The sequence below is a fragment of the Astatotilapia calliptera genome, unplaced genomic scaffold (assembly GCF_900246225.1).
Source record: "Astatotilapia calliptera unplaced genomic scaffold, fAstCal1.2 U_scaffold_12, whole genome shotgun sequence".
Classification (NCBI taxonomy): domain Eukaryota; kingdom Metazoa; phylum Chordata; class Actinopteri; order Cichliformes; family Cichlidae; genus Astatotilapia; species Astatotilapia calliptera.
In genome coordinates this window covers 22,840-94,928 of record NW_020535641.1, presented here as the reverse complement: position 1 = coordinate 94,928, position 72,089 = coordinate 22,840, and the positions used below count along the sequence as shown (strand labels likewise).

Here is a 72,089-nt window from a genome sequence, read left to right as displayed (position 1 = left end):
TGACTCATGGTAACTTAGGGTATAGTGAAAAAATGCATTAATTAACACAAGATAAATAATACACTTACGCTTGCATCTTAGACCGTGCCATCTGATAGCTGTCAAAGGTGAATGGCATATCCCGCATTTGTCAAGTTTCACCGATTCAAATACCAGCCTATGAATTGTACACTGGAAAAAATTAAAAACATGAAATGAAACATAAAACATTGTTACCCAAATATTTTATGATCTTTACAAACCACACTATTTACCAAACTACACATTGATACAATCTTTAGTAAACAGATGAATCCATGCTAACCTCATGCTCAGAGTTGTCTGCTGTAGGTCTAGATGACTGACACTCTGCTCTTAATTCTCTGTCTGTAGAAGAGAACACAAGACATGGAGGCATAGTGCTTTGCAAGACCCCGGGGTTTAACAGGTAGTGCTTACTCAAGCAGGGACTCACCTGTGAATGAGTCTGTAGAGATCACATGGTGCTCCACGTCATGGGCAATAGGCTCTGCAACACACTGTTGACCAGAAGGGATGCTTGCGATCTTTAGCTGGGTATGAAAAGTAGAACAAATATTGTAAACATCTGGCAGCTACAGTGGAAATGTATTTAATCCACTACGAGTGGTCTTTTCTAACCAGTGTCCCCTCAACCCGTGTGTTTTTCTGAGTATGCCAAACACTGGAGATGAAACAGTGAAAGACTCAGTTTGAGCTCAGATGTCAGGACAGTGTTCTCACATACCTTGAGTTTGTCTGTGTCAGACACACACACATAGTTAAGCATTTTCTGTTTCACCTTCAGTTAAATACAGTTCTAACTTTCACCCTAACTGCAAGGAAACAGAGTGATTAACCCTTACCTAGTTAAGTGAAGCCAAAGTAAGACAATACTAAGAAGCTAAAGTGACTGTGGGTAAAAGGTGCATGTGTATGTCTGACACAGAAAAACCCAAGGTTTTCAAGGACACTGTCCATCGGCCTCATAATGACGTCTGAGCTCAAACTGATGCTTTCACTGTTTCACCTCCAGTGTGTGGCCACTCGGTAAAACACACTTGTGGAGGGGACACAAAACAGATAAGCTTGCAATCATCACTTGGGAAAGTCATACAAATTCAAGATTTAGATTGAATACCACCAAGAGGACATTTAAATATTGTGACTAGGGCTGAAACAACTAATCGATTAATCGACAACTAATCGATTATTGAAATAATCGTTAGTTGCAGCCCTAATTGTGACATCTAGATATGTATGTTTTAAACAACAATTCATAGGGGGAAATTTTTTTTTAAATGACCCACCTTTTTCCGCCAGGGCCATTCTTTCCCACCATAGTCATAAGTAATTTCACTTCCTGCCGCAATTTCCTTCAGTGCAAAAAGGCAGAGATGTGGCTTCCCTTCTGCTTCAATCAACTTCATTCTGCAATTTGGTGTCCTGTGTTCATCGTTTACTAGTCGCCCAAATGACCCATCTTCAAGTGCTCCATCAATACTGCAAATTTGGAAACATACATCAAACAAACATTTATAGTGACACGCCTATGAACTATACTATAATTTTTAAGCACCAACACAAACACAACATCCAATACAAGTTTAGTTGTTAAATGCATAGTTGATAAGTTAAAGAGGGTCCATCAGTCAAGGACGCGTTGCTTTCTGACTGAGATAAGTGTTTGCGCTTCTACTTGTGCTTAGAGCTTAAACGTGGTTTTGTTGTACTGTCGCGCTGACCTAGTAGTAGTAGACCTAGTAGGACTTCCGGAGGTGCAGAGAAGTACACACCCCCATCACCATCAACGGCGCTGCTGTGGAGAGAGTGAGCAGCTTCCGGTTCCTTGGCGTACACCTGGCTGAGGATCTTACGTGGTCAGTACACACAAACAAAACAGTGAAGAAGGCGCAGCAGCGCCTCTTCTTTCTCAGGAGACTGAAAAGATTCGGCATGAGCCCCCGCATCCTCAGGACCTTCTATCACTGTGCCATTGAGAGCATCCTCACTGGATGCATCACCACCTGGTACGGCAACAGCACCGCCTACAACTGCAAAGCTCTCCAGCGAGTAGTGCGGTGCTCTGAACAGATAATTGGAGGTGAGCTTCCCTCCCTCCAAGACATCTACAGGAAGCGCTGCCTGAGGAAAGCGGGGAGGATCATCAAGGACTCCAGTCACCCCAGCATAAACTGTTCAGACTGCTTCCATCAGGAAGGAGGTTCTGCAGCATCCGGTCCCGTACCAGCAGACTGAGAGACAGCTTCTTCCACCAGGCCATCAGACTGCTGAACACGTCATAGACACCTCAGCTTCACTACTGGAACTTTAACATTATGCACTCCACACTGTATATAAATGCCACTTGTTTTGCACATATTCAACTCTGTATATTTTCATATATTTATTTTATTTATATTTTATTTTTTTATTTATTTGTTTTTTTTACTATTTAATTTGTAAAAATGTGTATACACACACACACACACACACACGTAGGATAATATTTAGTATACACATCCAGGAATGCATATACTATTATATATTGTACATATATTTATTAGTTTCAGATGTAGCCATTCTTGTATTTTGCTTGTTTACATTATTGTATTTTGCACACCTGTTGCTTGTGAAGCTCGCACACAAGAATTTCACTCACATGTGCTGTGCCAATGTACCTGCACATGTGATGTGACAATAAAAGTGATTTGATTTGGCTGTTACTCTTCTCTTCCTCCTCCACTACCTGCTCTGTGCTGCTGCTTGCGCGTGGCCACTGATTAGACCTTGTGCAATCTACAGCTAAGCGCAGCCTGGTGTGCACTGCTCCGCCAGGTGAGTTGAATTAGAGCATTTAAGGGCGGGCGTGCCTAGTAGACCTTAAAATGCATGCAGCAGTCATTTGACCTGAGTGCAACATACTGAGAGGACAGCAAACCAAGCATAATCCACTTTCCACTGTGAGGAAGACTTTGAGCTAGACGGGCTATCGGTAAGCTCTTGGACTATATTTGCTGCTTATGTTTGGAAACTATGGAAGCTCAATTGTGGAAATGTATTTATGCTTTGGGAAATAGTTACTGCATTTAAGTTTAAAAAATTATATTGATATTAAAATAAATGTTTAAGCTTGAATAAACGGTTTATGTAGATAGTGTTTCCCACACTTATGTTAATTAATACTAAAAGTAATTACCCCAAATCCTTGGTTTAATCTTAAAACTAGTGTAAATATGTTTGGTTTAATTTAAGGAAAATAATTCTTTGTAAAAGAAAATCCTTGGTTAAAGTCTTTATTAAAATATTTGTAAACGCTAAAATGTATACTTTAAAAATGTAGTTGTTACAGAAAGTGTAAAAAGTGCAAGGTAGACCACAGTTTATTTCATCTTTGTTGTTTGAAATTACTCACCTGATTCAAAAACTAATGAATGTAAAACTAAAACTAGGATAAATAGTTTAGACAAAAGAGGCTTTACTGAAGTGTATATTTTTGTTATTTCGTTTCTGTATAATGCATTTAATTTATCTGAATGATTAATGAAATGTTCTTTATTTTTTGTGTTGAAAGGTTTTTCACCTATCCATCAAGCCATCCATCTACCTACCTCACAGACAGAGAACACTTGACATGTACTATTTTGGCATTGTACATATTATACAGTAGTTTTGGACACAGTATAACAGTGCACGAGTCTCCGTGTCCACATGTGCCAAATGCGCACAGACACAGGGCCGCTCATTCAGCCCTGGCCATTTGAATTTTCTCTTATTATTTTCTCTCTCTATATTATATTTTAAATCTTCACAGCAGCGTGAGCACACTGTCTTAGCTGTAAAATGTAGGCTTATATTATTACCCCTCTAACCCCGTACATTACGCCCGTGAGTGTGTATTAGAGAAGGCACACACAGGCTGAATACGGGGACTAACGGGCCCTCAGCATATGTGGAAGTCCCGTCAGTCCCCAGTACCGAGAGTTCCCGGGGACCACAGGGTCACCGGGAAATGACAGAGCCTCAGTAAGAATGAGATCCTGCTATTCCACGGGTCCGTCACTCCCCCTTCTATAGATTCTGGGGACTGACGGGGCCGGGTACTAGAGGTAAGGACTCGTTAAAGAGCAATATGAGATGTTTGCTTCAGAAATCCTGACCTTGCAATAGAAATGTAAACATTCAGTCATTTTGAATTTACCACAAAGTCTTCTGCTTCCATATGAATTCAAACATGAAGACTGAACATGCGCTGGGGTACAGGTTACGTCTGTGTTCAGCTTCAGTTGCATCAATAAGCTCCCCTCTATACTCGACCACGAAGTCTCCTTGTTTGAAATTGGCTAAAGTGAAGATGCCACGACCTGAAGACACAACCATATTAGAGACACAGGCGTGGCAGCACTGCAAATAATCAATTCATTAAATATGTATATCTGTAAATTGCAAGTATGCAATGTTGTGCTTTTTTCAATTCTACATATATAATAAAGAAAACATGTCCAAGTGCAGAAAACATAAATAGCCAGGCTCGCTAATAACTAAATTATTAAAATACCTTTAATTTTAATTTATATTGATGTTTGTACAGGTCACCACTGGTGATGCGTAACCCCTCAGTCTAGCCTGCAGTGTGTCGATGTCACTCACCTTTAACTGAATAAATAAATTTAATTTCTAACATTGAATTCTTGTCTCTTCTTGCAAGGATGTGATTAATGGCATCCTGAAGGGGAGTGGTTCTCCGTGACATGATTTGCTAAGGAAATCAAGATAAAAATGTAAACAACATCAGAACTTCAAGCCTTTATGCTTACAAGGGCATTAGTAAAGCTGAATGAGAAGCACCCCCCATGTTAGCGTATTATTAGTTTAAGGTTATTTTAGTTTGGTGATGAGTGCTGGAGGGATTCTGATTAACAGATAAATGGATGGGGGCGAGGCTGTATTTGTGCAGATTAACTTGACTGTGTTCCACCTGTGTTGATTAAGTCAAGTATCTGACATGCTCCACCCAATTTTTCTTATTTCACTAATAGCATGGATACTGAAACTGTTTCAATTGAGTTCTATGCTTTCATTACATTCACATAACAGACACAGACAAGGCTGATGTCTGAGTTGTTTTAACAGAAAGCATGCACTTGCAGATATTAAAGATACTTAAATGTCCTAATTTAACTAAAGCCTAACTTTTTTTTTTTTGACAAAAATTGTTGATATCGTTTTATTAGGTTGACAAATATCCCAACACTGAGTAATTTAAAGTTTGAACAATGTATATGTGGATTAAAAATAAAAACTATTGTTTTATTGACCAGTAAATGTCTCAACATGAATAAACAGAGACCCCCAGTGGCCGTTTTTTGCAACTTCAGGTTTTCATGGTTGTTTGTATTAGAAGGAATTACTGCAATAAAAGCAATTTAATCGATTAGCCAAAATTATTGATGAGAACAATTTCAGGTTAGTCACTCCTGCTCATTCTTACACTTTGTTTCAAGTAGCTTAATGTCAAAAAATCTGCCAAAAACATAATATTGAATAAATATAAAAATAGATAAAAGCAGAAACTACTGAAATAGAAACTGCAACATGGGTAAAAATGAATGCTTTGTGTGTGAGTGTTTTTCTTTTCAAATTTTGTTAAAAAAAAAAAAAGACCAAAAACAAAGACAGAAGATGGACCAGTAGAAACAATTTGTCAAAACATTTCTTGCTGGTAAAGGTGAAAGTCATGGATCGTGGCGTAATCGCTGAAACCTCTATTACAGTTTTTTTACAGTCGCTAACAAGCGTTTGCCAAGGGTGGATCCGACATACCAGGCGGTTTTATCCCAGGTGCATTGACTTGGATAACATCAGATGTGATGTTGATGAAAACATGTGGCCTAACCCTGAAGATCGCAGAGATTAGATGCAACTTTTTTGCCTTTTTTTAGCCCCCTTTTTATCTTGGCTTTTTGCTGTTGTTTTTTTGTTCAGAATGCTCTTGTGTGTTCCATGGATATTTTGTTCACTGTAAGCAATACTGTGACACTTTCTCTGTCCTATCATACCGTGTTTCTACTGTACCTCCTGTAGTAAACAGTAAAGACACAGAAACTTGTTTGCTTTTTACTGGAATGCTTTTGAATGTGAACATTACTGTACATGTGGACATGCAGTTACCAACCAAGACATTTCTGGTGTCAAAATGGTGGATTGCATGTTTCGCATGCACATACCTGTAAAACTGAAACATAAAAGTCTATGCAGTTTTTGTAATGTCAATAATAGCCAGTATTTTGAAACCTGGTGTACTTTGATTGACTGCATTGTACCTTGTGAAGTGAAGACAAGTGTTATTCTTTGACAGACTAATTTCATTTTGAGTCAGATTTATAGTGTTTTTGTACAGTTAGTGTGTGCAGAGAAAGATGTGTTCTAATTTTGAAATGAGGAGTTAGTATATATTTAACAGAGTGTATTTTTGGGAAGGATATTATCCATTTGGCCAATTGTGTTTTGTAGGTGTGGGTCTGTGTTAAGAGTTTAGAAAAAGTATCTGAAGTATGGGTAGGCGCTTGTTAGCGGCTGTAAAAAACTGTAAGATGATCCAGATCCGAAAAAGATGAGCGCAGCACAGAGCACCAACAACACCACAGATGACAGAATGGCTGAAATCCTGGTTCCTAAATTCCTGGGATTAGATCCTGATTTCTCATCTAGCTCATCATCAACATCAGGAATCGTCACCATCACCTCTCTGTGAGGAGCAGAGAGCACTCGTGCTGCACATCCCACCTGTGTGCTGTGTTTACATGAACCTGAGAGAACAGCTGTAGTGGTGACAGAACTAAAGCCTAACTCTGACTTAGCCTAAACCTGTCTGTCAAACTAAGCTTTAGATCTCTCAGGAATCATGTGCTTCATCAACACAACTATAAGAGCAAAACAAATGTTTTGTTTGTTTGTTTTTCAATATTTTATAAACAAATGTGTGCAGAGTGACATCAATACTGTCTCAATTTAATTTCATAAATCTAAAAAAGTTTATTTGTATTTGTCTTCCAATGTTTCCTTGGTATTTGGGCAAAGATCATCTTTTAATATCTTAAATAATCATCCCAAAACAGAACAGGAGGAAAACAGCTCCAACTACCACAAAAAAGACAGGTGTGAGTACTGCTGCTACTACAACTACTCCTACCATTAGTACAATAGGTAGTAGTAGTAGTTACAGAAGTAGTACTTATAGTAGTTGTAGTAGTAGCAGCCATTTTACATTAAACAAGTGATCTTGTCGTGAAAAAGGCCTTCTTTCAAACTCAGTGAAACATCACACACACTTGTGTAATTTCTTACCTTGAAACAAGTGATGAGATTAGGCCAGGGTAAAAAAACAAAAAACAAAACCATCCCGGTGCTTGGGACAGTCCGGGAATCCCCGCCCCGCGTGTTGCTGTGACCTCCGTGAACAGTTCCGCGTGCTCCGGCCTGGTCCGCCGTCCTCACCTCGTCGTGGTCCGGTCCCCGCGGTGCGCTCTCCGCCGTATGCTTTCCACCGTACCTCGTCGTCGTTCCCTCACCTGCCGCCTCACCACGGCTGTGTCTACTCTGAAGCACTGTGTCTGTCAGAACGCCCGTCTTTTAAAAGTTTTATAATTACCGTCTTACCTTTTCTCCAAAGCGTGTCAAAACTCTGCCAAAATTGATGGATGAATAAGAAGCGCCCAATCAGTCTAAATCATTGATGTAAATATCAATGGTCTAAATGGGTAATGTTAAAATGCGCATGCGCAGCTTCCAATTTCGCGCTCGTGTATAATTTCCCGCGCTTGTGTGTGTGGCATGCAGGGACAACTCCAACCGACAGGGGGCAGTGGCGGACACATATACAACATATGTCAAGTTTTTGGTTTACAAAGACTTTTGAGAAAAACACTTTTTGGGTATTAAAACCTGCTCAGAAACCATTTTAAAAGGTCGATTTTATGAGGACAGGAAAATGTCCTCCTAAAACAAAAAACACACACTCATATTTTTTTTTCACACACACACACACACACACACACACACCCCCCCCCCCCCCTTGGTTAAAAAAACCGTTTCATTAATCATTCAGATAAATTAAATGCATTATGCAGAATACAAATAAATAACAAAAATATACACTTCAGTAAAGCCATTTAACATAGACAAAAGTATTTAGCTTTAAACTATCAGTTCACCCAGTTTAAGTTATTTTTACATTCATTGGTTTTCAATCAGAGCTGAGTAATCTCAAACAACAAAGATGAAATAAACTGGTTCTTAAATACACAATGTGTCTTCCTTGCATTTTATTCTTTTTATAAACAATTACATTTTTAGAATATACATTTTAGAGTTTGCAAATATTTTAATAGAGATTTTAAACCAAGGATTTTCTTTTACAAAGAATTATTTTCCTTAAATTAAACCAAACATATTTACACTAGTTTTAAGATTTAACCAAGGATTTAGGGTAGCTATATTTAGTATTAATTAATATAAATGTGAGAAACACTATCTACATAAGCAGCAAATATGAGTCCAAGCTTACCGATAGCCCGTCTAACTCAAAGTCTTCCCCACAGTGGAAAGTGGATTGTGCTTGGTTTGCTGTCCTCTCAGTATGTTGCACTCGGGTCAAATGACTGCTGCATGCATTTTAAGGTCTACTAGGCACGCCCGCCCTTGATTGCTCTAATTCAGCTCACCTGGCGTAGCGGCGCGCACCAGGCCGCGCTTAGTTGTAGATTGCACACAAGGTCTAATCAGCGGCAGCACAGAGCAGGTAGTGGAGGAGGAAGAGAAGAGAAGAGTAACAGCCACACCTACTAGGTCAGCGCGACAGTGACACACAAACAGGGTTTTTTAAAGTTCAGGGGTCCGTTCTTCGTACCTCGCTAAGTAAGTTAGCTGGATTAGATTGTTGACGATTTTGCGTGATCCTGGATCGTTCGGTTCCCCGAAGCTCATCCGGGACTTGCTGCCATAGCAACAGAGCCGTAAGCGTAAACCTGCTCGGGAGCAGGCTTACTTTATGTAAACAGGATTAGATCGCGGCCACTCAGGTATGTCTGCTTCATTTATACGAAAGCAACAGCGATATTCCACCACTGTTTCACCATAAATAAATAACATCACTGTAACTAAAGATAATGCAGCACTTGATCCTTTTATTGATGTCACACAGATACATACAGGTCATTTCCTAAAAAAGGGAAATGTACTATTAACATTCTATTACATGTCTGTGATTATTACAGATGTAAGTCATATTTTAGAGTAGTAATAGTAAATTACTTCGTGTAATCAAGATGAGAGACCACGGCTATAAAAGCGAAGGTGGATTTGGGAAGTCTGTCGCAGCCATGTCCTGTCTGTATACGCGAGCAACCCATTGCAGAAGGTGCAAGATTGATAAGGAGAGTTATCAGAATTCAGCGTATATTGCGGGACAGACAGGATCCTTTAGCTCAGCGCGACAGTGTGCTCATAGAGAGATATCGATTTTCCCGTGAGGATATTATTTACTTAACCAACTTGTTGACGAGGGGGTGCAGGACCACCACCTGTCTTTGTTTGCTCTGCCCTTTTCTTGGTTGCTGTTATAAACAAATAAACAGATTATTCCAGGGTCTCTTTCCAAGAGACGAAAAGCAATATAAGTGATAAATATTACCATTCTGTAGAATATTCTTATATTTCACTTTTACTTGTTCCCATGTTCTAGTGGGTCCTGTCGTGGCTCTAATGTGAAAGGGGATATAATATAACATAATATAATATAATATAATATAATATAATGTAATATAATATTGGATAATATAGTGTAATATAATAAATCTACCCTACCGCCTACTGGTGTTGGCCAGAGGGGCCGATGGCGCGATATGGCAGCCTGGCTTCTGTCAGTCTGCCGCAGGGCAGCTGTGGCTACAACCGTAGCTGCCTCCACCAGTGTGTGAATGTGAGAGTGACTGAATAGTGGCATTGTAAAGCGCTTTGGGTGCCTTGGAAAGCGCTATATCAATCCACTCCATAATTATTGTTATTATTAAATTACCTACGAGTTTAATTTGTCAGCAACTTCCTGCCAGCCCTCTCTCCTTGCTTTTGCAGCCTTTGCAGTGTTCCCTTGCGTTTTAATTAAACTCTGAAACTCCTGAAATCCCTCACTCAAGAGTTCTTGCTCTGCTGCCGAAAAATACCGAGCGCGCTCCTTCGACATTTTCGCCGACCAATCAAAGGGTTGCCGATCAATGTTTCTACTCTCGATGCGTAGCCCCTGTTAAGCCACCCAGTGATGTCACATTACTTCATCCAGCTGTACTAATCGTCAACAACAGGTGTGTTCGGAGAACCGGAATAGCGAGCTCACGGTTAGCGCGATGGTTTGGTCTTGGATGTAGTGAGCGACGTACGAAGAACAGGCCCCAGTTCTGTTAGCTTCCACATGCCGGTTGTTGTGTGCTAGAAACAATGGCCACCAGGCCAAAGCAATGGTTTTGACTCGATCAGCGTTAACCCCGCCCCCTGAGTTTGATGGGTGAGGCTGACAGATAAAATTATTTCAAGGTGAGACCTGAAGGAGTCAACTGTGCCAAAATGAATTAATTAAATACACCATTAAATAATTAATTACATGTGGCAATAATTAATTATTTACATGTGTTGTAAATATTTATGTAATTAATTATTTCCAATTTTATTTAATTATTGCCACATTTAATTAATTATTTAATGGTGTATTTAATTAATTCATTATGTCAGAATCAGAATCAGAATGGGGTTTATTGCCAGATGTTGAGGTTTACAACATTAGGAAATTGCTGCGGTGCTTCAGTGCAAACAATAAGAATTAAAGTGCTATGTAGAAAGAAAGATATGTGCATGAGATATACATGAGATATATACATGAGAGTAAGAATTAAGAGTGCTACGTAGAAAGATATATACATGAGTGCAGGTGGTGATCGGTGCCAAACATGAAATGATGCAGTGACACAGTGTAGGGTCATGTGTTAGTGGCGGGGACAGTCATATGGTTATTGTTCATGTGTCCAACAGCAGAGGGGAAGAAGCTGTTCTTATGGCGAGAGGTTCTGGTGCGAATGGACCGGAGCCTCCTGCCTGAGGGGAGCAGGTCAAACAGACTGTGTCCAGGGTGAGAAGGGTCAGCTGAGATCCGAGCTGCACGCCGCAGTGTCCTGGAGGTGTACAGGTCCTGCAGAGATGGGAGTCTGCAGCCAATCACCTTCTCAGCAGAGCGCACAACACGCTGCAGTCTCTGTTTGTCCCTGATAGTGGCTCCAGCGTACCACACGGTGATGGAGGAGGTGAGGATGGACTCGATGATTGCAGTGTAGAATTGCATCATCGTCCGTGTTGGCAGGTTGAATTTCTTCAGCTGCCTCAGGAAGTACATCCTCTGCTGGGCTTTCTTGATGACGGAGGTGATGGTGGGCTCCCACTTCAGGTCCTGGGTGATGGTGGTACCCAGGAAGCGGAATGAGTCCACAGAGGTGATGGGGGTGTCAGTCAGGATGATGGGGGGAGTGGGGCTGTGTGCTTCCTGAAGTCCACAATAATCTCCACTGTCTTCTGGGCATTCAGCACCAGGTTGTTGTGGCTGCACCAGGACACCAGACGTTCAACCTCCCTCCTGTAGGCAGACTCGTCCCCGTCCGAGATGAGTCCAATAACGGTGGTGTCATCTGCAAACTTGATTAGCTTGACAGACTGGTGGGTGGAGGTGCAGCAGTTGGTGTACAGGGAGAAGAGCAGAGGAGAAAGAACACAGCCCTGAGGGGAGCCGGTGCTGATGGTCCGGGAGTCCGAGACATTCTTTCCCAGCCTCACGTGCTGCTTCCTGTCCGTCAGGAAGTCAGTGATCCACCGGCAGATGGGATCAGGCACATTCATCTGGGAAAGCTTGCCTCGGAGATGGTCTGGAAGGATGGTGTTGAAGGCAGAGCTGAAGTCCACAAACAGGATCCTGGTGTAGGTTCCTGGGGAGTCCAGATGCTGCAGGATGAAGTGTAGGGCCATGTTGATGGCGTCGTCTACAGACCTGTTGGCTCTATATGCAAACTGCAGGGGGTCCAGGAGGGGGGCCGTGAGGGTCCTGAGATAGGAGAGAACCAGGCGCTCAAATGACTTCATGACCACAGATGTCAGAGCCACGGGTCTGTAGTCATTTAGTCCAGTGATCCTAGGTTTCTTGGGGACAGGGATTATGGTGGAGGACTTGAAGCAGGCAGGCACATGACATGCCTGCAGTGAGGAGTTGAAAATGCCAGAAAACACTGGGGCCAGCTCGTTTGCAGAGTGTCTGAGGGTGGCAGGAGACACACCGTCTGGGCCGGGAGCTTTTCGAGCATTCAGACTCCTAAACTGCTTCCTCACATCTGCTTCATGAATATGAAGAGTTGTGGTCGGAGGAGGTGGTGTGAAATCCTCTTTTGTGTGGGGTGAGGAGGGGGGTGTTGCAGGTGAACAGTTTGAAGGTGGTGATGGCTCTATGGAGGGGGGAGAGGTGGGGGAATGAGTGTCCAAAGTGCCTCTATTGTTGGGGTCGTTGGAGGTGTGAAGGCTGCCTGATGGCTCGTCAAAACGGCAGTAGAAGTCGTTAAGGGTGTAGGCTAAGAGCAAGTCGTCAGTGGAGTGGGGGGTTTTAGGCTTGTAGTTGGTGATATTCCTAAAACCTTTCCACACAGAGGCCGAGTCATTCTCTGAGATCTGCTGCTGCATCTTCTCAGAGTGCTGATGTTTGGCAATGTCCACTTCTTTAGTGAACCTGTACTTGGCCTCTCTGTAGCAGTCCCTGTCTCCGCTTCTGAACGCCTTTCTCTTTTCCAGCCACAGCTTTTTGAGTTTAGGAGTAAACCAGGGTTTGTCATTGTTATAACTCACCCTGGTGCGTGATGGCACAATGCTGTCCTCACAGAAGTGGATATAGGAGGTGACAGTGTCCGTAAACTCGTCCAAGCTGTTAGAAGCAGCCTTCATTGTGTCCCAGTCTGTGGTCTCCAAACACGTGCGAAGCTCCTCCACAGCCACGTTGCTCCACAGTTTTTTAGTCCTCACGACAGGTTTGGAGAGCTTCAGCCTCTGTCTGTACGCGGGGATTAGGTGGATCATGATGTGATCAGAAAGTCCGAGTGAAGCGCGGGGCACCGCGCGATAGGCCCCGCTGATCGTGCTGTAACAGTGGTCTAATGTCCTCTCCTCTCTGGTCGGGCATTTAATATACTGCTTGTATTTGGGAAGCTCATGGCTCAGATTGGCTTTGTTAAAGTCCCCAAGAGCAATGATGAGAGAGTCCGGGAATGTCCGCTCCATGTGCAGTATCTGCTCCGCGAGTGCGCCCTGAGCTGCCTGCGCATCCGCGTCTGGCGAGATGTAAACAGCGGCCAGGATGAATGAAGCAAACTCCCGCGGAGAATAAAACGGTTTGCAGTGAATAAAAAGATATTCCAGAGAGGGAGAGCAGTGCTGAGCAATCACTGTTACATCTGTGCACCAGCCACTATTAATGTAGAAGCAGACACCTCCACCTTTGGTTTTACCGGAGAGAGCGGCCTGCCGGTCCGCGCGCAGCAGATGGAAGCCCTCCAGCTTGAGCGCGCAGTCTGGGATGTCCTCACTGAGCCATGACTCCGTAAAACATAAGACACAGGAGGAGGCAAAGTCTCTGTTCATGCTTCTCATCAGGGCCAGTTCGTCAATCTTATTCCTGAGTGATCGTACATTGGAAAGGAAGATCCCAGGAAGAGCCGTTCTCAGTCCGCGTCTCCTCAAACGCACGAGTGCGCCGGCTCGCTTCCCTCTCTTTCGACGTCTCACTTTCCTGATCAGAGTCTGCAGTAAATCTGCCGCAGATGCGACAAATATTGGGAATAAATCCACAGGTGTTGTAGTCCTGCAGTTAAGGAGCTCTTCTCTGGTGTAAGAGTATCCAGAGGAGTGCCCAGACACAGAAGAAATGCACAAAAATAAAACAAAAGTGACGCACTGAAGCACCAGGGCATCCATACGCGGCGCCATCTTGGTTACTGCTGTCAGTCCTGGCATTCCATAAAAGTCAACTCACTTTGGTAATGTAGATATAATATGGCCAATATTAAAGTTATTATTTCAATCATTATTAGTTATTACAGCAGTGAATTAACTCTGTTTCAAATACTTATATATTTCCTGTAATAATTATATTTCCTGTCACCTTAAATCTTCGCTCAAAGACAGGTTTCTTTGAAACTGCAATATATAAATGTATTATATATAAGAGACAAATATTGTTCTTTTAATATGTTGGCATTACTAAATTTCTCTCAGTAATTACATTAATTATCCATAAAATCATCACATTCTCTGTAAGATTAAGGTCGACTATTGAACGGCGTATATTTTACAGTAAAGGCTTTAAAACAAAGTAAACGCTGAAAGTACAAATATCGCTAATGTCACATAACTTTGCCGACATGTGGCCAACAGTAATGTTTTAATGTTCTTCATTATTAAACATTTGCACATAAATAAGTGACATCATATTCAGTACTTACTTTTCACAGTTTACTCTTCGGCTGCCCTGCTTCAGCTGTATTTTTTCGTCAAAATGATCCACACCCACCGCCGCGCTATGCATTTTGGGGTATATTGGGCCATGAAGTCTACACCGCCACATCCTTAAAATTCAGGAAAATGAAGGACGCATTTGAGGGCCGCATTTCGAGCAGCCTTTGAATTGGGACAGCCTTCGTCGCGTCGGTGTGACCTAATCGGCCTTAAAATGCAGATACAGCCAGACATGTGTGACAATACTGAACATGTCACATGACACACCTCAAACATCATGTGATCCACTCTCAGTCTGCACTTTCATTCATGACTTCAACAGGTTGAAATGAGCTTTGAAGAAACATTCAGTGAAATAAATCTTTCATGGATTCATGTGAGCAGCAGATGAACTTTGTACCAACAACATCTTCAATAACAGAGTCTGAATGAAGCTCAGGTGTTGATGCTGCTCACTGATTGGACGCTTGCTTTCAGCTCTGCTCTCAGTCTTTACTGCACAGGTGAAGGTAGAAAGTGTGACTGGATCTATAGACTGGAAACAGAGAAACATGCTGAACATTTGAAGCTTTGCAGCAGAAATGTTCATGTTACAAATACAGCAGAGCTGATCTGGGATCAGTGTGTTCACTCTCAGCCAGTCTGACAGCATACAGTGGGGCAAAAAAGTATTTAGTCAGCCACCGATTGTGCAAGTTCCCCCACTTAAAATGATGACAGAGGTCAGTAATTTGCACCAGAGGTACACTTCAACTGTGAGAGACAGAATGTGAAAAAAAAATCCATGAATTCACATGGTAGGATTTGTAAAGAATTTATTGGTAAATCAGGGTGGAAAATAAGTATTTGGTCACCTCAAACATGGAAAATCTCTGGCTCTCACAGACCTGTAACGTCTTCTGTAAGAAGCTTTTCTGTCCCCCACTCGTTACCTGTATGAATGGCACCTGTTTGAACTCATCATCTGTATAAAAGACACCTGTCCACAGCCTCAAACAGTCAGACTCCAAACTCCACCATGGCCAAGACCAAAGAGCATTCGAAGGACACCAGGAAAAGTATTGTAGACCTGCACCAGACTGGGAAGAGTGAATCTACAATAGGCAAGCAGCTTGGTGTGAAAAAATCAACTGTGGGAGCAATCATCAGAAAATGGAAGACATACAAGACCACTGATAATCTCCCTCGATCTGGGGCTCCACGCAAGATCTCATCCCGTGGGGTCAAAATGATCATGAGAACAGTGAGCAAAGATCCCAGAACCACACGGGGGGACCTGGTGAATGACCTGCAGAGAGCTGGGACCAAAGTAACAAAGGTCACCATCAGTAACACACTACAACGGCAGGGAATCAAATCCCGCAGTGCCAGACGTGTTCCGCTGCTGAAGCCAGTGCATGTCCAGGCCCATCTGAAGTTTGCCAGAGAGCACATGGATGATACAGCAGAGGATTGGGAGAATGTCATGTGGTCAGATGAAACCAAAGTAGAACTTTTTGGCATAAACTCAACTCGTCGTGTTTGGAGGAAGAAGAATACTGAGTTGCATCCCAAAAACACCATACCTACTGTGAAGCATGGGGGTGGAAACATCATGCTATGGGGCTGTTTTTCTGCCAAGGGGACAGGACGACTGATCCATGTTAAGGACAGAATGAATGGGGCCATGTATCGTGAGATTTTGAGGCAAAACCTCCTTCCATCAGTGAGAACTTTGAAGATGAAACGAGGCTGGGTCTTCCAACATGACAATGATCCAAAACACACCGCCCGGGCAACAAAGGAGTGGCTCCGTAAGAAGCATTTGAAAGTCCTGGAGTGGCCTAGCCAGTCTCCAGACCTCAACCCCATAGAAAATCTGTGGCGGGAGTTGAAAGTCCGTGTTGCTCGGCGACAGCCCCAAAACATCACTGCTCTCGAGAAGATCTGCATGGAGGAATGGGCCAAAATACCAGCTACTGTGTGTGCAAACCTGGTAAAGACCTATAGTAAACGTTTGACCTCTGTTATTGCCAACAAAGGTTATGTTACAAAGTATTGAGTTGTATTTTTGTTATTGACCAAATACTTATTTTCCACCCTGATTTACGAATAAATTCTTTACAAATCCTACCATGTGGATTCATGGATTTTTCTTTCACATTCTGTCTCTCACAGTTGAAGTGTACCTCTGGTGCAAATTACTGACCTCTGTCATCATTTTAGGTGGGGGAACTTGCACAATCGGTGGCTGACTAAATACTTTATTGCCCCACTGTATTTGTAAACCAGCACATGAAGGTGTGGCCGACTCACATTCTTTAGGTGAAGTCCCGCCTCCTTCCAGGAAGCAGCTCACCTGTGTGTTCGAGTTTAGTGTCCAGGTGTGGAGTGGAGCTTGTTGTTGGTGTGAAGAAACTGTAAGTTTTCTTTGTTTCCTCTGTTAACAGTTTTACTGTTTGTTTCTGCTGTGTGATGTTTGGACCAGATGTTCAGCTCAGATTTCAGGACAAACTTTGATCACTCTTGTGTTTGAAGACAAATCCGCATGATTATAGATTATTGATTGCAAGCACACTGCTCTGCACTGAAACAATTGTTACTGTGATGAACAGTTTAAATTGATCTGTATGAATCTTTAGATCCATCAGACACTGCTCAGTAATCTCATTGAACATGTTCTTCCCTTCACCTGGAAACAATCTGATTAAATCAGTTTGTTCCTAGGTAGTCGATATTCAGGTTTTACTGAAGTAACATAGAAAAACACGAAGTGGATTTGGGAAGCCTGTCGCAGCCATGTCCTGTCCGTATACGCGAGCCACCCATTGAGGAAGGTGCAAGATTGATAAGGAGAGTCCTCAGAATCCAGCGTATATTGCGGGACAGACAGGATCCTTTAGCTCAGCGCGACAGTGTGCTCATAGAGAGATATCGATTTTCCCGTGAGGGTATTATTCACTTAACCAACTTGTTGACGAGGGGGTGCAGGACCACCACCTGTCTTTTTTTTGCTCTGCCCTTTTCTTGGTTGCTGTTATAAACAAACAGATTATTTCAGGCTCTCTTTCCAAGAGACGAAAAGCAATATAAGTGATAAATATTACCATTCTGTAGAATATTCTTATATTTCACTTTTACTTGTTCCCATGTTCTTGTGGGTCCTGTTGTGGCTCTAATGTGAAAGGGGATATAATATAACATATTATAACATAATGTAATACAATATTGGATAATATAGTTTAATATAATAAATCTACCCTACCGCCTACTGGTGTTGGCCAGAGGGGCCGATGGTGCGATATGGCAGCCTCGCCTCTGTCAGTCTGTCCCAGGGCAGCTGTGGCTACAACTGTAGCTGCCTCCACCAGTGTGTGAATGTGAGAGTGAATGAATAGTGGTATTGTAAAGGGCTTTGGGTGCCTTGAAAAGCGCTATATAAATGCAATCCATTATTATTATTATTATTATTATTATTATTATTATTATTATTATTATTATTATTAAATTACTTACGAGTTTAATTTGTCAGCAACTTCCTGCCAGCCCTCTCTCCTTGCTTTTGCAGCCTTTGCAGTGTTCCCTTGCATTTTAATTAAACTCTGAAACTCCTGAAATCCCTCACTCAAGAGTTCTTGCTCTGCTGCCGAAAAATACCGAGCGCGCTCCTTCGACATTTTCGCCGACCAATCAAAGGGTTGCCGATCAATGTTTCTACTATCGATGCGTAGCCCCTGTTAAGCCACCCAGTGATGTCACATTACTGCGTCCAGCTGTACTAATCATGAAAAACAGGTGTGTTCGGAGAACCGGAATAGCGAGCTCACGGTTAGCGCGATGGTTTGCTCTTGGATATAGTAAGCGAGGTACGAAGAACGGGCCCCAGGTAAGCAGAGGTGAGAATCTAAATAGCAGGAAGCAGTTTGACCCAGACTGTTCATCCTTTTATTTAATGAGGACAGAGTTCAATCTTGAAAAACAGGAGAATATATTTAAAAACAGAAGGAACAGAGTAGAATAGTTTGTCAAATAGAATTTGACAAACACCAGTAACATTTGCAGCATGTTTTAAAGTCTGCGTCTGCTAATATCATCTGCATATGGAGGCTGTGAGTTTCAAATGTATATGTTTAAAAAGTATTATGTCTTAGCAGCTTTTCGGTGTCTTTGTGTTTCACTTTGGTTCTTGCTGTCGTGTTATTGTGTTGCTGTACTTTGTGCTATTAATCAGCGGATTTCACTCTCAGTGTTCTTCTTTTAGTGTTTGAAGCGTTTAATCTTTGTTAGCTGGTGAGTGTGGTCTTCTGTGTTTTCGTGCGTGTTGACCACCACTGAACTCCCAAGTCTTTGCATTTTTTTTTATTAAACACTTTGAACTTGGATCCTGTTGAACTGCTTTTTGTCTGAATGAAGGCTCACTTAATTTGGCTGCAAACCTCTGCCAACTACCAACTTTCTGAGACCGCATGGTGATCCTGGCCAGGAGAGGTGAGGAAGCAGCACGATCCAGACTGTTCATGCTGTTAAGGTTCAAAATATTGGGGATGGACACCAGAAGAAAAACCCACAATAACAACACTGGTCCGGTCGGGTTGAGTCAAACGATGATTTAATGATCACACACGTGGGAGATGGACACTGATGCAGACAGCCTCAAATCTCAAAGTGGTGGAGCATTGCTCAAACTCTTATAGCCTCTGGTTCTCCCATCTTATCATAAAAGCCTAAACATTCACATTCTTTCTCTCACACGGCGCCTAAGCTACGACCTTGGCTCCCTGTTTATCTGCTCCTGCTGAGATGGGGCAGAAAACTCCAGCATGTTCTGTTCTCTTCTAATCAGACAAATAAGGCGATGACTTTCTGCCAACAGTATTTCTTATAACTCAACAGTATAATGCATCATAAACAATATCATTCATTCACAATAAATCAGCAGTCTAATGCAATGCAAATCAGTTTAAATACTGCAATAATTATCACCTTAACTTATGTAGTTTAAGCCAACTTAAACTACATAATAATTCACAATCTTTATTTCGGGGTCTAACATGGCATAAAATAATATCATAATTTTACAATTCCCCCTGATGAGCTCATTATTCTAATGAGCTCACAAACACCCTGTAGCCCAGTGTGGCCGGGTTCATCTCTTCTCACTCCTGAGGTCCTTTGTCCCCCTGACGGGCAAACCATATGTAAGATGACCTCTGTGTTTGCACAAGTCAGGTGCAAGACAAACTATTACTACAAGGATAGCAGGTACAGATGACACTCCCCTGTTCTCCCACAGCTTTATTTGGTGTTCCCAAAGGACCCTCGTATCTCTGTGGCCTCGTCTGGTGTCTGTTCCTTTCTCTGTAAGAGACAGAAAACCAAAACACCCCTTTTCCTAGCCCTAATAATCTAATGTTATTATCTACTGACCTTCTAGTGGATGAAATAATGATAAATAAATAATGAATTATGCTTCTCACTGATTCTCTACAAAAGACCGTAAACTTCTCGGGCCACCATTAGCTTAAGCTTTACCATTCCTAAGTTATTAAAGACACAAATCAAGTTCTAAAAATGTTCAAACAATCCTTGTTTGATGTTGAAACCCAACTTCCCCCCCTTTTTTTGACACATTCCAATGTGTCAAATCAACAGAACTAGAACATTAAAAGAAAAGGTGAGGCAGGCACCACGTTACCCAGAATATTAAGTTGATCTGCGTGCAATGTTCTGACTCAAGTATTTTTAATATTTTAATGAATATCGTCTAATTAACTGCCACTACTTATACCTAGCAAAAGACATAATTGAATAAAAATCACAAAGAATAACATGATCTTAGTGTTATGTAAGCGCGTGCAGCCCTCCATGCTCGAAGTCACTCCACACCATAGATCAGTCAGACCTCGCGCTGACTGTAGCTTTTGACCCTTATTAACTTGAGCGCAACTCTATAATGAGCAACAAACTGCAATATGTATATAAATTATCATGATTACCCCTGCAAAGAAAAATTAAATCAATATCCTAACACCTGTAAATAAAAGACTAATCAGAGGTTATAACAATCACAGGGACACAAATGTTAGAATACGGTCAAAAGCTTCTATAAATGCTCGTTGCATAAGTCTCATACAACAATAAAATGCTGATATTAAAACAACAGTAAAACACCCCCTTTTGTCCCATTCAACCTGACACATAAACGTTTATAGATGGCTCTCTTAAATTTGACATTCTCCTGATTTTTCTTCACTGACCACAGCAGGGGAAACTCTGCCATGATACAGCCATAAATGCAGCTCACCTGATTCATCACTGAGCTCCATCGTCACTGGGGTCTGACAGGGTGGCGCTGCATACTCTTCTCATCTAATGTGTCTATTTTCAACCTGTTTAGTCAGAGTGCTCAAACATGAGGCAGACTATGTCCACAACAAGTCAACACAGCTGTAAATGTGGCCAATTATCAATCTATTACCAATCAATAACAACAGATAGCTTTTATTTTATGAATGTTTTCAATCAACCACTCACCCAGAGGATCTTCAATCCCAGGAAATTCCTTCTTCTCATTTAATGAGTCTGTCCTCTTTCCATGACCTGGTAGCTGGTCTATCCAGAGCCACCTGATCACAAACTATACTTACAACAAGCCAAACCACCCGTTGGTCACACCAACCCTCTTCCGCCCTAATAGATGTTCAAGGGCTAAAGATGTTCAATGCCATCGTAGACTGGAGTGCCGAAAGAGACTTTAACGCCAACTGTTCCAACAATCCATTTTATATTGCTTCCTGGTCAGAGGTGCAAAACTCCACACCAGGGTTCAAATCGTTTTACTATGTTCATTAGTTCTTATTTTTTATTTTAGTTTCGACTCCAGATTTACAATAGTCATCAGTCCTGATGTTTGTACCAGGTGTAATCAATGTTTACCAAGTCTTTGCTAGTTTAGTCTAATTTATACTGTCCGAAAATCCTCAGTTTCAGGTTAATGTTGATTAGTGCCAGTTATAATTTTAGTTGTATTTTGCCACAACTAAGTGTCACAAAATTCCAGTTTCAACACATCAGCCATGCTTCCCTGCTTATCCCTGGGTCTTAAGACTATTAGCTCCTGCTGCACTGCGTGTTCATAATTTTGGTCAATCGACAAACCTTTTGAAGGTGCTCGCACAATTATTTAGATGTTCCAATCCTGTTGTCTCGGGCTGCACCACGCTGCCTTATCTGGTGTTAGCTGTTTTCCGGTGATGTGGGTTGAATGGGGGAGCTCTTCAAGGAGGGGGAGTATGCTCCCCCTGATGAGCTCTTCAAGGTCAGCTAAGCTAACCTTCGTGTGTGAGCTTTTCAAGTGCATTTCAAGATTTGTGGGATTTTTGCTTTATAAATGTCCCTCATACCCCCTGACGGCCCTCTAATTTATTTTAACACACCATAGTGTACATTTAGTGTTCGCTTGTAGCTCTCATACTCTACTTACCACTCTTCTAAGTCCTGATGTTTCTTAACGAGGACAACCGTACCTTTAAATAATATCACCAGAGAGATAGACCTGATATTTTCATTTGAAACATTTTGCTAAACTCAGAGTTTTATTTTATTATTTTTATTTTAAGCTCATTTAATTTCACGGAGAACATGCCTAACCTATTAATTTATACTGTAGTGCACGTCGGGACTTTATACTTATATTCATTTCACTTTTTCCTAGTAGACAACTCTTCAACAAGGGCATAGAGAATTCTTGACCGAATAGCGAGATTCAAACATAATTTTTCAAACGGTAAGAGTCATGTGAGCCAGATAGGGGAGAGTGACACCCCAGGAGGAACAACACAAAGATTATCGAGATGCAGTGGCAGGTGTAATGGAGGAACACACAGGGCCACAATCTGTCGTCCTATCTGGTTCAAAACTGATATGCAGGAGACTGTGGAATTTTGATTTTTGTTAAAAACAAATATGGATAAAATGCAAAAATATTTTCCAATAAAGTAAAACTGAGAGTCGCACTTATAACTGACTCCATGTCACCTGATTGTTTCTACAAGATCACATTTTTGCTAAGAGTTATTAGTGATCTCAATGTGCGAAAAGACTTCACCATATTTGGAGTTCAAACTCCTCTTGACTGAGAGACCTGGAACAAACATGTGAACAAAACCTGACTAGTACTAGTAATGAAGAGCTCTCTCCAAAGGTCAAGAATAAAAACCCCAATCAGATGGGATTATAACAGAATATGGTTCGCTCCGTTTGCCTGAAATAATTAGGAGTCACAGGCATTTCAGTTGTGGAATGGTTGGGTGCAACAGTAAACATATGTGAGATGTGGGAAGTGCCAAATGTTCCTTTGTGTCTCCAAATTAAATCACAATACTTCCTCAGATATCATAAATGAGTTGACTTTTGTGTAATAGAAAGCCCAGTGCAATCACTTATTCCTAAACCAATGGTTTACAGCTAGTCAAGTGTCAGTGACTTCTAAGTTGGTCCCTGATCTACATTTTTGATATTGTTATATAAATAAGTTTTATATCCTGCTTTTATATCCTGCTTATAAAAATTTCAGTGGAACCTGTAAGTTTCTTACATAGCTCCTAAATCGTATTAGTTTCACAGTAGTGATCAATGAACTCCCCTTGTGCACTATGTAAAGTTTAAATGACTTGACTATCGTAGGGCATACACACAACAATGGTACTACACACATTTTGCTATAAATCCAATTGATTTTAATTAGTTTTGTAAACACTCATTACAGTTTTAGTCAATTTTCCTTTTTTCTTATTTTGATTTTATTTCCGTTAGCACAAATGTTTTTCCACTTCTAGTTTTTGCTATTTCATTTGTATTCTTTAGTAATAATAATCCTGCTCTGCTCACTAGAATAAACATAAACTGTCACAGCGATGGATGGCCGGTACTGAATAGGACTCAGGTGCAGAAACCCAGAGCGGAGACAGTAGATGATTTAACAGTTTATTATGGTTAAGTGCAAAGGGGGGAAAAAAAGGAAACGTGGCAAAGACAAAAAAGTGACGAGACGTGGAGCCTTGGTGCGGCGTGGCCTGGGGAACGTGGCTAGGGCGAGGGAATGAGGCCTGATTTGCGGAACGGAGCTGAGTGGGGAACAGTCACATTGCAGTAAGGGACCTGGAGTGTTTGAGAGGGGGGTGATGAAGATCCAGGGGAGGCTGAGTGGCGTGGAAAAGCTGGCCTGAGATCCGGGGCTCCAGATGGAGTGTGATGGCAGGAGGGCAGGCAGGTGAGGCACAGAGAGATTTCCAGAATGATTACTAGGTATCCTGAGTCCGGAGGTGGAGTGTGAGCCAAGGTGGATACGGCAAATGTGTTGATGACGAACTGGCAGTGAATGAAATTCAATGTGTGGTTTAAATCCCTCTGGCTTGATTGCCTGCAATAGGCTCCAGGTGTGCAGGAGCTGGAGTTGGCCCTGCCCAGGGGCGGATCCCAGGTCAGTTCAGGAGCCTAATGGAAACTCCAGCCACCCACCGTAGACCATGACATAATCAACGTGATCGACAGCTTACTGCGTATCGATTCACCATCTTATCAATTCATTTGCTTCATCCTTTTGTGGTTTATAACCTTATATTTTATTTCAACCTACTTTGTCTCCAAATATTTGAAGAATTTTTCAAGTTCGGGGTCAAATTTTAAGAATTTGACCATAAGTGAAAGTTATGATGTTATCACCCCCTTTGGGGCTTACCTTTCCCAGTTTTGGTGATTTTCCTCCCCATTCTCTATTCTCTACAAGTACTCCTTTTCGGTGGCGAAAAACTGTTGGTGTGGTCAAGCGGGTGCTGTAAAAACAAAAGCTCAGGACAGAACAGTCACCAGCCATGTACTTCACTCAAAATTAGCATATATCAAACTTCATATTGATCCTCTGAGTGTAATGGTACATTTTACTTTAAACTTCTCAAAGCTAAACACAATATTTTACTTTATCTTACTCTTGTTCTTGTGCAGCACCACCCCTCAGCACATGCCCCTGTCGGTTCTATCTTACTTTTAAATTGCTGACTATTTCAAGATGTCACCCAAAAGGCGGGGACCAGTATTTATCATTACATTATCTCTATTTTGCGTGTGGCAAGTCTATCCTTCCCTGTTATTTATAGGCCTCGGTAGAGGGTTTCTTTCTTTTCTTTTTTTTTCCTCTATAAAAGTTACTTGACTCTTTACAGTGACCCACTATGATTAATACTAATAACATGTTCAGTCATAAGTGAATTTCAAACCTTTTCTTCATTTTAGCATTTAACATTCCCAACCATTTTATAATGGTACCTTAATCGAAACACAGCTACTAAAACACAATTTTTTTATGTAAGCATCAGTAGCTCCAACTTGGCAACCCAAGGGTTAAATCCGCAGTTCACACTTCTGTGAAGCTACAGCCTCCCCCCTCAGTCTCTGTCAACCTTCTGCTCTTGCAAAAACAAAACAAAGCAAGACAAAACACCCACCCTTCTTTTACAGGCTGGGTGAACTGTCTGTGGACATTTACTAATCCTAAAGTCGGTACCGTCTTTGTCTCAGTACCAAGTCAGTTAAAGCTTTTAGTCGTCAGTCCATCACAGTCCAGTCACATGCACACATCCACACACATTCATACCAGATATTGCTGATAATGGAGTCCCACGCGCAGCCTATTCGAGGCTCCTTCACCAGCAAGATGACGTCATCATTTTAAAGGAAACAATTCCTTATTTATTGCTTTTTCTTGGACTGGATTGACTCGCTGCAATCCTTTTAGGATCAGGACTTTTCATTCGACCAGTGTCCCATACAAGTGAATTTCTCCTCAGCCCATTATAATCATGGAGAAAAACACTTTGCGACTGTTTTCAGTAAGAATATTTTCTAGCGCTTTAAAGTTCACTCTCTCAGGCCTGGATTAAGGAGCCGATTTGTTAAATCAGGAACTCACAAAATACCAAAATATCACCATCGGTGGATCACACCTCTGAGATGTTCTTATCTCAGTGCACTGTAACAAAAGCAAAAACAGACGTAACCAATTAAGCACTCATATAATAACAGATACTGGGGCCCATTACAAACATGCCCAAGCATAAAACCATCCTTTTCTCTCTCAGAGAAAGAAAACAATCCAAACCTCACTGATAGAATCAACCTAGTATCAAACAAAACCCAAAGATCAACCAAAACTCCTTTTTGCACCAACAAAACATGTTGGATTTACTTGACTCAATAGTGGACACTAGTTACACACCAACTCTTTACTTTGGCAAAAACGTAAACAACTAAGTTGAATCAACACAACCTTTTCATGATCTCTTCGAAATAAAACTCACACCATTCATTCATCATTTTCGCTCTGTACCACTGCTCCTTGTTAAGCTGTGTGAAGCACAGTAAACAATTCAGTGGAGGCTTTGAGCCATAAACAGACATCACACACAGACATTGTTTTCATTCTCAAAGTGCTTCAGACCATGTCCTCTAAATCTACACAAATGCCCTCTGCGTGGCATGAAATACATTTAAGCCATAAATAATCAATCAGTTCTTGCTGTTGCAACCAACTCCGTATTTGGATGTTTGTGTGCAGCATTTGTTAGTAAAGCATTCTTCATTGCATCAGTGTGTGTGTGTGTGGATCACTTCTCAGTTCATTGAATCAACATTTTAATTTGTGTGTGTGTGTGTGTGTGTCATTTCTCCCTCAATCAACGAGTGCATATGTTCATATGTATGTTTCTTTTCACTCTGAGTCGGTGCATGTAGATGTGTGTGTTTGTGTGGGTGTTTGTGTTCATCACTTTCCTGTTGTAGTGTTCTGGGTAAACCACGGCCTGAAGCGTGCCCTGGGTCCTGCCCTCCTCCTTTTCAGTCTGTTTGCATCCACTGGTGCTGCTGCTCAGAGTTCTGTCCATACTGGTTCTGGCCCCAATTGAGGCAGTCCTTTTCTCCAGTGTCCAGCATCTTCTCCTTATTTCGCTCCTCCTTAACTTGACCCTTTTGCTTCGGTCTTCCTTCAGGGTTTTGATACGCAGCTCAATTGTCTGGATGTCCGTTTGTTGCTTGCAGAAGTGCGACTGCTGTCCGTTTGTTTGCAGGTGGAACGGCTGACATCCAGAAGGTGTATAGGAGAGTCTGCAGCTTCCACCTCCCCAGTGAAAGACCTCAATCTTTGTTCTGTTAGTTTAACACAGGCCTCAAGGCTCTCTGGGATCCCTGCTTGCACTTTCAAGCCCACGGCTCAGGTCGTAGTTGTGGTCCAATTCCAGGGGAATGGAGTCCATGGTTGTTTGGGTGTCTCGGCCCGAGCGTTCAGTCCGGAGCTGGGCAGCCCAGGGCGCTGAGCGATCGGAGGACGGCAGAGGCGACAGGAAGCCATCCCCCTAACGTTTGCTCCATAGCAGACCGGACAAATCACACTGCTCATCTAGCTCCTCCTGGGGCATGCTGAGTTTCTGCTCCGATGCCTCGAGGTCTTATTGAGGGCAGAAACCTCAGAGTCTTTTCCGTAGAAATCAGATTAAAGTCCATTGATGTTTCCCTTGGACCTTCTGTGGTTCTGCTGTTCGGCTCTTCCCAGAGGTCAGCTCCTGTCTGAGCCCCGACCCCTGTGCCTTCAGCTTATTTTCTCCTGGTGTTTTTCTCCATTCTGAGGTGCCTCCTGTCCTCAGTTTTCCTTTGTCTGTGGCACGCCCTGTTTTGCTGCCCGATCATCGGTGTTGGTCCGTCACTGTCCTGCACAGTTTTAATGCAGAGTGGTTAAGGTCAGCATTGTTTTGCTCGGCCTCACTTTTCCTCCGGGCTTAATGGGCGTGTTGTCACAGCTCTGTCCGCTGAAGCTGTCTTTTTCCATATGGCAAGAATGTGCAGAGTGTGTGAGAGGGGTGTGTCCGATCAGGCACTGCCTGCTGTGGATTGAGTGCAGGTCAAGGTGGTCGGAGCGGATGGTGCGCTCAGCTGCTCGCATAACCCTCTGTAGAGCTCGTCTGTCCGGCATGTTGCTGTTCCCGAACCAGACAGTGATACAGCTGCTCAGTATGCTCTCGATAGTTCCTCTATAGCAGGTGGTCAAAGTCATTGGTGGGAGCCGGACCTTTCTCAATCTTCTCAGAAAGAAGAGACACTGACGGAAATCTCCCCGTGTAGTGAAACGGGCCTTGGATTTAACACTCTCCGTCTCCGCAGCATGATATCGTTTTCCTGCAGCACTGTTGACATTTTCAAGCTGTTGTTATAGGTCCTGCAGCTGCAGCATTTGGTCAGGGTCACTTCAAAGATGGTGGAGGAGTGAGCAACGATGGTGGAGGGGAGAGCAGGCGTCCAGGTCAGCCTCGGCTTCCCTAGCTGTAATCAAACATAAAGAGAAAAAAACAAAACAAAACAAAAACAAAACAAAACTAATGATGTTGTATTGGCTATATCAGTCAGAGAGGGGAGAAACACCGGGGCCAGGCCCTGTGTCAGCCTTCACTCCCCCTTTTTTTTCTTTCTCTCCATATAATCCTCTCATAACCCACCAAGCTGACAGGACGACACAGGTACATTTTAAAATTCTTAAGATTGTATTTAAAGTTCAAAATGGAATTTTCTTTCATTCAGTAATCACCTATATTTATCAATCGGCAGAAAACTTGTCACAATTTGACTTTTCTAACCACAAAATTTGTCATATCTTCACTGGTTTGTCAGACCAGTGTTTTTTTTGTTTTTTTTTTTAAGTTAAGATGTTGTCCTGCAACCCAGAGAGTTTATTCGTTAGTAGTGGATAACCTTTATTGTGTAACGGCGGGTGTATGTTAAGCTTCACTGCTTTACACTTGCTGGAAAATCTTCACATGTTCATGGGTGTAAGCTGTTTCTTCATTGCGTGTATGTGCGTTTGTAGGTGGGTTAACTTAACTTTTTGTTTGCTCATGGGGCCGGGTGGTCCAGGCCCGTAGCCACCTGTATCAACACACTAAGAGATTTATTTAATATCATTTTCATCACAATCACACTCTGCCGACTGAAGTGCCGGTCTTACTCAAACAGAATTTATCTCTTCTATATTAAAATCCAGCCGAACATCAAACATTCAGCGTAGTCATTCAAATCCATATTATTTATAGTATTATAATCAACAAAATCAGCGTTTTTATTACAAGCTTGTATCATTATTTTCAAATCCCACAAAACACACTAAACAGGAAGCAAAAGTCCTCTGTGTAGTTCACAGCTCATTTGCATGTTCACACACAGTCTAAAGCGCCGCAGCTGCACGTCACACACAGTCTCACACAAAGCTCAGGCAAAACTCTATTATTTTATATTACAAAAGACGTCTTATATTTACAATCACTGACAGGCCTGACAGATTGAGCACCTAACAAATTTCGACAAATTTAAAATAACGGGTCTCACCGAAGAAAGTCCAACTTTTTTGTAATCAATCAAACAGTATCTGTTACTTCTGGGAACAGTTTCTGGTCTAATTTCTAAAATCCCTAACTCAATTTAACTTTGTCCAAACAAGCACATGACACCGTTTAAAACGGTGAGGAGACTCGGTAACTCCTAGCTTGATTCCGGGATGCCCTGTACCCCACAGTTAAGCCAAACTGAACTATCCCTGTTCGCCGACAGGTCAAAGCTGCGCGTCCACGACTAGGAGGGAGCGTAACCTCCGGGCTATGTGCTTCCTAGCATCTTCCAGTGCCGTCCTATAATAATTTTCACCTAACCGATTTTGACAAATTTTAACATAACGGGTCTCACCGAAGAAAGTTAACTTTTTTACGACCAATTAAACAGTCTCTGTTACTTCTGGGAACAGTTTCTGTCCTAATTTCCCTACCAAACTACCTGAGCCTTCAGCTCAATATCCAGGGACTCAAACCCAACATTCTCTGTTACTTCTGGGAACAGTTTCATATTTCTTCAACTTCATTAAATACTCTTAAACAACTTTAACTGCATAACACACGGTGATTCTCATCAAAATCAAAACAGACACTCCACCAGTAATTTCAGTGAGTAGACTTTAATTTAGTCATATCCAATTTGGCACACTTTGGAAATAATTCAACAGGTAGTGCCTTACCTTTAGATAAGCCGGCTTTTGTCCACTCAAATCAGACCACTGGCTCGTGCCTGTCCGTTCGACCACCTCGGACCGTCCAAACTTTAAATTCCACCCCAATACCACAGGACGAGCCCCCAAAATGTTAAGGTTCAAAATATTGGGGATGGACACCAGAAGAAAAACCCACAATAACAACACTGGTCCGGTCGGGTTGAGTCAAACGATGATTTAATGATCACCAGTGTTGGGGAGTAACGGAATACATGTACCGCCGTTACGTATTTAGAATACAAAATATGAGTAACTATATTCCGTTACAGTTACCGTTTTAAAAGGTGGTATTCAGAATACAGTTACTTTGTTGAAATAAATGGATTACACTGCGGTACTTTCCTGATTCATTTTGTCGCGGGTCAGGACTGTTTGGGTTTTGTTTGACAGCTACGTTCTTTCGTTCCAGGCGGCAGCGTTACGGTTGCCATGGTTACAGGGCGACGCTCTCTCTCTCTTTCTGCGACTTCCTGGGTGAGAGAGCGCCTTTTCGTTGTTGTGCTAAGCTAACAGGCAGAATGCTACAAGCATAGCTCTAAAGAATGTAGCCTCATGGGCAGTGTAGTCCGTGCTGCTGGGAGAATGGACTGCCATACCTGTTATGTGTCTGTGAACGCGAGGAGGGAGAAAAAGGCGAGTGGAAAAGTAGGAGTTGTTATCAAGCAAAAACGGGAGCTGGAAGCATGTAAATATAATAATAACCACTTCAGCCAAGAAGAGAGCCTGACGAGCCCAGTTGTAAGTAAGCTATTAAGACTCGACTGTACACCGTGTTCGTGTTTTCCTCCGAAAACAACAAGTTCCGTTGGAGCAGTCTTTCAACGCCTCTCTCTGTCTCTCGCAAGAAAAATTGACCCACACAACAAAGTAAAGCTATTTTTCGGCTATGAGCCGACAGGGACCCCGCCGTATTAGTCAGAGGTCCCTTTACTACAGTTCGGAGTCACGGACCTTCAGTAATAGTAATAAATCACACAGCAATAGTACATTCACGTTGTTGTAAAAAGCATGATAATATAGTAAGTAATCCAAAGTATTCAGAATACGTTACTGTCATTGAGTAACGTAACGGAATACGTTACAGAATACATTTTGGGGCATGTATTCTGTATTCTGTAATGGAATACATATTAAAAGTAACCTTCCCAACACTGATGATCACACACGTGGGAGATGGACACTGTATGCAGACAGTCTCAGATCTCAAAATGGTGGAGCATTGCTCAAACTCTTATAGCCTCTGGTTCTCCCACCTTATCATAAAAGCCAAAAGATTCACATTCTTTCTCTCACACGGCGCCTAAGCTACGACCTTGGCTCCCTGTTTATCTGCTCCTGCTGAGATGGGGCAGAAAACTCCAGCATGTTCTCTTCTAATCAGACAAATAAGGCGATGACTTTCTGCGAACAGTATTCCTTATAACTCAACAGTATAATGCATCATAAACAATATCATTCATTCACAATAAATCAGCAGTCTAATGCAATGCAAATCAGTTTAAATACTGCAATAATTATCACCTTCTTCTAATTCAGGAGAATAATGCCAACTTAAACTACATAATAATTCACAATCTTTATTTCGGGGTCTAACATGGCATAAAATAATATCATAATTTTACAATGCTTTCCTTTAACAAGGACTCTGGGTTTGTTTGTTTGTTTTCCCATGAAACAAACAAACAAAAAGATTTAAAGCAGAAGGAACTGAGTGTAATATATAATTTTAACAACCTGGTAAGACACACACATAGCATGACACTCTCAGACATGAGGAAGTGTTCAGTTCAGTTCACCTCTATATATAACACCTCGTTGTCCTGTTCACTGGTACCATCCTGTTTCAAAGCAGCAACCATCGTTCCCATCCCAAAACAGTCAAATGTCACATGTCTGAACGATTTCAGACCTGTGGCACTCACCCCCATTCCCGCCAAATGCCTGGAGAGACTGGTCATTAAACACATCAGAGCTGCTTTTCCACCATCCCTGGACTCGCACCAGTTTGCATACAGGGAGAACCGGTCAACCGAGGATGCGATCGCCACAGTGCTGCACACATTACTGAAGCACTTGGAACACAGGAACACCTATGCACGGCTCCTCTTTGTAGACTACAGCTCGGCTTTTAATACCATCCGGCCATACAAACTCCGTCCCAAACTCCACCAACTGGGACTTAACTCCTCTCTGTGCAACTGGATTGTGGACTTCCTCACTAACCGCAGACAGAGTGTCAGAGTGGGTAAGAACACCTCTTCCACCCTTGTGGTCAACACCGGTGCCCCTCAGGGGTGTGTTCTGAGCCCTCTGCTATACACTCTCTACACCCATGACTGTATTTCCTCCTGCGCGTCCAATCTCATTGTTAAGTTTGCCGATGACACTACAGTGCTCGGACTTATATCCAACAACGATGAGACAAACTATAGGACAGAGGTGCAACAACTAGAGTCATGGTGCCACGACAATAACTTGGTCTTAAACACCAAAAAGACCAAGGAGATCATTGTAGATTTCCGGAGGAAGGGTCATAACAACCATCTGCCTCTCTTCATTGGCAGCGAGGCGGTGGAGAGGGTGAGCAGTTTTAAATTCTTGGGGGTAACTGTGACCGAGGACCTGTCCTGGGGCAACCATATCACCTCAGTTGCACGGAAGGCCCAACAGCGCCTCTACTACTTGAGGAGACTGCGGAGCGCACACATTCCCAGATCTCTGATGTTGATCTTCTACAACTGTGCCATCAGCAGCGTTCTGACGCATGGATTTCTAGTGTGGTTCCCCAGCTGCACCAAGGCCGATCAGCAAGCACTCCAGCGGGTGGTGAAAGAAGCTGGTAGAATTATTGGAACAAGTCTGCCAGAGATCAGTAATATCTTCCCCACTCGCTGTCTGAGGAGGGTGCACAGTATCCTGCGGGACCAACATCACCCTGCGCACCACCTTTTCCATCTGCTGCCCTCAGGGAGAAGGTACAGGTCTATACAGGCCAGAACATCCAGACTGGCCAACAGCCTGTATCCACAGGCTGTGAGGCTCCTGAACTCTCTGCCCCCCTCTCACGGACAATAACCATATCCAACTTCTTAATAGCAATGAACTGGTCTGCATTGGTGCATCATATCTTTATTCTCTTCCCCCTCCTGCCCCCCCTCTTTCTTAATAGATAACTATCATATCTGATATCATATCTCACAGTACAATAATATTGAATGGGTCTTTGTCTGAATTTCTACGAACATTACTTGTCATGTTCTCATGTTATTGCTAAGGATTGTCTATTGCATTGGAGTCACACTGGGTTAAATATGTACACTTGGGTTTTAAGGGGTATTTATTATTTTCTTCTTTTTTTTGGGTTGTATGGAAGCCCCAAACGCAATTTCATTGTTCTTGACAATGACAATAAATAAATACTACTAGTTAAATATTCCTCTGCTGACAGCTGATGATTAAGGGAACTGATAGATAGGATTAAAGTGTAAATCAAACTGCTGTCTGTTAGTCTTTATACAGCTCAGTTAAATAACATGTTGTTACTGATATGTTTATACCTCGAACAGGGGAGGAAAAAGAGAGGTTAGATTTAAAGGTGAGGTAAAGACTGGTCAGTGATGCTTGATAACCTGTAAATTTAAAGCTTAATGTACTTATTTTTAAATCAGATATTTGATCTTTATATGATGTGAAGTTGTGGTTTTTCAAATTGTCAGACGTCCTGTAAGGCAAGCTGAGATATACTAAATGTTATACAGATAGACTCCAGCTCTGACTGCAGAAGCAGGAAAGAAGCAGCTGATGTTTGGACAGCACACATGATGGAAAGGAGGAGTTCAGTTGATGTGCACATGAATGATTTGTGTTTCCTCTGCAGGTAGAAAGTGTGTGTGAGCTGAGCAGCATGGATCAGTGTGAGGACAGACAGGAGGGAGCCCGTCCCTCTAAAAGCACTCTGTGTGGGGAACATGAGAGCCAGACCAAAGCTCAGAGGTGAGATGACCATCTCTAACTGTCCATGACTCTTCTCCATGTCACAGCTCAGCACTCACATCACTGCTCCATCATTATTCACAGGGACCAGCCTGGACCTCCACCCAGCTCTGTGTCCTGTAAGAGTGACTGGTCTGCAGATCGTCCCATTAATTTTAAATCCCAGCCTGTGTCTGCTGCAGAGAGGTGAGCTGTTAGCAACATGAACTCTTTGATGTCTGTTTTGTGTCTGATTAAACGATGATGCCTTTTTGTTTCCTGGTTTCTAAAATGCATCTCTGTAGGAGAGCAGTGTCTCAAAGGACACACAGGCTCAGCTGTAACTGTCATTTCATCTGGTTTTAAGAACATTTGGACACAATTGGCTCTTTTTAAGTATTTATTTTAATCAGAGGTGGAAATTTAGACCTCACACAACTGGATCCTAAACTATGATAGAAACAGCTGCTAGCAGTGGGTAGTTTGACTTTAGCCTGTTGCTAAACTAACAGAAACCAGCATGCCAGCTGTGCTCTGTGAGGATCTAGAAAGCAAACTTAAGGTCTGCGAACCTTTTGTTTGCTTTCTTCCACTGATCAGAGCAAAAGATGAAAGCTTCATAGACGTGACCAACATACAGTCTAAAACATTGGCTCGCTCAGCACAGCGCTCACCATCCTCTGCCTCCACACCTACACATCCGTAACCCTGGGCTTAAGTGGTAGTCCCCAGTCCCTCCAAAGCGTGCGGTCCCTGAATTGGGGCACAGTTCCTGAATTTGAACACCCTTGAGCAGGTAACAGGAAGTGTGAGCTGCAGTTTTACTGCTGACGTCACAGACAAGTGAAAAAGAACAACAGCGACATTTAGGTTAGATAGATTAGATTAGATGAAACTTTATTAATCCCTCAGGTGGGTTCCTCCGGGAAATTCAGTTTCCAGTAGCACAGCACCAACAGAAGTTGCATGTTACAGATTAGTATTTTTTTTGCAGCTTTAGTTATTTCGTTTGGTCTTATGTGAGGCAAAGACATCAGTGTCTCTGACCACAAATGCCTTCTGTTTTGTCCCAAACGTCGTGCTAGGAACGAGTCAACAATTATGTGCACATGTACTTTTAACACCTTCAGTGCAGTCAAACTAACAGCAAGTGTCCAGAACCACTGTCACTTGGACTCCTGCAACACAGTAACTGTGGAGACTCTCATAGAGGTGATTTATTCAATGAAACTTTCCTCCTGAGCCCCAGACATCCTGCTGTGAAATTCCTAACAGGACGTTTATGAATCTGCACATTCTGTCTGTAATTAATTCCTCACATCTGATTGGTTCTGTTGATCTCTGCCTTTACTCTCCTATCGAGGACACCATCATCATTTATGTGCAGTCTGCTCCACTCCCTGAGCAAGATTCTGACATCAGGGGGTTCTGCTGCTGCTCTGAAAATCAATCAATAATATTGATAACAATAAAAGGGATGAATTTGAATTGGTTGTAATTACACTGAGATATTAGAACTGAGTGTACTCGAACTGATCAGAGTAAGCACTGCAGCTAAGGAAATCTAGGCTAATCCTAAATGAGCTAATCCAGGCTAACTTGTATCTGAAATAGATCAGGATTAATCCAAACCTGAACTGAACAGGGAGAGAGATTTATTTATTTATTTATTTTTTTGCTCTACCCTGGGATTGTGGTGCATAAATTAATGTGCACTGGAAAGTGTGTGTTTATTTCTGTGTCTTCTATCTCCCAGAAACCAGCTGGCAGTTCAAACTCACACTGATCTGTGATCTGTTATTTTAGGGCTTCCACTTAGAAACTGCTCTTGCAGACCTAGACTCTGGTCCTAATGAGCTGTGATTGTCACACGGTTCGGTCCATGTGTTTGGTCGCTGTTCTCTAACCAGCTCTATCCTCAACCTTCTCTTGACCTGACCCAGAGGAATTATTTTACTCCTGCTGCTCACAGCAGAATCACCAATAGTCCTGCACAGTGTAAATGACTGTTTTTACCTCTGGGTGGCACTATGTTCTTACACTACCACTACTACTAGTAGTTTGAAGTTTCCTTCTGCTTGTGCTAAGCCTGCAAACCAGTTTCTCGTTGGAATGATGAAGGTATTCTAAGTCTTTATCAGCTTCTGTGGATGCAAATGAAAAACACATTTTTCTTCTAACAGGATCGATGGGAGACCCACTGGACTAAAGAGGGACCGGTCTAAATATCGAATCTTTAAATTTAAAGTCCAGCAGGCGTCTGCTGCAGAGAGGTGAGCTGTTGGTAACATGAAGTGCTGATTTAACTGCTTGACGTTGCTGGATATGAACTGCAGTGCAAACACATCATTCCCTCAATGTCTTTTTCTGTGGACATGAAGCACTACATGTATGTGGGCTAATTTACAGCTTGGAGCCCTGCTCTAAATACCTGTGATTTTGTTTGTGAAGTTGGATTTAAGAAATAAGTGTTTAAACTTTTAGAGCATGTTTAGTGGCATTTTGTGCAGAAAATGATGTCCCTGACTTGGCTGGTAATTGCTGCTAATAGTTAAAGTAGACCAATTTAAGTCTAACTAGTGACATCCATTTTCAGTGGAAAACAAGGGAACTAAAATCAAAAAGCAGCCTAAGGGGGTCACTGTTGTAGAATCAAAACCAAAACAAGAAAATAAGGTCTCCAAAAAGTATGGCATCTCTTCCTCGGAAAATCAGTCTTTTCCATTGCAGATATCACTTTATTTTTTCCTGCAGTCATGCTGATGGATGTCAGGAATCTTGTTTGTAGTGTGATACACACAGATGCACACATTTTATGGTATAAATTATTCAGGTGCTTTTGGGGAAATAGACTGTTTCATTGCACAAAATAGAACTGATTGTCAGGGCTCTGGGTGTGGGGAGGTGGAGATGTGGATCCAAGTGCAGGACTCTGAGACGGAAATATAACTGAAAACCACAGCTTCATTGCTGGCACCAACAAAACAGAAACCAAACATGAAAACACTAACTGGAACACACCGGCAGGGTCTGAGGGTACGACGCAACACCGAGCATGGAAAACACAGGGCTTATATACACAGGGTAGTAATGAGGGAATGGGCAACAGAAGGGAGACACAGCTGGGAGAGATCAGGGCTAACGAGAGGGGGAACAAAGCTACACACACTAACCTAAGACAAAGACTTTCACAATAAAACAGGAAACATGAAACACTACTAAAAGACACGGACAGAAAATAATACATGAAACCACAATTCCTAAAACATGGATAAACAGAAACATGAAACTCTAATAATAAACATCATCATCACAACAAGAGAATGAGAAAACAATCCAAAACACCAAGATAACTGAAACAAAGTACCAGAGGAACATAAAGAATAATCCATGATGCAAAAGTAAACCAAAACATAATAAACTCAATTGCTGGGTCCAACGGACCCAGAACCGTGACACTGATTGCTTCCTGTTGTGATCTGCTCTGTCAACTGATTCCACACTGTCTTCATTTATAAAGTGATCTCCAAGCTAATGAAAATTTCAGATAACCGTTGGATTTTTCTGCTTGAACTCAGCTAGCAAACAAGGAAAAAGCAATTATTGCAAAAGAAAGGGGGAGAGAGAGAGAGAAACTGGACACTATATCCTTGGTTCTTAACATACGCTTGTTGCAGTCAGGGCAAGTATAACAGTGATCCCGTTAGACTCATTTTTAGTTTTAGCATCCTTGTTTTAAATCGAGTTATCCGTTCTGTCACTATTAGCTAACATAAACTAATGTAAATCTGTTAGCAGCAACCAACCTACTGAAATATTCTGTACTGGCACAAGATGGCGCTAAACAATTAGTTTTTAAATCCAGCATCTCAGACAGTGTTATATCTCTGATAGCATTTAGAGGGATACATGGTGTATATGGACATAAGGTTCATGTCCACTTTAATGCACTAATAGACAGTGTTGGGACTAACACGTTATTAAGTAACGCGTTACAGTAACTACGTTATTATTGTGGTAACGAGCACGGTAACTAGTTATTATGCCACAATCAGGAACGCGTTGGTCGTTACCAGTGTTGGTCAAGTTACTTGAAAAAAGTAATCAGTAACTAATTACTGATTACTTCCCCCAAAAGTAATCCCGTTACTTTACTGATTACTTATTTTCAAAAGTAATTAATTACTTAGTTACTTAGTTACTTTTTAAAAACACAATTTACAACCTGAAGAGGTGATAAAGCGATAGATCTTTCAGCCCAATTCTACTTTTTCTACATAATCCATCATACAAAATGTAATCAAATGGAAAAGTCTCTTTTTAACTTGTTTTATTAGTTTTAATCTTTTAACTTTATGCATCAAGCAAAAATTTAATTATCTGCAACATTCTCTGACTGGAAGAAATTAGTTTAACATTTAAACCTATTTTCTGCACATTCCAGCACATAAAATAAAATATTTTTTGTGTTTACACTCAGTCTTTCAAATAGATGCAAGTAAAACACAGCAGAAAATAAATAAAGTCAAAGACTCAGCGGTCCTGTTGCTCTATTTTCACCTGTAAAGCAGGAGCGGGGTAGGCGGAGGTTTACCCTGGTGCAGGTGTGCCGCGGTCAGTGGAAGAATCCACGAGTTTCTCTGTGAGTTTCCCATTACGTCGTAGCTACTCGGTGCTTGTTTGGAAGTTTAGGGGGTTTTTTCGCTGTAAAAAGAAGTTTTCTTCCCACGCACGATGGACACTAATGTTTTTGTCACTTTTTATGGAATCAAACTCAAAGTAAGGTCAGTACTTCCACGCTTTAAACGCTGCACGCTCATACTCTCTCTGCACTCGATATGTGATCCATTGTCAGTGTTGGGAAGGTTACTTTTAAAATGTATTCCATTACAGAATACAGAATACATGCCCCAAAATGTATTCTGTAACCTATTCCGTTACGTTACTCAATGACAGTAACGTATTCTGAATACTTTGGATTACTTAATATATTGTGGCGAGTTCAGACAAGGAGGAGACGGAGGGATCGTTTGGTCTTGCTTCCCGTGAGCTAGCCAGGGAGCACAGCCGTTTATTACATTTGCAGAAGAACACACTGCCACTAGCTAACTGCTCAGCGCGGCAACCACAACACACATAGGGCGCCCTCTGACCCCGGAAGGACACACCGTCGCAGCGAGAGGGCGTCACCCGTCACCATGGCAACATACACAAAACATAACTGTACAAGCAGAACCCCGAACAGCCCTGACCCGCTACAATATTATCATGCTTTTTACAACAACGTGAATGTACTATTGCTGTGTGATTTATTACTGTTACTGAAGGTCCGCGACTCCGAACTGTAGTAAAGGGACCTCTGACTAATGCTGGGCTCACACTGTGCGATTTTTGGCCCATTTTGAGCCGATTTTTGAGTCGTGCGATCGTTTTGGCGATCGGCCCGATTTTGGCCTTCATCGTGCGTCGTGCATCGTGTAGTATACGTGGGGTAACGAGAAGCGATTGACACCTCACGACCAGCTCCCGATCACCAATCGCTTGGTCGTGAGGGTGTCACCGCAGTTTGCCACACTGCGCACGCGCAAACACAAATGCCAGCGAAAAAGACGGCGTAGCACGGCAGTGCAGCGTGTGATCTGGACACAAGCGATGGAGGCACAACCTGTAGAACCATCCGAGCCCTTTCGATGTGGCCTCACAAAATTATCACGACCACAACAACCGTGAAAATAGTTGGATCGACACTGCTGCTCAATCACAGCTGCCTGACCAATGTTTTTCATTAGCAATTTAGCAAAGTTGATGGTGGTGGTGTGTCTGTGTGAGTGAAAGACGGAGAGGGAGAGCGAGCGACAGAATTTCTGTTATAACCTTCATTTTTATGGACGCACAGTGTGAGCACTCAGGTCGCATCAGAGCATCGGGCCGTATAGTGTGAGACCCTGCATCGTGACCTATGAACTTCTAACCCCTGCGAGTCAATCGTACAGTTTGAGCAGGAGCTGAATCGCGCGACTGAAAAAATCGCACAGTGTAAGCCCAGCATAATACGGCGGGGTCCCTGTCGGCTGGTAGCCGAAAAATAGCTCTACTTTGTTGTGTGGGTCAACTTTTCTTGCGACAGACAGAGAGAGGCGTTGAAAGGCTGCTCCAACGGAACTTATTGTTTCAGAGGAAAACAGGAACACGGTGTACAGTCGAGTCTTAATAGCTTACTTGCAACTGGGCTCGTCAGGCACTCTTCTTGGCTGCAGTGGTTATTATTATATTTACATGCTTCCAGCTCCCGTTTTTGCTCGATGACTGCTCGTACCTTTCCACTCCCCTTTTTCTCCCTCCTAGCGCTCACAGACACATAACGTGTATGCAGTCCATTCTCCCTGCAGCACGGACTACACTGAACATGATGCTACATTCTTTAGAGCTATGCTTGTAGCATTCTGCCTGTTAGCTTAGCACAACAACAACAACAACGAAAAGGCGCTCTCTCACCCAGGAAACACACAGTCGCAGAGAGAGAGAGCGTCGCCCTGTAACCATGGCAACCGTAACACTGCCGCCTGGAACAAAAGAACGTAGCTGTCAAACAAAACCCAAACAGTCCTGACCCACGACAACATGAAACAGGAAAGTACCGCAGTGTAATCCATTTATTTCAACAAAGTAACTGTATTCTGAATACCAGCTTTTTTAAACGGTAACTGTAACGGAATATAGTTACTCATATTTTGTATTCTAAATACGTAACGGCGGTACATGTATTCCGTTACTCCCCAACACTGTCCATTGTTGATCTGCACACAGCTGTTGTCACTAACGGCGCACTCGCTTACGTCACTGTCGTGAGACATTCTCGCAAAAAAAAATCACGGTTTTAGTAACGCAGTAACGCAGCGTTCCTACGGGAAAGTAACGGTAATCTAATTACCAATTTTGCAATAGTAATCCCTTTACTCGTTACTTGAAAAAAGTAATCAGATTACAGTTACTGCCCATCTCTGGTCGTTACTGGGATTTAGATAGACTCGTTACTTCGTGTGGTGGCTATCGCGGAGCTTCCACAGATTCAGTAACATTAGCAAGTGGTGGAGTCCAGCAGGTGGATGAAGGAAAGGGACGCAGAAGGAAAAGAGACCCGAGGCGGCCGCCGGTCCAAGTGTGAACTGAACTCCCGGTAAGAAGTTATGACCTGCAGTCTCTCTGGGTCAGATATGAACCAAGTTTAGGTGGAGTTTATTTTCGTTATGCTGACTTTTTCCGTTCAGCAAGCTAGCTAGCATGACGGAGTTTCTATACAGCTGGGTGGGTGCTATGAAGTTAATGATGTTGAACTTTATTTTGTAAAAAAGTTATTAGCGTTGCCAACCGTCCCGTCTGGTATTCAGAGAAAATATTACGCGTTTCTTATTGAGGTGAAAAGGAACAGTTTGTCCCGTAATTCAGCTACAATGAAAAAGACACAAAGCTGCAGTTATTCTGTGTTTACGCTGCACAGCTGCCTCTTCTTCTCTCATTCTCTCCCCCTCCCTCTCCTGTTTCTACTTCAATCATGAAACTGATCAGTGATCAGCTGATCGGCTTTCTTGTTTGTTTATCGCCCACTTTGCGCAGAAAGAGGAAACCAGCGGATGTCGCGCTAAACAACAGCACCACGTTTAAGCTTGATCAGCTATTGTTAGAATTTATTTAATATTAATTTCTAGTATCAGCTGATGTTTGCTGGAGCCACAGCTGCAAAGCTGCTGGTCATGATGTCGGTTTGTATATGTAGTGAGAGGGAAACATGAAGATGAAACCAGGAGATGTCCTTACTGAATCATCAGAGCTGTGATGGAGAAACAGGTTTACCTTTTAGGTGACATGGATGAGTTGAAGTTATGAACTGTTTCTGAGAGACAAATAACACCAGGATCCTTTTCTAAGCAGCTGACAGCTGGTAACTGTGCAGGGGCGGGTCTAGCAAAGTGTTGCCAGGGGGGCATGTAGGGCATTAACAGGGAGAGGTGGGCACAAAGAAATACTTTTCTTTCATATTCTCATTTAAAATGTCTAGCTTTTAAAAGATAATTATCTGAATCTTACAACAAACGATTGATAGATTGATGCATATATACCATCAGAACAGTGAACATCACTGTCACAACAGCGTTTGTTTTCATTCAAAGGCTTTATAATTTTTCCTATAATGGTGGGCCAGTCTCTAGTCAAAATGCCCGGGCCAATTTTCTGTCCCAGTCCAGCTCTGTATGCAGCTCATCTGCAGTCTGGTGTTACCTACATCTTCCTATTCAGAAGGCAGAATTTCAGAGTTCTGAGTACAATCGAAAGCACCACGACTGCAGTTTTTGTGTTGGATGTAAAAGGCGCACATGACTCTGTGACGTAGGCTAGAATCATGGCAGCAGTCAATGACGGTCCAGGCGTGGGATTTCTCTTGTGGAAATATGCACATTATCTTTTCCTTTCTATTGGTCGGTGGCACAGTGCACTGTGGCAAGTAAGCAAGCTAGAAGACTGGCAAAGTTATGGAAGCAACACATTAACAAGAGAAGTCTGAGTAAAACCAAAGTTACTTTCCCCGGAAACTAGTTACTTTGAAAGTAACGAGTAACTTGAAGTAACTGAGTTACTTTTGATAGAAGTAACTAGTAATGTAACTAAGTTACTAATTTAAAGTAACTTACCCAACACTGCTAATAGAGGATATTTAAAAAAAAAATCTCACTACTTTGCAGTTAAAAATTTTTTTTTATTCTGACATGAACTAAAGCAGAAAGTATCGCACTGTCACACTAGTCATTTGCTCTAGTTGGCATGAATTTGAAGAGTGTGGCCTTTTGCACACAGCCTGTAAATGTCAACAACAAAATGAGTTGTATCTATAGTGTAGTGATGGCAGTATATTGTGTATATTTATACTGGCAGTATGGAAAATGATCATTTGGAAATGCTTGAAATGGAAATGATCATTTACTGTGAGGTGAGGTGTGGTTGGGGTGTGGACAGTGGTTGTGCTTTTGTAACGTTGAGGTATGGACAGCTACACACTGAGGCGACAGTCCTGCCTGTTCACATTTTATTCAGTAAAAACTAAATGTTCACTGCTTTTACGACCTTTTTAGTGGGGAGAACATAGCTGGGATTTAATGATTTAACAAATCTTTTGAATCCTTTGTCCTCCACAATGCTAAATGGCTGTGAGTCCTCAATCACCATGGTAACCAGGTCTTCATCTATTGGAGATTGCTCTGCTGAGGAAAGACAATAAAGACAAAGCACAAATATAAATATCACACACGTAACTTATTACAGTTGTATAATATTGTTATATCATTTAGTAACATTACAGCATGCTATAGTATCCTGGCATTTGATGGCTCAGCTGGTCTTGCTCCACAATCCACCGCTTACAAACGGTGACTGATGGATGCACCAAGAACCTGTTTCTCAGATATCAGCTGGACACAATAGACGTTCTAAAAAACTTGCCATCTTTCTGAGAATCTAAGCCAGCAGATTAGCCACCTGGATCCCAGAGTGGATGAAGAGCTAACTATAACGTCACAATTAAATTTAAGTGATGGGATAAACTGCTCACTAAATGCGACTGTGGCTTTTACTTCATGTTTGTCCCTCTGGGTACATATTTAATGTGAATGAACTCTCTATGGTTCCTCCACAGAGTGGTCCAGGAGAGCTCAGAGGTTCCCAGTGGTCAGTCTGCCCAGCAGCATCAAACACAGCTGGACTCCATATTTATGGTCTGTACATGTACAACAACTATTGTTACATCTGTTCTGTTCACAGTCATCTCCATGCTGCTCTTTGTAGACCAGTGGATTGTCAGTGTGTCCAACATAGATGTCTGATGTGTGGCTCCATGATTTCAGTCTGATTGGGTCATTCATAAAGTATTCTGTTCCAGCTGTTGGAGGACAACATCATCACTTTTGTGAAGAACGAGCTGCAGAAGATCCAGAAGGTTCTGAGTCCAGATTACCCAGAATGCTTAGAGAGTAAGAGGGAGGATGATGAGGAGAGGAGGAGCAGCAGAGAGGCATTTGTAAAGATCGCACTCGGCTTCCTGAGGAGAATGAAGCAGGAGGAGCTGGCTGACCGTCTGCAAAGCAGTAAGAGGATTTATTTAAAGATTTAAGCTGCTGGATAAATGGGACATTGACCAATGTCTTGAGATAGACTAACATGTTTTGAAAGAGTAATTCGTTAGGAAATTAAATTAAATTGCACTTTATAAAATATGAACTGATATTGTACTCCTTTCTTTCAGAACATCTTGCTGCAGTTTGTCAGCGTAAACTTAAATCTACTCTGAAGAAGAAGTTCCAGTGTGTGTTTGAGGGCATCGCTAAAGCAGGAAACCCAACCCTTCTGAATCAGATCTACACAGAGCTCTACATCACAGAGGGAGGGACTGCAGAGGTCAATGATGAACATGAGGTCAGACAGATTGAAACAGCATCCAGGAAACCACACAGACCTGAAACAACAATCAGACATGAAGACATCTTTAAAGACTCACCTGGAAGAGATGAACCAATCAGAACAGTGCTGACAAAGGGAGTGGCTGGCATTGGGAAAACAGTCTTAACACAGAAATACAGCCTGGACTGGGCTGAAGACAAAGCCAACCAGGACATCCAGTTCATATTTCCATTCACTTTCAGAGAGCTGAATGTGCTGAAAGAGGAAAAGTTCAGCTTGGTGGGACTTGTTCATCACTTCTTTACTGAAACCAAAGAAGCAGGAATCTGCAGCTTTGAAGACTTCCAGGTTGTGTTCATCTTTGATGGTCTGGATGAGTGTAGACTTCCTCTGGACTTCCACAAAACTACAATCCTAACTGACCCTAGAAAGTCCACCTCAGTGGATGTGCTGCTGATAAACCTCATCAGGGGGAAACTGCTTCCCTCTGCTCACCTCTGGATAACCACACGACCTGCAGCAGCCAATCAGATCCCTCCTGATTGTGTTGACATGGTGACAGAGGTCAGAGGGTTCACTGACCCACAGAAGGAGGAGTACTTCAGGAAGAGATTCAGAGATGAGGAGCAGGCCAGCAGGATCATCTCCCACATCAAGACATCACGAAGCCTCCACATCATGTGCCACATCCCAGTCTTCTGCTGGATCACTGCTACAGTTCTGGAGGATGTGCTGGAAACCAGAGAGGGAGGACAGCTGCCCAACACCCTGACTGAGATGTACATCCACTTCCTGGTGGTTCAGGCCAAAGTGAAGAAGGTCAAGTATGATGGAGGAGCTGAGACAGATCCTCACTGGAGTCCAGAGAGCAGGAAGATGATGGAGTCTCTGGGAAAACTGGCTTTTGATCAGCTGCAGAAAGGAAACCTGATCTTCTATGAATCAGACCTGACAGAGTGTGGCATCGATATCAGAGCAGCCTCAGTGTACTCAGGAGTGTTCACACAGATCTTTAAAGAGGAGAGAGGACTGTACCAGGACAAGGTGTTCTGCTTCATCCATCTGAGTGTTCAGGAGTTTCTGGCTGCTCTTAATGTCCATCTGACCTTCAGCAACTCTGGACTCAATCTGCTGGAAGAACAAAAAATAACCCCATTGTGGTCTAACTTATTTAATAAACCAAAACTCCAATCTGTCCACCAGTGTGCTGTGAACAAGGCCTTACAGAGTCCAAATGGACACCTGGACTTGTTCCTGCGCTTCCTCGTGGGTTTTTCACTCCAGACCAACCAAAGTCTCCTGCGAGGTCTGCTGACACAGACAGAAAACAGCTCACAGACCAATCAGGAAACAGTCCAGTACATCAAGAAGAAGCTCAGTGAGAATCTGTCTGCAGAGAAAAGCATCAATCTGTTCCACTGTCTGAATGAACTGAATGATCGTTCTCTAGTGGAGGAGATCCAACAGTCCCTGAGATCAGGAAGTCTCTCCACAGATAAACTGTCTCCTGCTCAGTGGTCAGCTCTGGTCTTCATCTTACTGTCATCAGAAAAAGATCTGGATGTGTTTGACCTGAAGAAATACTCTGCTTCAGAGGAGGCTCTTCTGAGGCTGCTGCCAGTGGTCAAAGCCTCCAACAAAGCTCTGTAAGCTTTATGTAGTGAGAGCTCGCTACCCATGGGTTCTGTTGGGATTGCTGCAATCAACGTGTCTGTGTGTTATTAAGTTAAACAGATGAAGTTATGAATGGGTGCTGTGCATTTTTAAGTTACCCACCATTGCAAACTTGCAGCTGTGCTGATCAAGCCCACCTGGCACTTTCCATATAAATAATTCACTGATGTCTCTCAGAAAAAGAAATAATGTTCTCTTCCTTCCTATCATTGTCTTTTCAGACTTGATGGCTGTAACCTCTCAGAGAGAAGCTGTGAAACTCTGTCCTTAGTGCTCAGCTCCCAGTTCTGTAGTCTGAGAGAGTTGGAGCTGAGTAACAACAACCTGCAGGATTCAGGAGTGACGTTTCTGTCTGATGGAGTGAAGAGTCCATGCTGTAAACTGGAAACTCTGAGGTCAAATCAAGTGATATTTAAATTTGTTCTATGATTAAGAAAAAAATCACTAAGAAATTGAGCTCCATTTATGTGTTTCATTTTTTGTGTTCTTTTGGTAAAGCTTTTTAAATAAATGTCTAACTTAGCTGAAATACTTACTAATGTAAATAATCAAGTGAGGAGTCAAGCCATGAAGAAAAATTCCATTTTACCAAATCTAGTAACTCCTCACTGCACTTTAACACCAGTATTATTTGTCTGTGTTCACAATTTTTCAGACTGAGTGCCTGTAACCTATCAGAGAGAAGTTGTGAAACTCTGTCCTCAGTTATCAGCTCCCAGTTCTGTAGTCTGAGAGAACTGGACCTGAGTAATAATGACCTGAATGATTCAGGAGTAAAGATGCTCAAGACTTCAAACTCTACAATTATCAGGTCAGATTAAGTGATTCTTTTATTCTTGTAGAAAATGACCAATATGATTCAGAGCTAATAATGAAAAAATGTGAAAAATCAAGCCAGCTAAATGTCATCATGCTTTCAGATCATTAGTATTTCTGAGCTGTCTCAATGAGCAAAGTCAACCATTGTTACAATTATTTTCATTCTTTTCACTCACATCATAGTCAGATTATAATATCTGACAACGCTGAAAATGTTGACTAATCATGTAGTGCGTAATTAATTGGCATGCTGATATAACTTTAAATACACACATCAGGTTTTATTCATGATGCCCTTCTCAGCTGTGCTCATGTGAAAGGAGCTTCCATGTCATGGAGAGGCAGCCAATTGGTATTTGTTTGATGGCGCTGTGCCACTGTGGGGATCCTTCATGATTAGGAGCATTCTGCACTGTGTTAGCCATTCTGGATGAGTACCTGCTGTCAGCAGCCCACTTATTTGTACTTCCAGGCATTTGTGAACTGCTCTTAGCTCCTTCAGCCAGGAGGTATGGGTTATGTCAAAAGCAGGTGCTATGATAGAGTCTCTACTGGTTTTCTTTCTTTTGTGATGCTAGCTGGGTCTTGTTCAATGTGATGGACCGAGTTGAAAAACAGGAGGAGTCCCAGGAATTATTAGAAAAATATAGTTTTCATTTATTTAACCCCAAAAAATTATATTTACAAAAGCAATAAATGTTGAGCTCATAAAAGAGGTCAAAGGAACAAAACTGAACCCAGGCAAAGACTGCAACCTTAACAAACCAAATGACTGCCCAAACAAACATAATTGACCTAAACATGAAATGACATACAAGGGTATATATAATGGCTGATCAAACCATTGTGACACATGAGGGGTAACAAACAAACACTAAATCATAAATCACAAACGATGCAGTACAATCTAGTTTGTTAGTAAACTAAACACTAAAGAAGAAAACCAAAAACCCCATTAAACCCTAAACTCAAATATTTAATTAAATACAAATACTTTGTTTTTAAAGTAAAGAAAACACACATTCCCCCCTTCAGCAGGAAGTAGTGGTGTGGTCCAATTATCTTCCTTTCCATTTAATGGTTTCAACCCCTTGCTACCATCTTTTGTCCGGCAACTCCCAGGGATGATAGCAGGTAAGAAATAAAAGGACAAAGGTTAGTCAGAAAGCAAAGAAATGAAGTAGTATGAATACATAAGTAAACTAAATGTGCGCGCTTAAAAATAGAACAAATGTATCCAAACCAATCAATAAAGTTATTGGAAACTAAAATGTATTACTATGTTCAAAATGAAGAATGAAAATACAAAAGTTACCGACTTTTAGAGTGTGGCCACGGGTTTGGCCATCACATTCTAGAACGTTGCCACGGTCTTCTTGAACTACTCTTCTACAGACTACTCCCTGCGTGGCAAAGACACGGGCGAAGGATGACCAATGATGACACACACAATAGTGGTGGTGATGGAAAGCTCAAAAGCTTTAAAATTACAGGGAAAAACCTGACAAGCCTGACCTGGGAATTAAACCCAGAGAATATCTACTTCCAAAACTGTACCACTTACGAAGAAGGCACTCAGGTGTCTCATACCTCAGGCAGAGACATGGAAAAATACCTTCTTGACAATGATTTAAAACATGAAATAAAAGAGAGCTGTCCATTCAATTGGACAGATACAGTTAATCAGTTCAGACCTCTGGCTTACCAGTCAGTGAATGGGTTGACAGATGAAAAGAAGTCCAAGGATCACTAATTCAAATGTACAGCTCACCTCTACACACACTCACACTAAAGTGCAGCTCAAGCCATGAACACATGGAAGTAGAGCCCACCACCAAAGGCAGTCACCTCCACTTTAGTTCTTCAGCTTCTGAATTTAAAAAAACAAAAAGGAAAACACAAGTTAGTAATGTTTGCAAAACATGAAAACATTTAAATAGACAAACTGTTGTTGAACCTACTGCAGAAACACACTGGTTATCTGCAGCAATTTTAAAAAAAAAGCTTTCTTCCAGTGATGTAACACAATTGCAAACCAAAACAATTACTCAGAAAAAAATATAAAGAACCCAGAACAAACAAAACCTTCAACTGAGAGTAAATAAATCATCTATTAGTAGTGTGGAGTGGTTAAACACACACACACCGCAACCTTTCTAAAAGGTTGCACCCTTCCGGTTTGAGTGAATGCTGGCGCGCCTGGCTGCCGCTACTCACCGGTACATTTTTGTTTATTTGGATTATTTGGATTCAGATTTGAATGTGATTTGAATGAACTGGGACATTCACACTCATGACCAGAATGGTCTCTGCCAGGGATTGATTTGCACCGCTTGTCCTCAACATCTGCTATTTCAGCTGAATGTGCTCTGACGTCTTTTTCTCAGTGAGCTGCACTAGTTTAACTGTTTGAACTATTCTAGCCTACCTGTTCGTTGCTCCGGCCGGCTCGGCCCCTTTTCCTCCACATAATCGAGGATGTGGGCCAAGATGTTCCTGAACTGGTCGGCAGTATTTTGGATTCTCCTGACACTCGTCTACCCTCCTACAGCTGGACTGCTCCGCTATTCAGCCGCTGAGCTCCTGCGCCTTCGCGCGCAGCTGTCGCTCCCGTCGCCGGCGGAGCTCCACTACCACCCGGACATAACTTTCCAGCCTCGCCAGAGATACATCCATCGCAGGTCACGCAGGCTTTTCCATAACTCCAATGGAACTAAATCGTTTTGGTCTGCTACTCGCCAACCTCGCAGGGGCTGTCAACCATCGATCTCTAGCTCACCTGCCCAGGGCGCCCACCGCGATTAGCAAAAAAGAAAATACTGCACTCAACTTCGGTCTTCTAAATATTCGTTCATTGACAAATAAGGGACCTCTCATCCAAGACCTCCTATCTGACCGTAAGTTTGACTTTTTCTGCTTAACTGAAACCTGGCAACAACCTGATGACTTTTCTCAGCTAAATGAATCTACTCCTCTGGGGTTTGTTTACTTTTCTAAACCCCGCTGCTCAGGTCGTGGGGGTGGTCTCGCGATCTTCTTTCGCCAGCACTTGAAAGTCCTGCCAGTTAATGTTGGTACCTTTAGTTCTCTAGAGGTCCTTGCATGTGAACTGACTGGACCCATTCCCACCATCATAGCTACTGTATACCGCCCCCCCCCCCCCCCCCCCCCAAACCTAACCCTGTCTTCCTCAGTGACTTTGCTAATCTACTAACCCATCTTTCATCTCTCTCCCCAAATGTGATCTTGCTGGGAGATTTCAACATTCACATGGACAATAATGACCTTCTGCTCACCAGAGACTTTTCTTCCTGTCTTGAAGGCTCTGAATTTAAACAATTTACTGACTTTCCCACTCACTCTAAAGGTCACACCATGGACTTGGTCTGCTGTTCTGGTCTTACTCCCTCGAATCTTTCTGTTACTAAAATCCCCATAACTGACCACTTTCTCCTTTCATTTAACCTCACTCTCTGCTGCTCTTCTACCAAGCCAACCCGTCTCATCTCGTTCCGCAACATCAAGAACATTGATATGGACATTCTCACTACCAGTTTGGACAATGTTCAGATTCCGGACTTCTATTCTACTCCTGATGATTTGTTGTTATATTATAATAATTGTCTACGCACTGTCCTTGATTCTCTGGCTCCTGTAAAAACCCACACTGTTTCCTTCGCTCGCTCTGCTCCCTGGTTTACCTCTGACCTCCAAGCTTTGAAGGCCAAAGCTTGGCAGCTACAGCGTAAATATAAGAAATCTGGTTCAACTGTTGATTCAGAAATCTATAAATACCATGTACTTCAGTATAAAGACTCCATCAGCAAGGCCAAACAAAGCTTCTACTCTGGTATTATCAGTTCTTATGAGGGTAATGCGAGGACTCTGTTTTCAGTTTTCAACAAACTAATTCAACCCCCCAACGCTTTACCACCGCACTTCTATTCCTCTGAAACCTGCAACTCCTTGATGCTGTTCTGGACTACGAAAATCAATAACATCCACCAGCAACTCGGATGAAATGTTGTGTCTACCCCCTCTCCAGAACCTTTTCTCCTTTTTGAGCCGTTTTCCACTTTTCATCTTCCTGATTTATCTGATATTTCCGAGTTAATATGTAAATCAAAGCCTGCCACATGTCATCTTGACCCCATGCCCACGGGGCTTGTGAAATCCTGCCTCTCTTCTTTACTCCCACTCATCTCTGCTATCATTCACTCTTCGCTCACCACCGGTATCGTTCCCTCCTTATTCAAGAATGCTCTAGTCACTGAAAAAAACCTTCTTTGGATCCTAACAACTTTGGAAATCGGATGGAGGTTGTTAATCTACCCTTCATTTCTAAAATACTCAAAAAACTGGTTGCAGCTCAACTTCATTTACACCTGGTTAATAATAACATCTATGAGAGATTTCAATCTGGTTTTCGCTCATGTCACAGTACAGAAACTGCTCTACTTAAAGTCACTAACGATCTTCTAATCGGAGCTGACTCTGGTCTTCTCACCATTCTCGTCCTTTTAGATCTGAGCTCAGCCTTTGACACCATCTCTCACTCTGCTTAGAAGTACAGACTTTCCTCTCTCGGCATCTCTGACACACCCCTCGCCTGGTTTCAATCATATCTCCTCGACCATTCCCAGTTTATTCAACTAAGATCATTCCGCTCTCGTCTATTCCCCGTCACCTCTGGTGTACCCCAAGGCTCAGTTTTAGGCCCTCTTCTCTTCATAATATGCATCCTCCCTCTAGGTACCATTTTCTGCAAATTTGATCTCCAGTTTCTCTGTTTTGCTGATGACACCCAGTTATACCTCTACTGCAGACCTGATTCCTCCCTCCCACCTTCTTCCCTTTCAGAATGTCTATCCGAGTGAAAATCCTGGTTTACCTCTAATTTTCTAAAGCTCAATGAGGATAAAACTGAGATCCTCCTTATTGGCACCAAATCCAACCTTTTGAAGGTGAACCATTTCTCACTCACCATCGATAATTCCACAGTTTTCCCTTCTCGTCAGGTTAAGAGCCTTGGTGTCATCCTAGACAGTTCACTTTCCTATAAATCACACATCAATAATCTCACCTGTTCTGCCTACTTCCATCTACGTAACATTAACAGATTGCTTCCTTCTCTTTCCACCCAGTCTACGTCCATTCTTGTACATAGTCTTGTTACCTCCCATATTGACTATTACAATTCTCTTCTGCATGGTCTCCCCCAAAAATCCCTCCATAAGCTTCAACTGGTTCAGAACTCTGCTGCTCGCATTACCACCAGAACCCCTCCTACCAGCACATCACCCCTGTTCTTCAGGAACTTCACTGGCTCCCTGTGAAATTCCGGATAACATTCAAACTTCTTCTGCTCACCTTCAAGGCCATTCATAACCTCGCTCCTGCTTACCTTGCTGACCTGTTAACCACCACCTGTTCTGCCCGCTCACTTCGATCTTCTTCTATCCAGCTTGCTGTACCTTCCTTCCGCCTCACCACCATGGGAAGCAGAGCTTTCAGCTGCACTGCTCCCAGGCTGTGGAACTGTTTACCCCCACAAATTAGAAACATTGGTTCTCTCCCCCAGTTGAAATCCCAACTCAAAACTCATCTGTTCAAATCTGCATATTCACTGTGAATCCACTGTTTGTTAATATTATCGTGTTTTGTTTTATTGTTCTTATTTTGCCATAGTTTTACTATGTGTCTTCCTATTGTAAAGTGTCCTTGGGTGACTTTAAAGGCACTCATAAATAAAATTTATTATTATTATTAAAATAATTGAATGTATTGAATTCTCCCCTTCTTTCCCCCAGTCAAGTCTGTCCCGTATTCAGTAAGTGAAAATAAAATAAACAATAAAAGGTGAATCAAATGGACCATTACGGCAAGGCTGGGATGGTCAGTTTGGTAAAGTAAATCCGTTGGGTATCTTTCTTTGCCTTTAGACAATAATTCTGATGGCAAAAGAGCCAAACGGGACAGGCCAAAAAAAAAAAAAAAAAAAAAAAAAAAAAATTGAATGTGTTTTTAATATATGAAATTAAAAGTTTTCCATTCATACAGCTTCTCTGCTTTTGTAAAAAAAATAGTCTTGAAAATCCACTTGATTGCACAGAAGTTAAATAAAACATTCTGGGTCACTACAGAAATCTAAGCTGGTTGTGCCTGAGACAGAGAGCCAAGTAACTGATGCCGAGCCAATCGCTGAAAGCGACACATTTTCATCTTAAGATGTAACCCAGAAAGTTACACAAAAAGGCAAAAAGCAAAGAAAACAACAACAACAACACCTCTCTGGTGTATCCCAGAGTAGCAATAGTTGCGCTGCTATAAAGCTATGAGCCGCCTGCCCAGGCTCAAACTCAAACGGCACAATATTAACAAAAATAAATATCAACATTTAAATATTATTGTTATTATTAATAATTGAAATAATAACATTAATAAACAGTGTTGGGGAGTAACGGAATACATGTACCGCCGTTACGTATTTAAAATACTAACTAATGAGTAACTATATTCCGTTACAGTTACCGTTTAAAAAGGTGGTATTCAGAATACAGTTACTTTGTTGAAATAAATGGATTACACTGCGGTACTTTCCTGTTTCATTTTGTCGCGGGTCAGGACTGTTTGGGTTTTGTTTGACAGCTACGTTCTTTTGTTCCAGGCGGCAGCGTTACGGTTGCCATGGTTACAGGGCGACACTCTCTCTCTCTGCGACTGTGTTTCCTGGGTGAGAGAGCGCCTTTTCGTTGTTGTTGTTGTTGTGCTAAGCTAACAGGCAGAATGCTACAAGCATAGCTCTAAAGAATGTAGCATCATGGGCAGTGTAGTCCGTGTTGCAGGGAGAATGGACTGCCATACACGTTATGGGTCTGTGAGCGCGAGGAGGGAGAAAAAGGGGAGTGGAAAGGTACGAGTTGTCGTTGAGGAAAAACGGGAGCTGGAAGCATGTAAATATAATAATAACCACTGCAGCCAAGAAGAGTGCCTGACGAGCCCAGCTGTAAGTAAGCTATTAAGACTCGACTGTACACTGTGTTCCTGTTTTCCTCGGAAACAATAAGTTCCGTTGGAGCAGCCTTTCAATGCCTCTCTCTGTCTCTCGCAAGAAAAGTTGACCCACACAACAAAGTAAAGCTATTTTTCGGCTACGAGCCGACAGGGACCCCGCCGTATTAGTCAGAGGTCCCTTTACTACAGTTCAGAGTCACGGACCTTCAGTAATAGTAATAAATCACACAGCAATAGTACATTCACGTTGTTGTAAAAAGCATGATAATATAGTAAGTAATCCAAAGTATTCAGAATACGTTACTGTCATTGAGTAACGTAACGGAATACGTTACAGAATACATTTTGGGGCATGTATTCTGTATTCTGTATTCTGTAATGGAATACATTTTAAAAGTAACCTTCCCAACACTGTTAATAAATGATAGTGATAGATATAAAGCTATGATCGTAACAAGCCAAAGTTATACACTGATCAAACGATGTTGCCCGATTTTAGAAAGAAGCTACAAACTACAATCAACACATCTGCTTTCTACTGAGTTAAATGATTGAACTTGAGGCACAAAATAATAAATAACATGCCAGCAATCTGTAGGGGGGAGGCTTCTGGGAAAGAAGGAAGCTACACTCAATTTCTACAAAAAACAGAATCCCCACAAGATAAGAGCAGAAAATGACAAGAGGAGACCTGACAGACCTCAAAGATCGATGAATAGTCTGGATTTTTTTTGAACAGCAGTGGGGAGTGTTATGAAATTTACCAAAATCTACAAACAATGATGAGCAGTAGCCTAACAGCTTTTAATAAACCCAAGCTTCAGTGAGAGAAAGTGGCCATTGCAGCACTGACAGCAGTCTCTCTGACGATTCCAGCATAGCCCTGGTTTAAATAGCTGGTTTAAATTTCAGCTTAACGAGTGAGCCGTCAGCTCGTTCAAACACACGTTAAAGTGCGTTTGGCTCGACACCACCGAACAGAGGCAGCAATATAACACAGGTAACATTAACAGTGCAGTGGATCCTGCTTGTGCCGTGATGTTCAGGACTGCAAACCGAGCAGCATCACTGACTTTCAGCTTGTTGTGTTTGTGGATATATGACTGACTTTAAATATCCACAAAATCATCACATTCTCTGTAAGACTAAAGTCAACTATTGAATGGTGTATATTTTAAAGTAAAAAATGTGTGTTGGCCCTCCAGGCATTGCTACCCTAGATGGCCAGTCGAGCCCTGACTTGAGAACACATTTATTGTGGATTCAGATGTTAATGTAGAGTTTGTAAGACTACGTTGTGGTCATAAAAATGCAGAAAGGAGAAATGCTTAGTTGCTCACTTGGCTCAAAGGCAAAGGAAAAACCTTTAGCAGCTAATGCTTGTTCACTTCGAATTAGCATTAGTGGCTAATGGGCTAACTGGCGAAGTTAACCCTGCTAATGGCCCCAAAGAGCTGTCCGACAGTAATTTTAGTAGATGTACAGACATTAGGGTTAAAAAAAATACTCCAGTAAACGTTGAGTACTAATTCAACTTCTTCTCTCATGTAAAAGTGAAAAAGCTCTGAAATGCACTCAAAGTAAGAAAATAATACTCTATTTTCTGTTGCTACATTGTAGAGGGTGACTTTGCCTCTAAACAGGAGAATGAGTCCAGTCAGAGGTTAAAGTGGATTCAGCGGGTGTGGAACCCTAATGGCAGCCGTAATGGCTCAGTGTGGGGAAATTAATCACACTCACAATCTACTGAGAGCTCGAGTAGATTTTCTTAGTACACAGGCTCTTATCAGCTGACCTGCTGCTCTCTGTGGATGTACACAACTACGTTCAACCAGATGTGAGCAGATGTTTCATGAGTGGTCCTGGCTGATTTCCACCCTCTACACTGACAGTGCACTGTTTATGCTGCCTTTATATTAGACTGTATAAAGTTGGTATGAAGGTGGAGTTCGGTCCACAGATCTCAGCATAATCAGCTAAAATTCATATGAATCTCTGCTACACTTGATGTAAGCTAACTGTGAGCATGAAACCGCAGCCATGGTGCACCAGTCACACACTTTTCCTTACTTTAAATTCATCACAGCACAGCAAACTAACCTGTTTATCCTGCAATAACCTGTAGAGGATTTCCATGCAGCCTTTAAATAACACAGATCGTCTACATTGATTTGTTTTGCAACACATTTCACAAGATGGAAAATCATAATGTCACATGTACAGACCATTAACCTCAAAAGGACCCAGCACAACTCCATGGGTGGGTATTTGCTTTTTCCTTTTATTTCGACACAATCAGTTTCTTATTCGTGGCACTTTTCAGCGCTCAGGCTCTGGTGTTCTGCTCCAGCAGCAGCTCTCCTCTCTCCGGCCCGGCCACTACTGAAACAGGGAAGGTATGGTTAGAAGATGCTCACCCGCTGTGACAAACCAGCCTTCCCGACACCACACCCTGAACCTGCTGCTCCACTTCTCCCCTGTAGCCAAGCCACCAACCACACCCCGCGACAACACGTAATGTCTAATTAAAAAACACAAGGACTTGCATGTAAGCTTTACAATTCCAGTTTAAAAAATCTGACTGAGCAGTCCTTACCTTTAATCTAACCTCTCTTCTTTCTCTCCTGTCCTGCCTTTGTTATCTTTCTCCATCTCTGAGTTAAGTTAGCTCTCCTTCTTTTCTCTCCCTGTGAAATACAGCAGCTGGACTGTGAATAATTAATACTGGAATAGGACTGCTTTATATGTGTTGCTGTTTAGGCTCAAATCGGTTTGACGTTTGAAGGCTCGCTATGACGTAAAATAATAACTCACCTCAAATGTGTTGCACCAAAAGTAACGAGCCTGTTTTGAAAATACAGAAAATACAGATATTTGGCAAAAATTATTTGTATGAAGTTACTTCCCACCTCTGATCATCCACAGAAGTACAGAAGGAGACGGGGACTCTGTGATGTCAGCTGAACAGCAGAACGATTCAGTGCACTAACATGAGGAGTGTTTGCTGAGGAAATACAATCCCTGAATAGTATCAACATGAAATATCTAAAAATAAATCTATGATCCACTGTTTGTGTGTCAAAGGCAGAATTTTCTCTGTGTGCATGTGGAGAAATCTGTTGTTAAATCAGAACACGAACAGGTTTCAGGTGTCATTAAAACACAACAACAACAACAACAATCTTTATTTATAGAGCATATTTAAAAACCAACGGCATGCCAAAGTGCTTAACATAAAACAAATTAACACAAGTATAATCAAAGTCATAAAAACAAAAAATAAAAGTGTAAAATTATGTTCACAGGAAAAAGCCATCAATAGAAAAAAGTATAGCTATAGCACAATATAACTATGCCATCAAAACACAATGGCGATATGACATGCACAGCACAAATAAAAGCATGATAGGAAAATTAATAGAATAACTCACTGCAAACAAGGCCAGGATTTAACTGGTAGAAAAAGCAAGTTCAAACAGATATGCTTTAAGCCGTGATTTAAAAGATTGAATAGAGTCAGACGCCCGGATGCCAATCGGAAGGTTGTTCCAGAACTCTGGTGCGGCCAGAGCAAACGCTCGATCACCTCTAGACCAACAGTAACTGTGAGGATGATCTTAAAGCCCTAGCAGGAACATATGAGCTTAGGAGTTCCTTAAGATAGCTCGGTGCTGTGTTATTAGTGATTTTAAAAGTAAACAGCAGAATTTTAAATTGGATACGGTATTTCACAGGCAACCAGTGCAAATCAGCCAGGACGGGAGTAATGTGGGCAAACTTCCTAGTTTTGGTTAGAATGCGTGCAGCAGCATTTTGGACTGTCTGTAATCTATGGAGGAGGGCAGTGTGGAGTCCAAAATAGAGTGAATTGCAGTAATCCAGCCTCGAAGTTACAAAGGCATGGATGAGCTTTTCCAGGTCTTTATGCGGGATATACTGCCTGGCCTTAGAAATAAGGCGGAGTTGGTAAAAACTGGATCTAACAACAGCAGACACTTGTCTATCAAGTTTAAATGAGCTGTCAAGTAACACGCCCAGATTCCTAACAGTGTCGGAAAAGGAGTTAGTGAGAAAACCAAAAGCATCACGAAGTTTGGCACGGAGAACGTTACTGCCAAAGACCACAATTTCAGTTTTCTTATCATTGAGGATAAGAGTATTTGCCAGGAGCCATTGCCTGACCTCACACATGCACTCTCGAAAACTATTCAAGGACAAAGCTAGGTCATCATTTAACTCAAAGTAGATCTGAATGCCATCGGCATAATAATGAAAAGCGATGTGATATTTCTCAAAGATAGCGCTTAATGGAAGCATGTACAATGAGAACAGAGTAGGGCCTAACACAGATCCCTGAGGGACACCACAGCAGACAGGTACAGCGGAGGAAGAGGAAGTGGCCAAGTGAACCGAGGAGAGCCGATTGGACAAGTATGATTTAAACCAATCCAAGGCAACACCCTTGATGCCTACAGTGTGCTCAAGTCTCGCCAATAGGATTTTATGATCAACCATATCGAAAGCCGACGATAAATCCAATAGCACTAGGATCGAGGAGCGCCCATTATCAGCCATTAGTAGAAGGTCATTAAGAACTCGGAGCAGCGCTGACTCAGTGCTATGATGTGGTTTAAAGGCCAATTGGAATTTATCATTAATGCTATTCTCATCCAGGTAGGCCTGGAGTTGAAGCAAAACTATCTTCTCAAGAATTTTGGCCAAGAACGGAAGCTTGGAAATCGGCCTATAGTTCGCATAATCATTATAATCGAGGTTCCTTTTTTTAAGAACAGGCTGAATTATAGCATGTTTAAAGGCTGATGGTACGCAACCAGGGGCAGGGGTTGACCACAGAGTTAAAAATTTTAAATAAAATTCGAGGATTGTTACCATTGGTAGAGATAATTTTTGAAAGGAAAGCTGCTTTAGCCATTTTGGCAGCAGTTTGAAACTTCAAGCGGCTAATACGTAGGATGTCGTAAGATGCCAGGAGTTTATCTTTCCTCCACCTCCTCTCATCACGCCGACACACACATGAAAACAATGCTGCACTCACTCAGAGGTCATGTTCAGAAACCACACTGACACCAAGAGGAGAAAAACAGCTGGCAGCAAAGGCAGGGAGGTGTCCTTTCTATCTAATCAGAATAGGAATTTAAAGATATTGAAGGTCACAGTTGGAATCAGTCATATGTCATTTAATACAGTGGTGCACTGACAGATCCAGGATCAGTCTAAATCATCAGCAGTTTGATCCACATATGGACTGAAGTGTGTTTGTGAAAATGTTGGACTGTTCCTTTATCATACTGACTGTGCTGCTCTGACCCCCCTCCTCCTTTCAGGGTGGAGCCTGCTGGAGTCCGATGGTTGAGACCAGGTCTGAGGAAGTGTAAGTGTGTTTTTAATGGGATTCATGAAAACAAAGCAGCACACATTCAACCATCTTCATCATGTCAGGAGTCATCATCAAAGTGTCAATCAATGATCAATAACTGCAGCTGGATTGTGTTTGTTCTCTCCATCAGATTCCTGTCAACTCACAATCGACACAAACACAGTGAACACAAAGCTCCAACTGTCTGACAACAACAGGAAGGTGACACATGTGGAGGAGGTTCAGTCATATCCTGATCATCCAGACAGATTTGATGTTCGTCCTCAGCTGCTGTGTAGAAATGGTCTGACTGGTCGCTGTTACTGGGAGGTCGAGTGGAGAGGAAGGATTCGTATATCAGTGAGTTACAGAAAAATCAGAAGGAAAGGACGCACTGATGAGTGTGTGTTCGGACAGAATGATCAGTCCTGGAGTCTGTTCTGCATTGACGATTGTCCTCGTTCTGTGTGTCACCATAACAGTTACGCATGTGTCTCCTCCTCCTCCTCCTCTGCCTCTAACAGAGCAGCAGTGTATGTGGACTGTCCTGCTGGCACTCTGTCCTTCCACAGAGTTTCCTCTGACACTCTGATCCACCTCCACACCTTCAACACCACATTCGCTGAAACTCTTTATCCTGGATTTGGGTTTAATTATTTGTCTCCTGGCTCCTCAGTGTCCCTGTGCTGAGTTGAGTGAAAAGGGTGTCCTACTGTTAGAGAAACACTCTGACTGTTGAACAGTCAGAGTGAAAACAAAGCCAGCAATCATTCTTCGGTTTGTGAGTCGCAAAACAAAGATTGAGTTACTGAAACAGGGTAAGAAGCTAAAAGGGACTGGTGTGTATTTAAATGAACATTTAACGAAAAAGACTGCTGAAATTGGAAGACAGGCACGCAGCCTGAGAAAACAAAATAAGATACAAGCGACATGGACGAGGAACTGCAAAGTAATGATAAGACTAAATGGCAATCCCGAAGAAGCGAAAGTTGTGATGATAAGAGAACTCAAAGACTTGGAGCAATATAAATAATCAGGAATCTGCTATGGAATCTATTGGAAAAGTGACGATTGGATAATGAACAATGGGTATGGAAAGTGTTTCTGGCCTTACAGCTCAAAAACAATGGAAAAAAACAACAACAAAAACAAAAAACACATAAATGACAAGTTTGGACACAGATTATAGTTTTCCATTCAGAGATATTGAAGAGGAAGAATTTGATTATGAAAATCAGAATCAGAATACTTTATTGATCCCTGGGGGAAATTACTTTTTGTTACAGTGCTCCATTTTAAACCAACATTAAGACAAGACAGACAATACACTAACTAAGAATAGTACAATATATACATATATATACATACATACATACATACATACTTCACTCATAAATAAATAGCTGGAAAAGAAACATGTGTAGTTGTAGCAGCAAACAGTGTGTTAAGTGGATGAGTTGTACAGGGAGCCACAGGCAGGAATGATTTCCTGTGTCGTTCAGTGGTGCATCATGGGTAATCTCGGTCTCTCACTGAACGAGCTCCTGTAACTGACCAGCATGTCATGCAGTGGGTGGGAGGTGTTATCCAACATAGTCTTTATCTTGGACAGCATCCGCCTCTCCGACACCACCTTGAGGGAGTCCAGCTCCATCCCCACAACATTACTGGCCTTACAGATCAGTTTATTGAGTCTGTTGGCATCTGCGACCCTCAGCCTGCTCCCCCAGCATGCAACAGCATAGAGGATCGCACTGGCCACAACAGACTCATAGAAAATCCTCAGCATTTTCTGGCAGATGTTGAAGGACCTCAGTCGCCTCAAAAAATAGAGACGACTCTGGCCCTTCCTGTAAAGTGCTGTGGTGTTTTTAGCCCAGTCCAGTTTATTGTCAATGTGAACTCCAAGGTATTTATAGTCCTCCACAATGTCAACACTGACCCCCTGGATTGAAACAGGGGTCAAGTGTTTCCTGGTCTTCCTGAAGTCCACGATCAGTTCCTTGGTCTTTGCCACGTTGAGCTGCAGATGATTCTGCTCACACCACGTGACAAAGGAGTCGACCACAGCCCGGTACTCTGTCTCATCATCCCTGCTGATGCATCCAACCACCGCAGAGTCATCAGAAAACTTCTGGCCTGAATCCAGTGATGGTCTTCATGCCCCTCCACACCTCTCTCATGCTGTTCTGCTGGAGTTTCCACTCCAGCTTCCTCCTGTAATTGTCCTTAGCCTCTCTGATCTTGTCCTTTAGTAACACCTGGACCTTCCTCACCTCCTCTTTGTTGCCCCCTCTGAAAGCCCTCTTCTTGTTGTTGAGGAGGGCTTTGATGTCCTTAGTCACCCACGGCTTGTTATTTGGGTAACAATGAACAGTCTGAGCTGGAACAATGGAGTCGGTGCAGAAAGTTATGTAGTCTGTGATACACTCAGTAAGCCCATTGATGTCCTCGGCGTGAGGCTCACAGAGTGTTTCCCAGTCGGTCACCTCGAAACAGCCCTGTAGTTCTGCTAAGGCCTCCTCTGACCACCTCCTAACAGTCCTGGTGGTCACAGGTTCCCTCCTCACAATTGGAACATAGCGGGGGGTGAGGTGAATAAGGTTATGATCTGACCTACCAAGTGGGTGGAGGGAGGAGGAGCTGTATGCATCCTTGACGTTAGCATACAGCAAGTCTAAAGTTTTCTCTCCCCTGGTGGGACAGTCCACATATTGTTTGAATGTTGTTAGTGTATTGTCCAGTGATACATGGTTGAAGTCACCCGAGATCACAATAAAGGCACTCGGGTGCTGAGTCTGTAGCCGAGCTATGGCAGAGTGGATAGTGTCACATGCAGCTGTGGGGTTAGCAGAGGGAGGAACATAAACAGCCACCAAGATGACGTGAGAGAATTCCCTGGGTAAATAATACGGCCTGAGTCCAACAGCACACAGTTCAGTGTCCGGGCAACAAATCTTTTCTTTGACTGTTATGTTGGCAGGGTTACACCACCGGTTGTTAACTACAGCAAGCCCACCTCCTTTCCGCTTACCGCTAGCGATGCTGTCCCTGTCCGCCCGAACAGTGTGGAAGCCTTCCACGGAAGCATTCTCATCGGGAATGTCCTGGTGCAGCCATGATTCCGTGAAACACATCAGGCTACACTCTCGGTATTCCCTCTGACTCCGTACCAGTGCTGAGAGCTCGTCGATTTTAATTGCCAACGATCACACATTACCCATCACGATAGACGGCAGACACGGTTTAAACCTCCTCCTCGCTTCGAGCCTCCGCTGTCTCACAGTCTCCTTTTTTCTTCTCTTCTGTCCTTGACCTCTGCATCCCCGATGTGTTTTCCTCCAAATTTCAGCTGGTACTTCTGCGGGCCCGGCCAGCGAGCCGGCCGGCATCAGGGCGATCAGCTGATCTCTGGCGTAAACAGTCCGTGCGTGTAGGAGATGTGCCGCGGTCCCGTTCCTTGATAAAAGTAACAGTTCCACGGCCACCAGAAGAACAAAAACTCTCTCAATCCACATGATTGAGTAAGAGATAGAAAACGGAGGAAAATACAAGTCAGGAAAAAAAAGAATACGTAAGAAAAAAGAGCTAAACTAAGAGAAAAGCAGGAGCGACTGTAACAGGCTGCACGCTGGTTGGCGTATGCGCACTAATTTAAATAATAATAATAATAATAATAAAAGGACTGTCAAGGTGGTTATTTTGCCACACACCCTGAGAAAACGAACTTCAAAACGTTTAACTATGCAGAGCACAATATGCATGACCCTGAAAGTAACATCGACCCAGATACCCACTTCTACAATAACACCAATAATACTTGTGAGTACTATACAGATGACCAATTCAATATGAATATTAAAAAGGCAAATGCATTGTCGGTCATACATTTCAATAGTAGAAGCCTGTATAAAAATTTTTCTAAAATTAGAGAATGTTTAAGTAAGTTAAAAAAGTTTAATATAATTGCAATATCAGAAACATGGCTCGATAATGAGAAAGTTAGTGAAATGGGACTGGAAGGCACTAGGGGGACGTAAGGAAGATGGCAGCATAAGCCTGCAGCTCCCGGTCAAAACTCGAAAGAGAACCAGAATTCGAATATTTCCACCGCTAAACCGTGTAATAAATGCCATGGAAGGTGGAAGAAGGTCAAAAAGACAAGGAAACATTAAGGATTTTGTGAAACAAGTGGAGCTGGCAAGAGGAGGCAACGCAGACATGTCCGAGAACAGCGTGCAAGGCGAGCAGATGGAAGGAGATGTAGCTAGCCACCCTCACGCAGACTTCCAGGACATCATTAAGGAAATTCACTCACTTAAAGCAGAGTTTAAAACCGAGTTTGCCACGTTTAAGAAAGACATCACACAAGAAATGAAGGACGAATTCGACAGCTTCAAGAAAGACATTAATATAAAGCTGGCAGAAACTGCGAATGAGCTAGCTAGCCATGAGACCAGACTCGAAGAAGCTGAGAAAAGACTGGAAGAGATGGAAAGGTGGAATTTGGCCGCAAAAGACGCTCTAATCCAGTCGCTTCAGCAACAACGGAATATTCAGATGAAACTGGCTGACTTGGAAGGCCGTAGCCGACGGAACAACATTTGCATTTTTGGCCTAAAAGAGGGCTCTGAAGGAAACTCTGTGCTGCAGTGTGTGGAGGACTTGTTGAGAGCTGAGCTTTCGCTCCCGCCGGATTCTGCTCTAAATATTCAGCGGGCCCACAGAGCTCTGGTGCCAAAACCCGGACCAGAAAAACCTCCGTGATCGGTGGTGGTTAATTTTCTTCAGTTCTCAACCAAGGAGATGGTGCTGAAGGCAGCGTGGAAGAAAAAAGTTGTACATCAGGATAAGCAGCTTTTCTTTGATCATGACTACGCTGCCGACGTGGTTCAAAAGACGAAGGAATACGCTGGAATTAAGAAAGCCTTAAAAGAGAGAGGAATTCGCTTCCAGACGCCTCTGACCAGAATCAGGATCCACTGGGAGAGCGGCGCCAGGACATATGACAGCGGCCGGGTGGCGGCGGAGGAGCTAAGGAGGAGAGGAATACAGGCGGAGGTGCCGCAGCGGAGCGGGGAAAGCACGATGCTGGAGGAGCGACTGCAAAATGCATTGGGATGGCAGCGATCTAACACCGAGAACTTATAAGTGAGGATACAAACATTTGAATCCGGTGGAAATGATTGAACAGTAGAACTCAGAAACTAAAGGTTCATTACTCTGTTACTTTTCAAGGCAAGGTAGACCGGAAAGTGGTAGGTTTTCTTTTCTTTTTTTTAAGGAACCTATGTTGGATCTCACGAGGGCCCCTAATCTGAAAGGGATATACCCCACGAACCACAGGGACGCTGTGGGTAAGAAATACGTATTTTCAGTTTCTCTTAAGTTTCTTGTTATCTTGTTCCAAGTTCTTAGAGTTAGTGTGGGAGGCTATGATAGTGATAAGCCAAAAATAAAGCAAAACTTAACAGTGAAAAGATGAGGAATATAACGCTGGTGTCAATGAATGTCAATGGGATGAATAACCCAATTAAAAGAAGTAAAGTGATACTTAAAATGAGAAAGCTTAATGCCAATGTAATATATCTACAGGAAACACATCTGTCGCAGGAAGAGCATGATAAATTGAAGAAATTTGGGTACAGAAATTCTTACTATAGTACTTGCAAGAAAAGTCGTAAAAGGGGGGTAGCAATACTTATTAAAAATTCAGTTAATTTTGAATGTTCTAAAGAAATTCGGGACAGTGAGGGGAGATACATTATTGTAAGAGGTAAACTAGAAGGGGAGGCGGTGACACTAATCAATCTCTATATTCCCCCTGAGAGCAACCAACAAAATGTGAAGACTCTACTTACTACAGTCATGTCAGAATCTGAAGGGACTGTGCTGTGTGCAGGAGACTTTAATGTGGTATTCGACCATAGAATTGATACAACAACCACAAATAGAAGCAAAAACAGCCTGGCGAGAATGGTTAATACATTTATGAAGGAGCATGGACTGGTAGATGTATGGAGGGAACACCACCCACTGGATAAGGAGTATACACACTACTCAAAGACTCATAACACTTACTCAAGAATTGACTATGTCTTAATGAACAGATGGGATCTACACAGAGTAACTGAATGCACAATTGGAGTGGCAGATATTTCTGATCATTGTGCCATTCATTTAAAGCTAAATCTAAATAGTAGGCGTAGAAATACCTGTTGGAGGTTAAATCTGAGCTGTCTGAATAAAAAAGAAACGAAAGACCAAATCAAGAAAGATATAAAGCAATACATAGAGGAAAATTCCACTGAAGAAATTAGCCCAACTGTGTTTTGGGATGCATTCAAAGCTGTACTCAGAGGGAAGCTTATTGCTATAACTTCAAAACAACACCAAATGAGGAAGGCCCTGTACCTAAGCCGGGTGGAGGAATTGAAAAACACAGAAATATTATACCGAACAACTCAGAATGTTCAGCTCCAAGACAGAATTAAAACACTAAAAAAGGAAATTGACAATATATTGACTGAAGAAGTGGAAAAAACACTTAGATTTTTGAAACAGGATTATTATGAGAATGGCCCAAAGGAAGCTAGACTGATAGCACGGCGTCTTAGACAGCAGCAAGCTGTTAATACGATTCACAAGATTAGAGACCCATCTACAAATAACTTGCAGTATAGCCAGGAAGCAATAGAAGAAACATTTAAGAAATATTACGAAAACTTGTATAAACAACCATGTTCCTCAAATAAAGATGAGAAAACTGCTTTTCTTAACTCCTTAGACTTACCACGTATTGGTACGCAGCAAAACAGCAAACTGACTGCCCCCATCGGTCATGAAGAAATATCTAGAGCAATTTCAAGACTTAAAGCTAATAAATCACCGGGGGCCGATGGGTTCCCCTCAGAGTGGTACAAGAACTTTAAAGAGGAGTTGATACCAATGCTTCAATCATCATTCAATCATACCCTTGCGGAGGGTGTAACCCCTCCCTCATGGAGAGAGGTGATTATCTCAGTAATCCCTAAAGAGGGAAAAGACACCGAATATTGTAACAACTACAGACCCATATCGGTTCTTAATGTGGACTACAAAATATACACATCTATAATCGCTAAGCGATATGGAGCAATTATGACAGACTTAATTAATGAAGACCAAACTGGCTTTATCTCAGGACGTAGAACTCAAGATAGTATAAGAAGGACCCTCCAGATAGTTAACTCGATACAAACAAAAAAGGGCAGTGCGGCCCTAGTAAGCCTGGATGCAGAGAAGGCTTTCGACAGTGTAGATTGGAACTTCCTATATGCCGTGCTTGAAAGGTTTGGTTTTAATGACGGTGCTGTGATGTGTATCAAATCTATTTACCAATCTCCTACAGCTTGAATTAGAATCAATGGCAGCTTAACGGAGCAAATCTCTCTCGAGAGGGGTACCCGTCAGGGTTGTTGCCTCTCACCTCTTCTCTTCACTCTATATATTGAACCCCTGACACAGGCCATCCGAAATGGGACTGGAAGGATACGAATTATTTACAATGAACAGGGTGAATAAAAAAGGAGGCGGTGTTGCTTTATATGTAGATAAAGTTTTGAAATGTAGTCTGATTGAATGTATGTCAAGCACCATAGATAACATATTGGAATGTGTCACTATTGAAATCGATGTTGAAAAAGCTAACAATATAATTATAAGTTGCATCTATAGGACACCAGGTTCATGCCTTGAGATATTCAATGAAAAACTTGCTGCTATGTTTAGCAACCTAAATGATAAAAAAGTGCAAATAATTTGTGGTGATTTTAATATAGATTTGCTAAACCCAAATGGACATCAGAAAACAACAGATTTCATAAATACAATGTATAGTAACTCCCTTTTCCCTGTAATTATAAAACCAAGTAGAATAACAATTGATGCAGCTACATTGATAGATAATATATTCACAAATAAAATTGACCATGAAATAGTAGGTGGACTTCTTATAACTGATATAAGCGATCATCTTCCTGTTTTTGCAATTTTTCAAAATTATTTTGGGATTAAAACTAAACAAAAGAATCAAATATTTGATATGATACGACATAGAACAACAAGAGCCATTGCTGCCCTCCAGGTGGACTTAAAGGAACACAATTGGAATGAGGTTTTTGCAAATGAAGATTCAAATAGTGCATATAATGCATTCTTATCAACTGTAATTTCACTATATGAAAAACATTGTCCTTTAATGAAAATCACTAGAAAGCATCACAGATCAAATAAGCCATGGATCATAAAGGGGATAGAAGATGCATGTAAAAAGAAAAATAATCTATATAAGAGATTCATAAAACAGAGGACAAAAGATGCTGAAATAAAGTACAAGTTATAGAAAAATAGATTAGTAAATATTATAAGAACAAGTAAGAAAGAATATTACCACAAATTATTGGAGCAAAGTAGAAGTAACACACAAGAAACATGGAGGATATTAAACAGTATAATCAAAAAGGGCTCAAAAAATAAGAATTATCCAGATTATTTTAAAAAAGATAAAGATATTGTGCTTGATAAAACTAAAGACATTGCAAATGAATTTAACGATTTCTTTGTAAATGTTGGCTTTAATTTAGCAAAAGAAATTCCAGAGTCAAGAAATAATAACGACCTAAATAAACATATTACTCAGAATGTGTCCTCCATGTTTATTGGTGCTGTAACTCATAGAGAAATAATTAACATTGTGAAGACATTTAAAAATAAAAAGTCCACTGACTGTTTTGGTATTGACATGATATTAGTTAAAAGTATTATAGAATATATAGTGCAACCTTTCGCATACATTTGTAATCTGTCCTTTCAAACTGGTGTGTTTCCCTCACAAATGAAAATAGCAAAAGTTATTCCAATCCATAAAAACGGAGAGAGATGTCAGTTTACCAATTATAGGCCAATATCACTACTCCCACAGTTCTCAAAAATTTTAGAAAAGTTATTTGTTAATAGACTTGATAAATATATTGAGAAGCATAATCTCCTAAATGATAACCAACATGGCTTTAGAGTGAAAAGGTCCACTTCAATGGCAGTGATGGAACTTGTTGAAGGGATATCTAATGCAATAGATAATAAGGAATATACTGTTGGTGTTTTTATAGACTTAAAAAAGGCGTTTGATACAATTGATCTATATTAATGAATAAACTAGAGAGATGTGGCATAAGAGGGATAGCATACAAGTGGATGAAAAGTTACCTGGATGACAGATATCAATATGTCGAATTCAATAATGTAAAATCTAAGCAGTTGAAGGTAACTTGTGGTGTTCCTCAGGGCTCTGTGCTGGGCCCTAAATTATTTATATTATATATAAATGACATATGTAGTGTTTCCAAACTGTTAAAATGTGTATTGTTTGCTGATGACACCACTCTGTACTGCTCAGGTAAAAACTTAGAACAGCTTCTGACTACAGCGGAAAAGGAGTTAAATATATTAAAAAACTGGTTTGATGTAAATAAGTTATCATTAAATATAAAGAAAACAAAATTGATTATTTTTGGCACTAGACCAATGAAAAATGTATCTAAAATCAGGGTTAATGGAATTGAAATTGAAAGAGTGTACGAAAATAAATTTCTTGGAGTGATAATTGATGATAAGCTGAGTTGGAAGTCTCATATAAACCATGTGAAAACAAAAATGTCAAAAACCATTGCTATTCTCTATAAAACAAAGCATGTCCTGAACAAAAAAACATTATACACACTTTATTGTTCTCTGTTGCTTCCATATATGACTTACTGTCTGGAGATATGGGCTAATGCATATAAAACGAACACTCTTCATATTTTCAAGTTACAAAAAAGAGCTATAAGAATTATAAACCAATCAAACTATATAGAACCAACTAACATTTTGTTTATTAATCTGAATACCCTGAAATGTTATGATTTAGTTGAACATAAAATGGCACAGATAATGTATAAAGCACAAAATAACTTGCTTTGCCCCAGTACTCAGAAGCTGTTCAAAGTCAGAGAGAGTCAATATGACTTAAGGGGAACAGATTTCTTTAAGAAAAACAAGATGAGGACAAATATAAAGCAGAGATGTGTTTCTGTTAGAGGAGTTAACCTGTGGAATAGTTATGACAGTGATTTAAAAAGCTGTGGTTCATTTTCCTTGTTTAAAAATATGTTTAAAAATAGAGTATTAGAAAAATATATAAATCAAGAATGAAAAGAGCAAAAAAAACCAACCCCCCCCCCCAAAAAAAAACCAAACAAAAAAACAAAAACAAAAAAAAAACCCCTCTTGATTCTTTTGCTTTGATGTAGTTACTTATCTAAGGTGGAAAGTTTTTTTTTCTTGTTTGTTTGTTTTTGCTTTGTTTTATTATTTGCTTCGAGCCCTGTGTACAGGAGCTGCATACAAAAAGATCTTTTGTTAAAAGGGTTGGCGTAATAAGCAAATGCTTCAGCCAATACCTTTTGATTAGCCTTGTCTCGTGCTTTCTTGCTTTGTGGTAGATCTTTGTTTTGTATTCACTGAGATATTTGAATGCTAATCAATAAATCAATAAATCAGATAGTTCAGTCTGTACATGTCTGTCTCTTTCACTCAGAAGCACGTTTTCAGATTCTTGGATTCAATCAGTTGATGTTTGAAACTGTTCTAAGACATGAACAGAACGAGATAGGGAGTAGATTGTTTTATTTTATTTTATTGATGTATCTTAGATATACAGGGTGGGCCATTTATATGGATACACCGTAATAACATGGGAATGGTTGGTGATATTAAAGTCCTGTTTGTGGCATTTTAGTATATGTGAGGGGGCAAATTCCTCAAGATGGGTGGTGACCATGGTGGCCATTTAGAAGTCGGCCATCTTGGATACAACTTTTGTTTTTTTCAATAGGAAGAGGGCCATGTGACACATCACACTTATTGGTAATGTCACAAGAAAAACAATGGTGTGCTTGGTTTTCAAGAGTAATGAGCGCAGATTAATAGAACTACGAAAGTGTTACTGACGGGAATCTACAGCGTCTTGAGCTGAATTAAAACATCAGAAGTCAATTGTTACTTATAATATGTATGTAATTTTGTAATTTTAACATGTTGTCGCCTCTTGGCCAGGACTCCCTCGAAAAAGAGGTTTTTAATCTCAATGGGACTTTTCCTGGTTGAATAAAGGTTAATAATAATTCATCATGTCGAATGACCAGCGGATAAACTCTCAGGTTGGTAATAAATGTATTACATGTATAAGAACAAGCGTCATGTTAACAAATGATAGCCGTAAGGTAACTTTTATGCTTATTGTAGCTGTTAGCTAAAAACGCTAATTTAGCCTAGTTTGCCCTGGATTCAGCTTTGACAAACAAATACGATCGACTGTTTCTAGTAGAATTCCAAAGTTGTCAACTTGTACCCTGTCAGAGCCCTGTATGCTTGCAGAGACCCCTACAGTAGGGAAACATGCAAAACGGTGTCCAAACCTTTGTATTTTAGCTTTATTTATGTCTTACACAGCATCCCAACTCTTTAGCTAATTTAATAACTTTAGCTAAAGTGAATAGTTAGTCCAATTCATTAGTGCAGCATTACTGGATCACCTCTGTTTGAAGTGATATAATATGATATACAACTATCACTGAAACAGCAAACTTTGTAAATAAGCAAACAACACTTCTCATTCTCTAAACGTTTGGCCACAGCTGTAGATTACAGTGTCAGTGCTTATTCACTCTTGACAATAATTACATTTCAAAATTTACTTTGTGCAATATTTTTATTTTTTTTAATCTAAATAACTGGTTTGTCTTTGAAAAGGTTAAGAGCCTGAAGCCGGTGACAGTCCAGTTCTACTCTAAGTGCATCCTTACGGTGGCTCACAGGACAAGGCCACATCCCTGTCCTGTCAAAAGAGAAGAGAAACTTCAGAGTCTTCATGCAGTTTACCCACACCTGTCATATTCCGTATGACAGGGGTCTCAAACTCCACTCCTCAAGGGCCAGTGTCATGCAACTTTTCCATGTGTCCCTGGTGCAACACACCTGAATACAATTAGTAGGTCATTAGCAAGAGTATAGAACTTGACTGCATGCTGAGGTGGCAACCTCTAACCCTACTCAAGTAAATTTAACTAAATGTATGTATTTGGAAACATATACTTCTAAAAATACTTTTATTGCACCATGTTCATTCACTCATGAGCTGCTGTAACATGAATCAAATGGCTGAATTTCCAACTCAGCATGCAGTCAAGTTCTATAGTCTTGCTAATGACCTACTAGGTGTGTTACGCGTCGGGAGTGAGAACGGGTTGTGCAACAGGGACACATGGAAAAGTTGCAGGACGGCGGCCCTTGAGGACTGGAGTTTGAGACCCTGCCGTATGGTGTTCATGCTGTTTTCTACCCCACAGTAACAGCATGTCTGACTGCCAGTTCAGCATGTGCAAAAATATATGATGAGTTTAAGCATGTGATGACTAAGGCCTTCCATTATGGTGTTTGTCATCACATGTCACAGACATCTGGATGATCATTTAGAATAAACTAAAAACTTGTTACTTCATCTTTTATCTTTATTATTATTGTTCTTATTTTACACTTTTCATTGTTAGGCATTAGGTTTATTTATAGTAGTCCTTTCCAACTTTTTTCCCTCTTCCATGTTACTGTGTCAGCTTGTCAGCATCTATTTGGGTTTGGAAGTGGAACAGAAAGTAAAGAAATCCAAAGTGCCATTAAAGCACTTTGCAAAATAACACATTCTTATAATTTCACCCTCAGATGAGCCAAGCTACGACTGTCAGGGAAGGTGATGTAGGTACAGAGCATATGAGAGAGGTTAAGTTAATGTCTCTTGTCTAGATGAAGGCACAAGAGGGATCAATGGCAAGGCGTAGAGATTCAGTATCTTCAGTCTTCAGTGGACACTCCATTTCTGGCACAAAACACCTGTAAAAGATGGTCGATTTAGGAGGTGACCCGACAACTTCAGCCTGTCAAACATATTAATGGAGCAGTATGCTTTAAAAAAAAATTAATTAAGAATGCACTCAGTACCCTAAGAATTATTATGGT

General features: G+C 41.7%; 2 protein-coding genes across 2 annotated transcripts in view; one reads left to right on the top strand and one right to left on the bottom strand.

Annotated features, from left to right (window-relative positions):
* Window positions 1–4,625, bottom strand: part of LOC113017401 (uncharacterized) — a 9,287-nt gene extending 4,662 nt beyond the window's left edge. The window contains exons 1-5 of the mRNA XM_026160547.1: window positions 4,199–4,625; window positions 1,308–1,500; window positions 455–551; window positions 305–366; window positions 69–171 (exon numbers count right to left, since the gene is read on the bottom strand). Coding sequence (XP_026016332.1) covers window positions 69–171; window positions 305–366; window positions 455–551; window positions 1,308–1,500; window positions 4,199–4,377 — 634 coding nt within the window. The 5' untranslated portion in view covers window positions 4,378–4,625. The remainder of the gene's footprint in view (window positions 1–68; window positions 172–304; window positions 367–454; window positions 552–1,307; window positions 1,501–4,198) is intronic.
* A 28,974-nt stretch (window positions 4,626–33,599) lies between these two features.
* LOC113017400 (protein NLRC3-like) lies at window positions 33,600–59,687 on the top strand. Its single transcript, XM_026160546.1, has 10 exons — window positions 33,600–33,618; window positions 33,661–33,688; window positions 33,773–33,874; window positions 43,353–43,431; window positions 43,596–43,800; window positions 43,959–45,759; window positions 46,009–46,182; window positions 46,443–46,598; window positions 58,966–59,012; window positions 59,149–59,687. Exons 1-10 carry the CDS (start codon window positions 33,600–33,602, stop codon window positions 59,685–59,687), a joined length of 3,150 nt encoding a protein of 1,049 aa, XP_026016331.1.
* Window positions 59,688–72,089: the final 12,402 nt, after the last annotated feature.

Bases quoted from the DNA above. Each gene is read 5' to 3' on its own strand.
- LOC113017400 (XM_026160546.1), top strand. The intron at 45,760-46,008 runs GTAAGCTTTATG...TTGTCTTTTCAG, and splicing joins AAAGCCTCCAACAAAGCTCT to ACTTGATGGCTGTAACCTCT. The intron at 59,013-59,148 runs GTAAGTGTGTTT...TCTCTCCATCAG, and splicing joins GAGACCAGGTCTGAGGAAGT to ATTCCTGTCAACTCACAATC.